The sequence below is a fragment of the Canis lupus genome, chromosome 8 (genome assembly GCF_003254725.2).
Source record: "Canis lupus dingo isolate Sandy chromosome 8, ASM325472v2, whole genome shotgun sequence".
NCBI classification, from domain to species: domain Eukaryota; kingdom Metazoa; phylum Chordata; class Mammalia; order Carnivora; family Canidae; genus Canis; species Canis lupus.
Window position 1 is genome coordinate 54,323,018 of NC_064250.1, and position 72,089 is coordinate 54,395,106.

Sequence of the window (72,089 nt, forward strand, 5' to 3'; positions counted from 1 at the left end):
GAGCCTGGTCTTCTGTGGTTCTGGAGAAGAGATCTCCAGGTACAGAGACATGCATACTAGCAGTTTGGAGTTTCTGCAGCATATAAAAGCTCTGATGGACAAGGGCACCAACACTCTCTGCTCCATCCTTCAATCATCTCTTTGACCTTATCTGCTTCCTCTGGTTGGCCATGAGGGAATCTGAATTCATTCATTCAACAAATACCTATTTACTTATGTTGGAGATATGAAGATATGACAGGGATATCAAATCAATAAAAATATGACAAATGAATAACATGTGAGGTAATGAAATGTATTGTCACAAAAAATAAGATGGGATATGCTAGGTAAAAAAAATGTCCCAAAGCTTTCATTCCTAATCCATGGCACTGGTAAGTATTATCTTATTTCAAAAAATGGTCTTTGCTGGTGTGATTAAGTTAAAGATTTTAAGATGGGGAGTCTATCCTGGGTTATCTGATTAGACCCTGCAGGCCATCACAGGTGTCCTGAGAGAGACAGAAGGGATTTCAGAAGCAGGGTGGGAGAAGACCATGAGAAGACAGAGTTTGTAATGATACAGCCACAAGCTAAGGGATACCAGCAGCCACCAGAAGCTGGATAAGGCAAGCAATGTATTTTCCCCTAGGGTCTCTGGAAGGGAGCATGGCCTGGCTGGCATCTTGATATCAGCTCAGTGAAACTGATTTCAGATTTCTGGCCTCCAGAACTGTGAGAGGAAATGTCTATTATTTTCAAGCACACAGCTTGTGGTGGTCATTACAGCGCATCAGGAAACCAATACACAGGTCATAAAGGGGAGCAGATGATGCAGCAATCTCCGTTTTAGAGGGTTGAAGCGTCATCCTTCTCTAAGGGTACATTTGAGCAAAACTTGAATGAAAAGAGAATGAAGGGGTTAAGGGAGAGAATCCCCAGGAGAAGGGCAGTAAATGCAGAGACCCCTGGGTGAAATTAAGCTTGATCTGTATGATGAACAGCAGGAAGGTCAGTGCCTGGAGCTGAGAGAGCTGGAAGAAGAGTGTCAAGGAGATGAAATTGAATAAAGAGTGGGGCCCAGGTCATGTTAGGTTCTTGCAGGATTTGGGAGTTTCACTCTGGGTAATGTGGAAGACATTTGCAAAATTCTAGAAAAGTAATTGGAATTGACTTTTAAAGCTCCCTGATCTAGAATAAGACCCTCTGATTCAATCTATCAGTTATTAAGTTTCACTTAAATTTTCCCTGGTGAAAATTGGAGGAAGCCCTTCTAGTCCCTTCAAGTCCTTAAAGTGAAAGAGGTGGGGTATGTCCCCTCCATCCCTGGTCTGGTCCTAGCATGACATGACTATGTGTCATGGCTGGAGTCTTAAACTACTTCCTAAGTCAAGAGCCATCTCTCCCGCTCTGTGTTGTATTCCTCACAGAACTTAATGTGTTGCCTTATGTAGATTACATATTCAATACACATTTATCGAACAATTTGTTGTTGGTCAGCACTTGAGATCTAGAGAGAGAAAAAGGACTGAGCCATGAAATGGAATAAATCAAGCCCATGCTTCCTGCTTCTTATCTGACACTCTTCACAAGCTCAGGTTGTAGGAGTTGACTGTACTAGACCTTGGAGTTGTTGAAACTGAACACCCACCTTCCCCTCCTGCACATATATTCTCAGGAGAGAGCTCTGTGGGTGCATATTAGAGGCAGCTGCAGGGGTGGCATTTTCAGTTTGAGTATCAGAGCTGACTCATTAGTCCCTAGAAAACCTTGGTATTATGCCACCTCCTTCCCAACACCCACTTCTTCCCACCAAACACCTTTACAGAGAAGAACATTTAGATCTAGACTATTTTATGTATATACTTTTTATGTTACGAACACTAAAGTCATTATCCCGTTGGCTGGATAAATTTAACCCAGTTATCCATTATCTGCTCCAATTCCATAAAGGTTTTGAAGCATTTATAGCTTCTATATAGCATATCAAAAAAAACTAGAGGAAAATACAAATGCTAGTTTGCTTGTTTGGTACAGATTCGAATGTAGTAAGTTGACAAAAAACTGAAAAATCACAATGGGATGGACTAATCAGGAAAACCTCAGAAGCAATTAATCTATTATGACACTCCCTTGTATTTTCAGGTCTCTGGAGTTATTTTTTCTTTGGGTTTCTGTAGACTTGCTCTTAGACTGATGGCATAATGAGAAGGCTCACCCTTAACTAATATTAAAAAATTTCATCATTTTTAATTCCCCAGCAAAGAGAGAGAGAAAGAGAGAGAGAGAGAGAGAGAGAGAGAGATCGAGAATCCTCTAAAGAATGAGTCTTTAGGGATCCCTGGGTGGCGCAGCGGTTTGGTGCCTGCCTTTGGCCCAGGGCGCCATCCTGGAGACCCGGGATCGAATCCCACGTCGGGCTCCCGGTGCGTGGAGCCTGCTTCTCCCTCTGCCTGTGTCTCTGCCTCTCTCTCTCTCTCTCACTGTGTGTCTATCATAAATAAATAAAAATTTAAAAAAAATAAAGTTTAAAAAAAAAAAGAATGAGTCTTTATAGCTTGTTTTGGTAAGAAGCCTAGATATTTCATAGAGCACAGTGTTTTAGGGCATTATCATAGAAATAGAGAATCAGAGTTATCCAGAAGGAAAAGAAAATCAAAAAAATGGAAGAAACTTCAAGCAAAAGGCAAACTTTTTAAAGACTCCCACTGTGAAAATAAATGACTGTGGTCAAACCAGTTTAAAGCTTTGCTTTTCATTTTGAAGTTTTAGATCATGGAGAGATCTTAGAGTTCATTTAGTTCAACCCCTTCATTTTACAGATGACAAAGCCAGGACCCAGAGAGGTTAAGTGATTTGCTCATGGTCACACAGACAGTATGGGGCAGAGCTATAACTACATTTCAGATTGAATGACTCCTGTTCCTGGGCTATTTGTACTATAGCTCATTGCTGCCTCCAGCTGATCTCATTTTGGGAAGGAGATGTCCAGGGGCATCAGCAACATGGATCAGCAGGGAGAAGTGGAGATGCAGGATACATGGGAGAGCTGGAGACACTAACATAGTGGCGTGGCCAGGCCAGAACCAGCAAGGACCAATGGACAAGGCTTTATAAACGGTGTGGCAAATTTTGATATAGTTCTGTCAGAAAGTAATATTGGGAATTTACTCCAGGAAACAGGACAAGAGGAGAACTGCAGGAACAAGTATATTAAAAATGATGGAGTCTAAGGTCTGAAATAATTTTATTTAATTAGTTAATTTACTTAAAGATTTTATTTATTTGAAAGATTGAGACAGAAAGCGAGTGTGCAAGAGAGAGCACGAGCAGGGAGCAGAGGAGGGTGGGGCAGAAGGAGAGGGTGAAGCAGACTTCCTGATGACCAGGGGGCCCAACCTGGGACTCAATTCCAGAACCCTGGGATCATGACCTGAGCTGAAGGCGGATGCTTAACTGACTGAGCCACCCAGGCGGCCCTGATATCATCATTTTGGTAATAGTGGGTATCCAGCTGTGGGTTAAGGCAACAAGAGCCATGCCCAGAATGAGCTGTGGGCAGGACTATATAGCATATTAGAACCTCAGTAGTCTAGGATTGAGGCAGAGCCAACTTCAAATCCAGAATAAAGCTTACATAGCCAGTAGAGAAAACCAAGTCCACACCTTATTTAATTGAGGAAGAATCAGACCTAGAAATAAGATGAATAATAATCATAAATCACCTGTTATATGGGTAACCATGAATTCAACCATCTTTTGCTAGTCTATAGGATGCTGAACTAGATATTATTTCTATCTCTCAGCAGGACAGACTATTTAAGAAGAGGAGCTGAACATGCAGATAAGAGGCCTCTTGAATTTAGCTGCTAAGGACCCTGGAAGATAGGTGGGTCCTTAGGCATATATGCATGGTATCAATTAAGATGTGTTTGACTACAAGTAACAGATCACCTGAATAAAATCAGTTCATTCCGCACCGATGCTTATTTTTTTACTTAACAATTATTCAGTAGGCAGGCAGTCACAGAATTATTCTGTGATTGAAAATGAAATTGTTCAATTTTGCCATTTTACCATTCCTAATGTATTAATGATGACTCCTCTCTTGGTTGCAAGATGGCAGCTATGGCTCCAAGCACAAGTCTTTCTTTATGTGGCAGCATTCTGAACAAGAAGTAGGAATGGAAAAGGAAAAAAAGACCTTTCCCTGCATACTTCTCTCATTATCAAAAAATATATATTTTCCAGAGATTTCTCTTGGGAAGTTTATTTTACATTATATTTTCTAGAACAGGGTCATGCGACTTACCTAAGCCTAATCCAAACAGGTTTGCCATGATTAATTAAATGTGGTTGACTATCGAATTTCTTCCCAATATTTGTTATTTATCTCCCAGGGCTAGACATATTAATACTCCATCAAAATTTATTTCTCTGAGTATGGAACATTGGGAAGAAAACTAACAGTCAACCACACTCAGGAAATTGATGCAGAACTTCTATAACATTTTGAGCCACATGTACACCAACTTTTCATAATGTTTTACCTAACCACATCTTGATATGAAAAATAAAATCCTCAAAGCAAGTTTCTTAAAGGTCCATCGATAAATTCAGAAGACTCCCCTTTGATTTAAAGTAGTAATAAAAGGCTGAGTCAAACACATTCAAAAGCAAGCAAATGAATAAAACCTACCATTTGTCTATTTTCTCCAAACTGAGTGGTGAAAGAAGTATATGGGATAGGAAATAATGCCACATTCCCTTTTCTGTCTCATATTCTTCCTTAACCTTCTTTTCTAACTTTCTACCCTGATCCTATTTTAATTAAGAAAATAGGGCATTTCCATTTTCATGGATGAAAATGGGTCAGTTATCTTTGCATGTATGTGTTTGATATAACTTAAAAGTAACTAACAACCATATTTTCAGTATTTCTCACCAGTAGAAGGTGGAAAATTGAATTACTTGTGTTACATACTTACCATTTATGGCACAGTCAGTGTTATGTATTCACCAGACCCTGTGGTTATACTATACTTCTCAAACTCAATTTCAGAACTGTGGGCCCAAATGGATGAGGGGAAATATAGTATATCCAGGGTTGGCTCATAGAGAATTCTCCATCACTATGGGTTAAATTGTGCCTACCTGCATCCCTGTGCTTCTCCCACCCCTCCAAAATATGCTGTGTTGAAGTCCTAACTCCAAGCATCTCAGAATGTGATCTTATTTGGAAATATAGACACTACAAATATAATTAGTTGAATTAAGATGCTGTCATAGGGAGCAAGGTAGCTCCCTAATCCAATATGACTGGTGTCCTGATAAGAAGAGGAGAATTCCGTGTGCTGTGGGCTGAATGTTTATGGTTTCCTCACCTGGCCCAAATTTATATGTTGAAATCTTAACACCCAAAGTGATGATATTAGGATGTAAGGCCTTTGGGAGGTGATTTCCGTGATGAGGGTGGAGCCCTCATGAATTGGATTATTCCCCTTATAAAAGCACCCCACAAAATATCCCTTGCCCCTGATGTCATGTGAGGATACCGTGAGAACTTGATAGTCTGCAATCTGGAAGAGGACCCTCACCAAGACCTGACCATGCAGACACCTGATCATGGACTTTCAGGTTCCAGAACTGTGAGCAATATATTTCTGTTGTTTCTAAGCCACCCAGTCTGTGGAATTTTGTTACAGCAGATAGAGCAGAGTAACACACCATGTGAAAGCACAGAGACAGAGGAAGAGTGCCATTTAACTGGGGAGGCAGATATTAAAGTGTTGCAGCTGCAAGCTGATGAGTGCCTGGGGCTATCAGAAGCTGGAAGAGGAAAGGAAGAATTCTACTCTACAAGATTCAAGGGGAAATATGGCTCTGCCAACACTTTGATTTTGGACTTCTAGCCTCCAGAACTGTGAGAGAATAATAGCGTATTGGTTTTAGCCACCAAGTCTTTTGTTCTTTGTTAAGGCAACTCTAGAAAACTACTATACTATCCTCCATGCTCAATTTCTCTCTTCTCTTACCAGCTAGCCAAATCCAAAGATCAAATTGAAAATGGAATGTCAGAACCACTAGTTTGAAGGTGCTTGGGCCACTAAATAACTACATGGACCAGACACCACCCCATTTTCCTCCTGTATGGACAGTGATCTGAGAGAGAAACTGTCTTGTGTTAAGTTCTGACATATTGGACATTGTAACCACATTGGCATCCTCAACTGAATATATTATAAAGCCTGGACTGAAAAGGTTGTAAAATTAGTGGTAAGCACAATGTGGATAATTTTAGAGTTCCTACTTCTGTTGGTACCGCAGATGTAATAAATCAAACAAACCAACATGGTGTCTGTCTCTTTAGGCTGTGAGTCAACATGGGGGCACTTGTGTGTCATGGGTCCTATGACCAGAATTGGAGAGGTACCAGTGGTCTGCCTCATAAACTTAAAACATGATCAATAACAAGAGCAATGACATGCAGAAGGATTTTAGGCTCTAGTTTGTGAGTGTGAAATACCCTTTCTTCTCCTTTTAGATTATTATACATATTTCAGTTGGTACATTTTCTGCAATTAAAAAAGAAAAGAAAGAAATTGCTATTTATATCTGAATAACTAAGTTCTTATAAACACAATGCACAAATGCGGGTGATTGCACAAGCCCTCTTCATCATATTCTCTCATCTACACCCTAAAGCATATACAGGAAAGGTTTTAGAATATTTATTTTAACATCTTTAGATACTTTTGTTTGGGAAGGTGAGAAAGTAAAATATTAAATAAAAAACATGTCCATTTTAGTCAGATGCAACCAGCAGGGAATATAACCTAGCTTATATTCAGCAATCTAGGTTTGATACCCACTGTGAGCATTCTTTAGTGGTGTGACCTGGAGGAAATTATTTTGTTCTCAGGTCTTTCTTGAAAGAAGGAGTAGAGGCTTTTAAAAGTTGTTTGCAGAAGCCAAACTTTCCAGGTGTTTCCTCAGAGGCTAACTCAAGAAGTTTCCACCAGAATCACTCTGCCTTCCTGTGCTTTACACATTAAGCTTCCATGGGAAATAAACAAACAACAGATGGACAAACAGAATGAAAAAGGATGCAGCTGTTGTGGAAAATGGTTTGGTAGTTGTACAAGAAGTTCAACATAGAATTAATAGAATTACCATATGACTTATCAATATGACTCCTAGGTATATACCCAAAAGAATTATAAACAAATACATGTGTGCCAATATTCCCTGGAGCATTATTCATAATAAACAAAAGGTAGAAACAACCCAAGCGTCCATCAATAGATAAATGGATGAAAAAAAATTTAGCATATGCATACAAAGGAATACTATTCAGACATAAAAAGAACACATGCTATGACATGGATGAACCTTGAAAACATTATGCTATGTGAAAATGGATAAATGTTGTATGATTCCATTTATATAAAATATCTAGGGTAGGTAAGTTTCTAGAGACAGCAAGTAGATTAGAGGCTACCAGGAACTGGAAGGGAGAGGTATGAGCACTTCTTGTTCGTTGGGTACAGAGTGTCTATTTGTGGTGGTGAAAAAGTTTTGCCAATAGTGGTGATGATTGCACCACCAGTTGTGAATGTTAATGACATTGTGAGTGTTATTAATGCCACTGAATTGTACCTTTTAAAATGATGAACATGGCAAGTGTTATGTGGTATGTGTTTTATTCCAACAAAAATAATTAACTATAAAACATTTTTGCAATTAGAAAACAAATTCCTTTGACCAAGGGGTTCTATGCCAATGAAACTTTGGAAACTGCTGTCTGTATCGTGCTACACAACTGATAAGACTTTTTTCCTTGAAGAACTGAATCTCTCTATAAGATCGTCTAATTCTTCCATAATTAGACACAGAGATAATGCCACCAAATCAAGCAAACTCCTAATTCTCACCAGCCCTGGGTCTCAGAAGCAAGCTGTGTAATGATGAGTTTGTGGCAAACAATGCTTCCATGGGAAGCTCCAGCAATGTGCCCAAAGTACGTTAACTATCCCTCTGATCAGTGGCAGTTTCACTGCTAAATGCTTTGGAGAGAACACATCTCTGCATTTAGGAAGTTAGGGTATTGTGGTTCCCTGAATAGTGGAAGGTCAGTGCAGGAAATGGTGGTGGGGTGGGATGGGGCCAGGAGACACTTCAAGCCTTTCTTTCTTCCATCTTATGTAAGTGAAACCACTTTTTTCTGTGAGGAGGAGGGTGTTTTGAGTGTTTTATGCGATGATTAATGCTGACAAATATTTTTTTAAAGAGTGATTCTTACCCCTGATACTGTCCAACAATAGTGATTATGATTTATAATCTTCAAAGAGGTACATACTCTTTCATCTTTTTTTTTTTTTAGTGTATGGGCAACATGTGTGATGGTTGCTAGAGACTCTGAGTGGACAATCTGGAAGAGGTTTTCCCCTTCCACACCCTTTCTCCGTGCCTTGTGTTGAGAATCTGTTCAATTGACAGGCTGATGAGAAGTGTTTCTTATGTGAGACTGATTGGAAGAGTGAACAGTTTGAAAAATCTTTTATTGTTTTCTTTTGAACTTTCCTATGATACAGCCCTGCCATCAACCAGTCTCCATTGTTTTGTGTCTTAGAGAAGAGAAACTTGTAGAGGCACATTTGAAGAACTGCCAAATGGGTTTCAGAGAGCTTTACATATATTAATAGGGAGCGACAGTTGCATATTAACATTTTATCATTTACTAGTTATAGAACAGCACAGAGCAAATGGAATGACTGTTATTTTTTCCTTATATCTTGTGGAACAATATTAACACACCTTTATATTAGAACATGTTTTAATTATTTTAAGTAATTGGCAATGGAAAAAAAGAGACTGGCAGTGGAACTCCGTCTTTAAGGCAATGTAAATATTCTAGGAAAGAATTGACTAAGTCTGAAAGTTTATTGTTAGTATTGTACTTTTGTTAAGTGATGCTCCTATCAGAGTGAGTGTACTCTTTTCTTCCTCACTTTGCTAAGTTCAGCATGTATCATTAATTATTAGACTCGTAAGTTCCCAAGAAGTGCTGGGCCCCATTTCCAAAAGACAGGACTTATGTCTCCAAGTTGCCATTACCAAAGAATTCTGTAGAAACACCCTACTGAATTAGACTGACCAATTTTGGGTACATTTGATTCTTTGTATGAATAAAAATAGCCTTTCAATGCCCAAATTCTTTCAGCATTGCATCTCTCTTATCCCAGTTGTTGACCCTCAAAACATTCTAGAGATAGAGCAGATTCAGGAATTAAAGGGGGTGGCATCTTGAGTTACATGTGCATGCCAGCTGGATTGTTTTTCCTTGGGAGAGACGAAGCCAACAGCAAGTCAGATCAATTTTGACTATGATAATGTTAATAATAGCAGTTAGAAAATTTGGAGTGTCTATAGTGTAGTTGGAACCTTCTAGAGTTATCTCCTTTAAACCTCAAAAAATGATCCTACAAGGTAAGTACTATGGAGGTAACTTCATAGTTACCTTCAGTAATATATATTGTTCTGAATGAGTATATTGGGGAGAAATTACTCTAAAAGTTTTCTTAAGGAAGAAAGATTTAACCTTTCTTGGAGGATCAATATCCACCAAGAGAATACAGAAAGGGGTGTTCTCAGTAGATGATGAGGAGATAAAAAATCTCCGAGGTTGGAGATTGTTCAAGGAGTTTAAAAAGCAGATACCAGGCTAGTGTAGCTGGAGGCTTGTGAAGGACAAGGAGCATGACTTCAGATAGGTAGGGTCCAGATCTCCAAGGACCTCTTTCTCTGACCTATGCCTAAGAATTAGTTATTTATATTGACCACTGTATAGATTTTATGTCCTCTACTATGTCAAGTCAAAGAGGACACTCAATCACTTCTTTGATTACCACGAAACCAAAAATCATCCAAACTTTTATGTGTGTGGTGGGTGTGGTTAGTATTGGGGATGCTGCCTAAGTTATGGTGTAGCATGTAAACAAATTACCAATTGCATAATAGGCATCAATCTTTTAGTATCTTGTAGCCATGTCTACCAATGTGGAATCTAGCCTCTCAAAAGGTTGCTTCTCCCTCATTTATCTCCCTTCCCTTCATTTTCTCCTCCTTTCTCTTAACCTTCCCTCTGTCTTCTGCTTTCCTATTAGCATACATCCAATTCCCACTCATGTTGGATATAGATCAATTTAGCTATCTTTTCTTTCTGTTAACTAATATCCTCAGGGTCTCACTTCCCATCACAAATGACTCGATCAGTTAGTAAAACAATGACAGCTCCCATCCTATAGGGGATTCAAATGGAATGTGTAAGGGAATTATTTTTTTTCCCATATACTAAAATTGTACAATTTTATCCTTACTAGGTCATACACACAAAGCAGCACACAAAATACTACACATTCCATGTAATTTTTTTTTTTTTTTTGGTGATAAACTTATCAAAGGGCAGTTTGAATAAGAAAATGAGTTAAACGTGGTTGCATTAAAATTCTGTCAAGATGTTTCACTTTTCTGGGTCTATTACATACAATCCAGGAAAGTTCTCTTTGTTTATGGACATAACCTTTTGTGACAACTCATTATCTAACAGTTGCTTTCCACCAAACCGGAACTTTTTCCAGCTTTTGCTTTTCATTTAGAAGTCAGAATTCTTGATTGTAAACAACAGAATCTTCTCTGATTGGCTTAATAAGAGGATATCAGTTAAATTGTACTTAGCTCACAGACTCTTAAGGTGTAGGAGAACCAGTCTCAGAAGTGATGTGACCAGAAATAATAACCAATTACATTGAAATAGGGGGTTGCAGGAGACAAAAATATGATCTGCTTAGAGATATTACACTTGTAAAATCAACATAATTTGAAGATTAATTGGATATGGGGATAAGAAAAGGGATAAATTAAGTATGAATCTCAAATTTCTGATTTAAGAGCTATGGTTTGATAATTTCATTTGCTGAGCACTGCAGGCATTATCATGCTTGGCTATTCAACACCTTTTGAATTCTCTTCTTGGGCCTGAAAAATTCTTACATTACTATGCTGTCATACCAAAGTCAAAGCTAGAATTTACTGTCACTACTTTCTTTATTGCTGAGTTGCTTTACAGGAAGTATCCTCGTGCCCTCAGAAGGGAACATAAGGAAATACCAGTGCAGACTCCACCTTTGGGTTAGCATGGTGGCAAGTCCTAGAGCTTCTGCTTTCAAGTTTGGAGCATCAGTTGAGCCACAGTATTGCTGCCCAAGCAGTGGAAGTCATGGTGTTTTTGCTAGAACAACTCTAATAGGATATAATTGGGTGTGATTCCTGGCAGCCTAGCTTCCAGTTTTACTGCTATTGTCTCTAGTTTCTCTCCAACTAGTCTTGCTCTCCTGCCACTCTGTATTTTCCAGTGTAGTCAGAGTCATCCCTTTAAACTGAAAATCGATGAGATTGCTTCCCTAATCAAATCTTGCCAGTGGCATTCCTCTAGCCAGAGAAAGAGTCAAAACTCCTCAGTTATCAGTTTCCTAGGGGTTGCCAAAACAAATTACTACAAACTGGGGTGGTTTAAAATGAAATAAATGTATTCTTTCACAGTTTGGAGGCTTAAAGTCTGAAGTCAAGGTCCTCTGAAGGCCTCTTGGGGCCTTGCTTCTTCTAGCTTCTGATGGCCCCAGAATTTCCTTGGTTTGTGGCTACACACATGCAGTCTCCATACCTCTGTCATCACATGGCAGGCTTCCCTCCCTGGATCTTCGTGTCTTCACATAGCATCCTCTTCTTATATGAAAACCAATTGCGGAAATATCAGAAAGGGAGACAGAACGTAAATACTCTTAACTCCGGGAAATGAACTAGGGGTGGTGGAAGGGGAGGAGGGGGGGTTGGAGTGAATGGGTGATGGGCACTGAGGGGGGCACTTGACGGGATGAGCACTGAGTGTTATTCTGTATGTTGGCAAATTGGACACCAATAAAAAATAAATTTATATAAAAAAAAAAAGAAAACCAATTGCAGGGCACCCAGCTGGCTCAGTTGGTGAAGCATGTGACTCTTGATTTTAGAGTTGTGAGTTGGAGCCCCATATTGGGTGTAGAGATTGCTTAAAAATAAGATCTTTTTAAAAGGACCTTCTCTAAATTAGTATGACCTCATTTTAGATGAATTATACCTGCAAGATCCTATTTCCAAATAAGGTCACATTCACAGGTACTGGGCATTGAGACTCCTTAATGTCTTTTGGGAGGTACACAATTCACTTCCACAGTGACCTACAAGGTAGGTATGGTGTGGTTCCTGTGTAATTTCTTAGGCTCCCTTGTTCCTTTTCCTCTCCTCTCATTCTACTTTCCAGACACTCCTGACTTTCAGTTCCTTGAAAATACCATGATCCCTATAATCCCACAAGTCCTCAGAAGTAGAGTCCCTCTCTCTGGAATGCTCTGTGTAACACCCTCCTCCCTTCCATCTTACCAGTTCTTCCATATGCTTTCCAGCTCCTGAACACCATCCACTAGATTCAGGGTCTTTTCTTTGTGTTGCCACAGCTAACTGGAGTTTTCCCATCACAACATGTATCTCACTTTACAATGATTACTTACCTGATGTTTGGACTCCAAGAAGTCTGGGATGGTGTCTATTCTGTTCATTACTGTAGTCCCAGCACTTAGCATAGCATGGTATACTTGTCTCATAAACTTTCAATAGGAAAGTAAATTTGGAAACTTTTTATGGGTTTCAATATCTGTGAAGCATGTAGTTATTTAGCTTTGGATCTTGTTGGAAGGCCTTGTATACTCCTTAATATAGGGTCTATTACAGGAAATAAATTGCAGTTAGTAGTAGGTTTTCTATTCTTTTCTTTTTTTTTAAAGGTTTTATTTATTTATTCATGACACATACACACAGAGGCAGAGACACAGAAAGAGGGAGAAGCAGGCGCCATGCAGGGAGCCTGATGTGGGACTGGATCTGGGTCTCTGGGATCACGCTCTGAGCCAAAGGTAGACACCCAGCCACTTAGCCACCCAGGTGTCCCTAGAAGGTTTTCTGTCACAGAAAGTTTCTATAACCTACTCTATATAGGAATAACCTTGAATAATAGTCCTCTAATAATCTCTTACTGGTAGGCCGGATCCTCTGGCAAATTAATGAAAACACAATTCCACAATACTCTTTTAGACTGTGGTCATTTCTATTGGATTTATGAAAGCCATTTTATAACTTAATTTTATACTAGTCATTACAATGATAATTAATCTATTACTTTCTAGTTATTGCAATCATTATTAATTTCTAGCAATGTCAAGGCTTCAAGCACCAAATAGAAGTCAGTGTTTTGTGCAACCTTCATAGATTTACTGGTTGTTTAGATGAACTGCTTAGCATTCAGGACTAAGATTTCTGATTCCCACTCTATATCCTACATCAACTCTTCTCAATTACTCCCACAAAAAAGTAAGGCTTAGTATGCCTTGAATGGAAGCCAATACAAAAGTATTTCATATTCATCTTTAGATCTTTTCTGTATTTACAGGTGAATACAGAACAACACTACATCTCTATCTGTATTTCTAGGTGAATGTGAGCATGTCTATTTCGCCAGTTCAAAATGTATATGAAATACACTAATTTAACATTGGCATCTCATTTTCTGAACCCTCCTGATTTTTCTGCTACCTTTATGGTTCTTGAAAAAATAAATTTTAATGTTTTTAATTTTTAAACTCCTCCTTTATTGATGTAGTTCATGTGAAGAATTAAAAGGGAAAAAGAAATTGAAAATTTGTTTGGAAAATCCTTTCTTAGCTTTCCTGCTAAATTAATTTAGGCAGTACTTGAATACCAGCATTATTTATGCAATAGTATGTATCATAACAAGTAGACACTCTTTAGTCCGTCATAATTTAGTTTAGGCATAATTTGTCATAAGAAATTGCTAATGTATATAGTCTCTACCCAAGACGCATATGCATGCACACACGCATGCATGCACTTACCTGGAATTACATGAGTGCAGAAAGCACTGTTTGTTCACCATTGTTTAACCAGCTGTGAATCCAGTAGGCTAGTGAAACAACAAAGGACGTGGAAATGTGTTTTAAGAAGTGAAATTACTGCCCATTATTCTTCCACTGGATGTTTCTATATACCTATCCCTCTCTAGGGGTTTCATGAAGCTGCAAAGTGTGTATCACAGAATCTAAGGTGTTGATTAATTTGGGAAAAATTACATCTTTATTTTCACTAACTTCTAGGTCACATTTAGCATTTTCTTCTGAGCATAAGCCACAAACTTTAGTGATTTTAGCAGAATCAGTGACTTGGTCACCAAGAGAAACCACAAATATTTCTTACCACAATTGTTGTTTATATGTCAAAGATATTTTTGAAGTTGAGCTATTCACTCCAGCAAGATCTTAAGTTTTTAGTGTATAACATAGAAGATATATGTATTGTATCACAGATTTATTTCTTTTCAAAAATGTTAACTAATTCGCTTTCCTTTATAATAATCAGTTGCATTTTCTGTGTTTAAAAATATTCTGTCACCAGAAGGACAAAGGAATCCATGGCACAAAAAGCTCTACAGTTTTCTTATGTTACTTGGGAGGCAGTTACCTAGTGCTTTAACAGCTCTCAACACAGTAATTCAAGAGCTACAGTACCATGGGCCATGTGCTATAATCCCTTCCAGGTAATTAATCCCAGGAAGCATGGGACAGACATCTTTCATGTCCCTCTTTACCCCTAGGATTGCCCCGTGTCCAAACTAGTTCTGGTCTCTGGAAGCCTACATGTTTATCCCTTCTCTTATTTTAAAGTTACTGCAGACTGTTCCTTTTGCTCTGCAAAAGGTTTTTGTCTTGATGAAGTCCCAGTAGTTCATTTTTGCCTTTGGTCTCCTTCCCTTTGGAGACATCTAGGAAGAAGTTGCTGCGGCTGAGGTCATAGAAGTTGCTGCTTGAGTTCTCCTTTAGGATTTTGATGGATTCCTGCCTCACTTTCAGATCTTTCATCCATTTTGGGTTTATTTTTGTGTATGATGTAAGAGAATGGTCTAGTTTCATTCTTCTGCATGTCATTGTCCAATTTTCCTCACACCATTTGTTGAAGAGACTGTCTTTTTTCCATTGGATATTCTTTTCTACTTTGTCAAAGATTAGTTGACCATAATGTTGAGGGTCCATTTCTGGGTTCTCTATTCTGTTCCACTGGTCTATGTGTTTGTTTTTGTGCCAGTACCGTACTGTCTTGATGATTACAGCTTTGTAATATAGCTTGAAGTCTGAAATTGTGATGCCACTAGCTTTTTCAATAGTCTTCTGGCTACTTGGGGACTTTTCTGTTTCCCTACAAATTTTAGGATTATTTTTTCCAACTCTGTAGAAAATGTTGGTAGTGTTTTGATAGGAGTGCATTGAATTGATAGGGATACACATTGAATGTGCAGATTGCTCTGATTAGCATAGACATTTAACAATATTTATTCTTCCAACCCATGAGCATGGAATGTTTTTCCATTTCTTTGTGTCTTCCTCAATTTTTTTCATAAACATTCTGTAGTTTTCAGAGTATAGACCCTTTACCTCTTTGGTTAGGTTTATTCCTAGGTATGTTATGGGTTTTGGTGAAATTGTAAATGGGATCGATTCCTTAATTTCCCTTTATTATGTAAGTATAAAGAAAAACAACTGATTGATTAGCACCAATTTTATATCCTACCACATTACTGAATTCCTGTATGAGATCTAGCAATTCTGAGGTGGGGTCTTTTGGGTTTTCCATATACAGTACCATGTCAACTATGAATAGTGAGTTTGACTTCTTTGTCAATTGGGATGCCTTTTATTTCATTTTGTTTTCTGACTGCTGAGGCTAGGACTTCTAGTACTACGTCGAACAACAGTGCTGAGAGTGGGCATCCCTTTTGTGTTCCTGACCTTAAGGGAAAGCTCTCCATTTTACCTCATTGAGAATGATATTCACTGTGGGCTTTTCATAGATGGCTTTTATGATATTGTGGTATATTCCCTGTATCCCTATGCTGTTGGTGGGAATGTAAGCTAGTATAACCACTCTGGAAAAAGGGAGTTTCCTCAAAAAGTTAAAATTAGAGCCACCCTATAACCCAGCAATTGTACTATTGAGTATTTAACCAAAGGATACAAATGTGATTCCAAGGGGCACCTGCATCCAATATTTAGAGCAGCAATGTCCACAATAGCCAAACTATGGAAAGATCCCAGATGTCCATTGACAGATGGATGTAGAAGATGTGTATATATACAACGGAATATTACTCAGCTGTCAAAGAGGATCAAATCTTACTATTTCTGCATTGTGGATGGAACTGGAGAGTATTATGCTAAGTGAAATAAGTCAATCAGAAAAAGACAAGTATCCATATGTTTTCACTCATATGTGGAATTTAAGAAACAAAACAGAAGATCATAGGGGAAGGGCATGAAAAATAAAATAAGATGAAATCAGAGTGGGAGACAAACCATAAGAGACTCTTAACTTAGGAAACAAACTGAGGGTTGGTGGAGGGGAGGTATGTGGATGGATGGGGCAACTGGGTGATGAGCATTAAGGAGGGCACATGATGTAAAGAGCACTGGGTATTATATGCAACTGATGAATAGCTGAACTACATTTAAAACTAATGATAGGGGGATCCCTGGGTGGCTCAGCCGTTAAGTGCCTGCCTTCCGCCCAGGGTGTGATTCTGGAGTCCCAGGATCGAGTCCCATGTCGGGCTCCCTGCATGGAGCCTGTTTCTCCCTCTGCCTGTGTCTCTGCCTCTCTCTTTCTCTCTCTCTGTGTCTCTCATGAATAAATAACTAACATCTTAAAAAAAAAACCCTAATGATACACTGCATGTTAATTAATTTAAATAAAATAAGATATAAAAGAATAAAGCTACTGCAGAACAATTTACCTTTTAGGTAGTATAAAAATTTGGGTTCAAGTCCTGGCCCTTTTACTTACTAGAATTGTCTCCTTAGCTAATTTACACAACTACTCCTTGTCTCAGTTTCCTTATTTGCATGATTATCATCTCTTATAGATTGATCATGAGTGTAAATGACTTAGCGCATGTAAAAAAATTAGGATGTTTGGCAAATAAAATGTTGTGCAAATACTTGCTATTACTCTTAGATGCCTATGTTCACGAGTCCTATAACTGTGTGATAGATAACTATACTTTTAAAAGTTTAAGCATTGTTTAAAAAGGAAACCTTATATTATGTGCCACCTGAGATTATTTTGGCCTCACCCCTGTCTTATTCCAGCTGATGCTAAGAATCAGCAATCTGTGGGCTCTCACTGACACATGCAGATCCAATTTGACATTGCTCCATGCAGTTCATGCTGCAAATGTCTTGTCTCCTGCTGATGCAGAGGTTTGGAGACCCTGTGTATCTACACGTGTGGCTCAGTGCCCAAGGCAGAAGCAGGGAGGAGTTAATGCCTTAGAGAGAAGGGTCAATGGATACATTTTACATGTTTCCATGTTTCTATGCTTCTTAAGTATGGCCTAAGTTCTTCCTTTCCAAAGGTGTACATCTTCTGGATTTGTGTTTGCCTTTACTACACCCTGTTGCTCTATACTGGTGTCTTTTCAGAAGGCACACAGAACGCCTGATTTAATAACCACATTGCCTAAGACTGAAGAACCCATTTGATGGCAAAGAAAGAGAAGGGTAGGCTAGCTCTCATGTACCCCATCACTCAGAACTGGCCCAATAAAATGATGGATTGCCTGTTAAGTCTTGACTACCATACCAGGTCAAAAATAACATCTGGTGGTTTTGGGATTCTGACCTCCACAGTGCAGTACTTGAGCTGAATCAATGAACAATATACAGTATTGTATCTTCAAAAGCTAGCATATATGGATCCAGGAACCAAGGGATAGAAGTAGAACTGGTCCATTATACCATAACTCACAGGGACCTATTTGGTATAAGAAATTTGTGCTTATCACTTTACAACTTTAGCCTCTGTTCTAATAGAGATTCCAGGTCTCAGGAAGGAACATTTCCAGCAGGAGACGGAAAAGTATCTAGCCACTAAACTTGCAGCTGTGATTAACACTTGATTTCCTCAGCTTTGTCATGCAAATGGACCAGTGAAGAAAGAAAGAAGCAATGGATTTATGGTGGCAATCAATCTTCATTACCATGAGGAGCTAGGATTTCTGCTACGTAATAGAGGTGAGGAACTGGCCTCCCTGGAACCAGGGATTAACTTGGGCACCTTTGGTTTTCCCATGCCAGTCAGTGGTAGTGGTGACAAGGGCCAGCGAACTAAAGGCTCAAATCTACATGCAAACTCTTATTTTCATGAAGTGTGGTTCGTGAATAGTTTGACACTAAACAAAGAGGAGGAATTGAGTAAAGACAAAAATAAAACAAAGTAAAACAAATTAGAAAGAGTTAGAGCATCTTTAAAGAAACTTGAAGTGGTAAGAACCTTTACCACTTGATTATGATCTTGAGCTTAGTGGCACACTCTATTTTGTAATTGTATGATCATATCATGTATTTACAGAATGAATGTGGATTTTGAGTTAGAGGTAGGTTGATACTAGATCAATACTGATGTCTTTGGTCTATTTGCAATCAGTGCTGGTACTCTGCTGTGATTTGTATGGGGGTGGGCACAGAACAATTGCTTCATTGATACCTGTTTATTCCTTGACTATCTTATTTCCATTCACCAAGTTAAGAGAATTTTTTTTTTGAGAGAAAAAACATTGGGCAGTTGCTCATAATATAAGTTCATGTTAAGAACCACCAATAAACAGCTGAATTATTTAGTTACTCCATGGACCCTGATTTTAAATGACTTCTTTGGGGGTATATTAGAGGGTTTTGTATTAGTCAGCCTGTTTTCTAATAGTCATTTTCTGAAAGGTTTTCCTTTTATTTTAAAAATTTTGTTTCATACAAATCATATCTATATTAACCTTCCAATAAATGATAGTGCAAAAATATGGAGTTCTTATATACCATGTAATACAATGACATGAATCTATGATTTCTTTTGTTCATCACATGAATAGGACAAAGAAGATGGATATAAATTCCAGCTCTATCATTTTCTAATAAAATAATGCGGGCAGTTTATTTTTATAAGCTTGGCTTCTTTGTGAATAAGGGAATAGTTCTAATAAGAAGAAAAAAGAATGAAAGATGTAATACTCTGAAAGAAAATATGCCGTTGGGCAAGTTATAAATCTTGCTGCTGTACCTTGGTTTTCTGATCTGTAAAACACGAATAATAGTATCTACTTCATTGTGAGAACCTAAGTAATTGATATATGTAGAGAACTTAGAATTGTGCCTGTCATGGAGTAGGTGTTTATTATTTGCCAGGTGCTTCATATGCATTATCACATCTATTGATGGCCCAAACAATAGAGATAGGAGCTATTTTTTGTCATCCCATTTTATAGATAAAGAAACTGGCTCCCAAGGAGATTATGTAACAAATCTTCCTTGATTTACAATGGTGTTATATCCTGATATCCCACTGTAAATTGAAAATGTTTTAAGTTGAAAAGCATTTAATGCACCTAACCTACCAAACATCGTAGCTAGTCTAGTCTACCTTAAACATACCTTAAACAGATGTACATTAGTATACAGGTGGACAAAACCAGCTAACACAAAGCTTATTTTATAATAAAGTGTTGACTATCCCATGTAATTTATTGAATACTGCACTGAAATTGAAGCACAGAATAGTTATATAGGTATAGAATGGTTGTAAGTGTACTGATTGTTTACTCTGGCGATTGCATGGCTGATTGGGAACTGTGGCTCACTGCCACTGCCCAGCATCATGAGAGAAGATCATACTGCATATTTTTAGCCTGGGAAAAGATCAAAATTTAAAATTCAAAGTACAGTTTCTACTGAATGTATATTGCTTTTGCACCATCATAAAGTTGAAAGATCAGAAGTTGAACCATTATAATTTGAGGACCATCAGCACTCAGCCACAGAGTGGTAAAATCAGATTTTCAACCAGATATTCTGATCTTATTCTATTTTACTGCCTCTCTAACCAGCACCTGCCTTAAACTGCAAATATTCTAAGAATCACATGGGATAATTGATGCAAAAACACATGATGCACTGTAAACTGATACATACATGTTAATAAAAATCATATATAATCTGAAAGATAGGTATAGTCATTTTATACTAAATATTTATAAATTTTCCAGTAGGCTTTTCTTTTTTTTAGTGTTAATCCAATGTCCCGACATGACATTTTTTTAAAACTTAGCTGTTTCCTTACTTTGAGCATTTGGATTATTTTTATTCTTTATATGATGTTATTCTTTTCATGATTTTAAAAGAAAGATCCAGACCTCGGCCAAATAGAGTGCTGAATTCAGTAGAATTTTAGCACCAATAAGGGTAGTGTGACAGGCAAGGAAACTGAGGCATTTGAGTACAATAACCTGGGAGTGGGCAGGACATGGGAGACATCTGGTATGAAAGGGTTCAGACTCTTCCCAGACATAATAGATACCACAGAAACAAGAACCCATCTCTAGTGCTAGACAGTTGAGTTTATCTATTTTTGCACATGGTTATGAACTAGGAAAATGCCAATTTAACATACTTATGAAATATTCCAGTATGTTAAAGATGCAGATTTTGAAATACTTTAATTAAAAGTTGATCACATTTCTGTTTCCTCAGGTCATAAAAAGGCTGAAGGTAGAAGTGGGGTTACTGTTGCTGAGTCTATTTCCATGTGCCATAGTGGTACTCATAGGACTTATTTTATGGGGTTGGTGTAGGGATTGAGTAAATGCAAGAAAAGCAATATACACAGTTTCTGATGCGTAGTCATTGCTCAATAAAGAATACTTATCATCAGTATCTATTTCAGTGAGGCTTCACGGCTCTGAGAAATCTCTCCATTATTTCTGGAAGTCACCAAGGCATGTCACTTGTGTGCTTATTAAGAAGTCTTTCCCATGATGACACTATGGTCTTCAGCTTCCTCATTTCCTGAGCTGAATCTATAATTCCTGTGGGATGTATGACGCCCCTTCTTATTTCAGCCATTGCCTCAGCTGGTGGTTGCTGGTGCTGGGTCAGAAGGCATCATGGTAGCTTTGTGGAGTGTCTGGTGTTATTGATGTGATAGCATCCTTCTTCTCCAAGGCTGCACTCCATTCTGGAGTCCCAGTGTGCTGGAAGCATGCAGACGGTCTCACCTCGCATTTTGCAAATAGACCTAGGTCTTTTAGCTTCTATGGCTTGCAATCTTCTCTTTCAGAATTGGAAGGATCAGTCTATGGGGGCTGCTCTGTAAGACAAATTTGGATGAAAGATAATATTGCATCCTCAATTTTGCTTCTCTTCTTGCCTATCAGACTTTGCCTTTTCTTAAAATGAATGTTCTTGGGGCATCTGAGGCCTCAGTTGAGCGTCTGCCTTCAACTCAGTTCATGATTCACAGGGTCCTGGGATCAAGCCCCGCATTGGGCTCCCTGCCTAGCGGGAAGTGTTCTCCTCACAGTCTCTCAGTCCATCCATTCCTCCTGCAAAGTACACACACCTGGTGTGCGCCCCCCCCACCCCCCCACATAACCTCCAGATATTTGTTAATGTAATTAATTAGCAATTCTTACTGGACTGGACTCAGACCCCAAACATATACATGATGCGTTTACACTGGCAAACAAAAGGAGCATATTAAGTGTGCCAGAAGGCATTGATATTTTCTTCCACTTGAATATATGTAAACACTTTATTACTTTCCAATTCTGGTAGATTTTGGCTTCTATGACTTAGGATGACATTGTTCAACACAGGTTTTTGTTGTTGTTGTTTTTCAGTAATAAAGAACTGTTTTGTTGAAGGTCATTCTTTCCCTAGGTTTACTGTAAAGGAACACCATAATAGATCATGTCACTCACTCTCATTTGGGCCATAATCAAGCATCCTATACTTTCTTGAGAGTTCAAATATTGATGGCTATTGGTGTTCAAATAGACAATTGTTGGTAAATTTTTTTGGTATCTATTTTTTTTTTTTTTTTTATGATAGTCACACACACAGAGAGAGGCAGAGACATAGGCAGAGGGAGAAGCAGGCTCCATGCACCGGGAGCCCGACATGGGATTTGATCCCGGGTCTCCAGGATCGCGCCCTGGGCCAAAGGCAGGCGCCAAACCGCTGCGCCACCCAGGGATCCCTTTTGGTGTCTATTGTAAACGTAGTTTCAAATGATAAACTTCTTGGGCACTCAAGATCTAAAAGAGAAAGAGAAGAGAACACTGATACATTTCATACTTTATCAAATCTGGCACGACTAGAATAAGGTTCTAATCTGTAAAGAGTTTGTTATTAATAAGGTATGCCAAGCAAAGAAAACCTGAAAGCACCAAACCAAAAATAGATCAGCAAGTAAGCAGTATTTACTTATGACTGACTTTGTACCATTGCTGTTGATTTGACAACACAGCTAAGACACTTTCATTTTTGGATGTTTAATCAGAAATGACAGGTCCATTTTCTTGCTCTTAACACTGAGTAACTTGTATGGTATCAATAGCTGTAGTAGTGTTACTTTGATGTCTATATTTACCTTACCTGAATTATAAAAACATAAGTAATTTGATGGGAGGACTTTGATTTTTTATAACTTTTTGATTTTTAAAGTGTTTATGCTGTGAATGATTTTAACTCTATTTTTAATAACACAAAAGTGTCAGCTTAATTTGCTTATCAAGCTATGTATTTTCATTATCATTTCTCTGAGAATAAGCCACTATTGTACTGTAATTTTTTCTAGATAAGAAGAGGTTTAAAAACTTCATAGATACAAGTCTCTTCAAAATGAATTCCTACATATATTAGATAATGCTGCTTACAGAAGGACCTGTTGGGCTCACGAGTTTATGTTACATGTATTAACCACCCAGCTATTCTTGTTTACTTCTTATACTTTCCCTTTTCATAACAAAACCTTTATCAATTGCATATGCAAATTTCAGGTTTACATTTTATTGCCAACCCTCTTTAAACATCAGACAAGATACAAGAAAATAATAAAAAACCCAGTCATATTCTGGTGGAATACTTAAAACTTGTTAGAAGTCTGTAGAGCCACATGAGTTTCCTGCCTTAATGGCTTTTATCCTGAGAATAAGCCAATGTCAGCACCGCATAGGGTGGTTAAAACTCAGAAAATCTGAAGCTGGTCTAAAGAGCAGAGTACAGATTTTGAGGACACTAGCCATGAAAAAGAGATGGGGGCTATTATGATGGAGAGAACCAGAAAGGGGGAGCTTCAAATTCTATATAAAAATATGGTTTAAGGCACCTTGGTGGGTCAGTTGGTTAAACATCTGACTCTTGATTTTGTCTCAGGTTATGATCTCAGGGTTGTGAGATCAAGCACCACATCAGACTCTGCCCTGAGCCTGGAGCCTACTTAAAATTCTCTCTCTCTCCTTCTGCCCACTCCCCCTGCTACCCACTGCTTGTGTGCATGTGCATATTCACTCTCTCTCTCAAAAACTAACTAACTAACTAACTAACTAACTAACTAACTAACTAACTAACTAAAACAGTTTTAAGTTTCTGGCTGACTTCCTGATCCATGCAAGGGCAGAGAAGACTCAAATCTTCATAGCTAGCGATAAAAGACTGAACTGAAATTGAGCTGCTACCCAAAAAACAGTTTGTATATTGGGTGCAACCAAGTTAACTGCCTATAAAAACTAAGGTGTCAATACTTTTTTGAAGGACATGATAGAGTCTAGAGTCTTTGTGACATAATATCTGTGTTGTCTTGGTTACAATACAAAATTACTTAATATATGGAGAACCAGTCTTAAAAGAAAAAGAATTCAACTGAGACCAACCATGAGATTATTCAGAGGTGAGAATGAGCAAAGATTTTAAAGCAGTTATTATCATTATACTCAGTGAAGTAAAGGAAAATAAGCTAATAATAAATGGAAACATGGGAAATCTCAATAGAGAAATAGAAGTAAATGAAAGTTTTAGAACTGAAAAATAAAATACCGAAATTAAAACCCCCTAGATAGGCTATTGGCAGAATAGAGATGATAGGGAAAGTCATCCATGAACTTAAAGTTAACTCAATAGAAGACTAATCTGAAGACAGAGAAAATAAGATTGAAAAAAATGAACAGAGCCTTGGGGACCTGTGGGTAATAACAGAATAGCAAAAACAAGAGCATAGCATAATCAAACTGCTGAAAGCCAAGGATAAAGGGGAAATTTTGAAGCAGCTAGAGAATAATGACATTTTACATGCAAGGGTATAGGTGAAACTAATCTATGATGAAAGAAATCAGAACAGGGGGGCAGGGGGCAGGGACAGGTACTGCCTAGAAATGGATAAGAGAAAATTTTTTTGGTTTGATATATGATAGAGCTTTGGGTTACACAGATATGTGCATTTATTAAAACTGCGAATATATACTTCATATAAATACATCTCATTTTGTGTAAATTCAAATTTTGCGTTAAAAGAAAAAAAAAACTAAAACAAAACTTGTAGTTGACTCTCACTGCTTTAAGTACTCTGAGTATAGACACCTACTTCATTCCTATCACTGTGTCCCTTGGGCTGAATACAATGAATGGCATGGTGTACATGCTCAGTAAATTTTTGTTGAATTAAATTTCATCTTACATATTCTTTTTTCATCTCCACCGATGTAATGCAGATGACTAAACCATGACGAAAGTCCTGGAAAATAAATGGAAGAATGAAGTAAGGAATCTATATAATCATGAACATTGCAGGCTAATAAGAATTTAAATATAACATACAGTGTAGGCCATGTAATAACATGTTAGAGTTTGCATTTTTAGAACTTTCATTGCCCTATATCAAATCCCTAATGTAAGCCAAAAACTCAACATACATGATCTCAAGGATCATATAACATATTATCTATAAGAACACTGAAAAATAAATAGTATATCCTTTTTGCAGTTGGTCAGATGGCGACTAAAGAAAGGAGATCATATCGCTGATAAGTGAATAGCTGTGCCAGTTAGGATACTAACAGGAAATAGTTCTTCCCAGGTGGTTCAAATGAAAAGAATTTAATGACAATCTTCATGTAGAGGTGTGGGCCCAGTAAAGGGAATAAAAAGGGGATAATGAGGTATTATCTCCCAGAGACAAGGAACTTAAAGGAAGCCATTAAAACCCCTCAGGTCTGGAGGGACCAAAAAAGGAAATAGTATTTCCAAAACTCGGTGAGAACTGGTGGGAACTAAAGTAGTAGAGGCTTCCAGCTACTGCCAGAGCTGTAGAGTGAAAGAAAAGATACTCAACCCTTACTTCCTGCTTTCTTATTTTCTGCAGGTGCTTCCTACTGTTTGAACCCAACTGGTTGCCAGCAGTCCAGGGAGCTCCAGAGTCAGCCTCCCAGGGCATAAAGTGGGTCAGGGAAGAATGGAGAATAGAATGGAGTGGGGGTAATTGGAAATTAACTAGTACTTGTAGCCATATTCAGATTTGATCCCATGTTCTTATGTCTTCCAGGCCCATGTTCTTCCTTATACAACAAGTTGACTCTCATTTTCGATGCACATTGTAATAGCAACCACAAATTTTATCATGGCTAGAGACTTGTTGAACTAGGCACTTTCAATTTCTTCTCTAGAACTCAGAAGGTCGTGACATGGCTCCTGAGTTTAGATGGGAAGAGGAAGATGGGAATGAACTACCATCACCTAGGTTAGTCTCTGGATCACTCGTTCAGATATCCCTAACCATCTTTCAAATTCAACATACTCTTGTGCCCAGGTTAGTGGACTCTTTAGGGCTTTCACAGGGATGAAATTGAGTTACTAATTAAATACCATAAGGCTAACTGATGGATGGTTACTCTTTAATGTGACATTTTAGAGCACAGAAAAGACAGGGACTAAGATAATTGTTCTCCAGCTAACTAAATGTAATGCAGCTAAGGAAAAGGATGAGGGTGCAGGGTCTGGCTTCAATTATTTCCAGCCCAGCAGGTCTTTTAGAAATGTCTTTTAGAACTGCCAATTGTCTTGGCAGCATGAAATGCTGACTTCTCTGGAAATGTGGTTGAGAATACAGATCAAATGAAATATTCTTTTCTAAGTATTAATTAAACAAGTTAATTAATCTCATGGAGCCTCAGCTTCTTGTACACAAAATGGGAAGAAAAATAGTGTGTACCTCATGTCATGGTTGTGAAATTTAATGAGGTAACAATCATAGAGCACTTATAACAGTGCCCAGAAAATAATAAGCATTCGACAAATGTTAGCTATCATCATCGTTACCTTGTGCCAAGCAATAACCTTTGCTCTTTGTCCCAGTTCCCTTTTTACATTGTTTTTAAAAAGCCTTCTTGAGATTTTTCTCATTATGCTTTTTCATTTTCTCTTGAATTTCAAGTTTGTTGTCCTGGCAGAGACTCTTGCACACTGGCATTTCCAACTCTGGTTAATTGAAAGGTGCCATGAATATGAGTCCCTTCATGGCACTGCCTTGGGACATAAACCATATATTCATGGATTCATTTTGGTATGAAGCTCTGCGAAGAGCAGCCTTTGACTTATCTATCTAAATTCTTATTTTACCATTTACCAATAAAAGACCTTGGGGAAATCACATGGCTCTTCCAAATATCAGTCTGCAATATAAAGATGACTTGGTGCCTATCCTATATGTGTATTTGTTAGCAGAATGGAGTGCCTTTGTTAATGTTAGGTAAATTCTTAAAATCCTGTTTTCTTTAGGTCGGAGAATGGAATTTGACAGAATAATTTCTCTACTGCTTTTCAAATACATATATATGTGCATATGCATGTATATATATATAATTATATATACGTGAATATGTGTAGATATAAAATTCCAAAGCATAAAAATGGTTGAAGTCACTACTAGGATCAAAGCCAGAAGATTTCAGACTCTGTTTCAGTGTTATCCTGGAGAACTTAACCCCTCTCTGCTTTAGTGTTCTCATCTGTAAAGTGAGAACTGTTCTTTATGAGACAGATAAAGTTAGGAAGGAGTGCATATATAGTAAGGTTTCCTTTTGGAAATTTATAATGCTTGTCAATATAGTAAAAACTCTGATTCTCTTAAATTCTCTTAATAGGAGTATTTACTTAGCTCTGCTTAATTTAGTGTTTCTCTGACTTGTTTGTGCAACCCTTTTCTGAAAATAATGAATTAATATCTTGGCAAACACAGGCATTCTGCATATAAAAAGAATTGGATTTTGGAGTAGATGAGATGATATTCAGTTCCCTCCTCTTCATGATAGAGTTCAGTGTGTCCATGATAGAGTCATGATAGAGTTCATGATTATTTCATAGCATGATAGATCGATGTCCCTATTGTGCTACCCTTCCCCACACTTATAACATTCGTGTCATGAATTGTCTCTTTTTTCAAAGGGAAGAGAGTTACTATGACCAATCATATGGTTCACATAGGTCCACAATTTACTAATGGGCAGTGTTATATCTCATAAAGTTATTGTCTTATGCTTTCTTTGCCCTTTGGAATTACGTTTTTCTTCCACTGGCTCAAAAAATTTATATTTAGAAGTAGGGAAATGATAATTGGATTTTCATTCTACTATTGTTTATGTGTTACCCTTTAGAAGTGAGTAGGACTAAGGGGAGTATGATTGGCAAAGATCAATTCAAATGTTCTTGGGATTTCTGGCCACAATATACAAAATGTGGATACGCCACCTTGGCTGTGTGAAGGGAATAGCTTTTTCCATCAATTTGTTTGCTAAGTGATGAAGCTAAGAAAATTCATTTTGGCTTTGGAGATGCTTCATTTAAGCTGATGGACCTGGAATTTAAATAACTCTACTATGGGAGCAGTCTTAGCATTGTAGGACTTAATTATGAGGAATGAGTAATGAGAGTACATTTCTGCTGTAGGACTGTCTTAGAGTCCTGGAAGAAAATAGATGGCTCATTCAAACTGGGTAAATGCTAAAGGATTCATAACTAGCTATTTACAAAGTGTGAGCCGAACCTAGAGAAAATGCGGGCCAGGGAGAAAGAAACGCTGATTATACCGTCTTTTGTTTTATAATCTTCTGAAGATCCTGAAGATGGTTCAACCAAACCAGAAGTCAGAGAGCAGAGGAGCCTGTTAACTCAACCAGATCCCTATTAGAGAATATATAAATGAAAGGGGGATGGAAAATACCTTGCATAAGTGTCAAGAAGTCAGGCCACATGTTTTGATGACTTTTACAAGAAGGAAATGATCATAAATGAACCATTCAGCTCAGTCCATCCTAAGTGTTAAAACTTCACCTTGATGTATTTCTCCAGCTGTTTTTATGTAAGCATTACTATTTTCCATTGTGATAGGAAGAACAATCTCCATTTTTGAGATAAATATGCTTTAAGTTTATTTAACTGTATTTTATTTTATAAACACATATAACACTCACTATGTGACAGGCACAATTCTAAATACTTTAACTATATTAATGGCTTAATTCTCATAACAGCTTTCCTATTATCACTATTATTCTTCCCATTTTGCAAATGGACAAACTAAGCAAAGAATGCTGAATAATTTGCCTAACATCGTAAAGCTAATTAAGAAGTAAAGTCAGCAACTGTGGTCAGGCAGTCTGATTCCATAGTTTTACTTTAAATTATTAGGCTATGCTGCTTGCCTGTTTGGCATGCCGCCTTGCTGAGCAATCAGCCTATACATACTCAACTCTATTAAAGAGTTCAAGTAGTGTCCTTTACTTTTTTTTTTTTTTTTACATACAGTAGAATGATGTTGTAAAAAGACCATGCACTTCAGAATAGAAGGCTCTTTCTTAGAAGGATGCAAGGATCCTTGATTACTTGGGACTTCATCAAGATAAAAGTGTTTGAGAGGAGGCTGTGATCTTAACATCCTTCCTGGGCATCGTATGTTATCACTAAGGGAGATATTACTAAATTGAATTCTAGTAATTGTTTTAAAAGAGGATTTAATATTCTGAACACTGCTTCCTACCAAGTATGGAAGCCCATGGGGGTGTCAAGTTGCCCTACCAAAGAGTAAAGACAATGAGGTCAGACATACCTAGGTTCAAATCCTAGAAATGGTTATTTGTTGTATGACTAAACTGAGGGATGAGAATTGCAGGAGACATGTAGAATGGTTTTCAAAACATGGGTTTCAAAATCAGAAAAAAAACAGATTTCAAATTTTAGTTCCATTATTAATTAAGTATATGTTAAATTATTTAACCTCTGATTCTTGGTTTACTCATCTATAAAATGGGGCTGGAAATACCTACTTCCCAAGTTGTTCTGTAAATCAAATGCAGTAATGCATATACATTTAGTAGTTTCTGAAATATAGTAAGCATTCACTGAGGGTTAGCATCACAGTCATCATCATCATTATCATTACCATCATCATCATCAGGTCTTTTGGGGTAATGCCCTACCCCATTGTGTATTGTTCTAATGAGGCTGTCAATAACAGTTTTTTTTCTATGCCCTGTGCTTGAAAGTTTGAGCCAGAGACTGAGACATGACTGACCAGAAATCCTCAGGAATTAGTCCAAAGGATGGTGTATTAGTTTCTTTGGACTGCCATAAAAATAAAATCACCACATAACAACAGGAAGAGAAATGAATTGTTATAGAAATTAATTCTTAAACAATAGAAATGCATTTTTGCACATCTCTACAGGCCAAAATCAAGGTGTATCAGGGTTAGTTCCTCCTACAGGCTCTGAAGGAGGATCTGTTTTATGCTTTTTTCCTAGCTTCTGGTGGTTGCTGGCAATCCTTGGTGTTCCTTGACTTGTAGACACATCAATCTAATTTCTGCCTCCATCTTTATACCAACTTCTTCTAAGTGTCTTTTTTTCTGTATCTCCTAAGGACACTTGTGATTAGAGTTAGGAGCCATCTAGTTGATCCAAGATGATCTCATCTAGAGATCATTAACTTAATTACATCTGCAAAGATCCTTTTCAAAATAAGTTCACACTCACAAATTCTGGGTAGATATGTCATCAAAAGGGGGCCATCACTCAAGCCATTATAGATAAACACCTGATCCAAACAGGTTCATCCATCGTCATGAATTCATATTATAGAGAGAGGTTGTATAAAAATCAGGACCACACAGAGAAAAGCAGGGTGAAATTATGTGGCAATAGGAAAAAGAAGGAAATGGGGGTAGGGCAGAGGTAGAAAGAGAGATATTGAGGGAACATCTGCATTCAGTAGAGCCCTAAATCATTTCTGCCTTCAGACTTCTCAGTTATTTCTCAGCATTCTTTTTTTTTTTTTTTTTTTGCCTATGCTGTGTAAGTTGAGTTTTTATCATTCATATCTGAAAGAATACTGAACAGTATAACTACTAATATTAAACAGATGTTAATTCTTTTTTTTTAATTTGCCTTTGGTAGAAAGGGGAGAAGGGATTGTTGAAAAGGGCTTCCTGCTGTGTTATTACTTCAGCTAAAAGCTGGAGGTGGATGAGTCACTAGCCCTTTCACTGATTAAGTTGCCTGCTTCTCTGTTTCTCTGCCTTCTAAGGATGCTCAGGTATTGTGAGCTATCGTATACTGAGTGCTTTCTATTTTTTAAGTACTAGACAAAATCTTTGCATATATATTTGATCTAATCTTATGGAAAACCTGTAAGATAGGTGATGTTATCCTTACTTATAGACGAGAATGGTGAAACTCAAAAAAGGTTGAGGAATTGTGTTTTCTTTTTCTTTTTACAATTAATGAAGGGTTATATGCTGTTAGGCAGCAACTATATATCTTCACTGTTGTGTCTCAGGATTCACCCCAAAGCTTGGCACATAGTCAAGCAATGGTTCTCAAAGTGTGTTCACTGAATAAACAGCATCGACATTATCTGGGGGCTCATTAAAAATGTAAATTTTCAGGCTCTACTCCATACATACTGAATAGAAACTCTGGGGGTGGGACCCAGATCTCCACATAATTCTGGTTAAGATTTTGGGCCACTGACTAGATATTTACTAAGAGTAGAAAAACAGTGAAAAGGTTGAGTCCCAAAGTCTTAGTTAAGGGAAAGTGGTTAGTCTAGGGTCTATGGTTTCCCAAGAAATAATCTGACTTCTAATAGCAGAGTGACAGAGAATGTCTGTGGCACCCTAAAATTATTCTTAACATCATTCCTCTGGGGTATAAACCCACCTTCAGTACACTTGGCATAACCACAGACACATAGAAAGCAATGACTTCTCACTTCCAGACAATGGTGACTTCCATCTCTCTTTATTCATAGTCCTGAGCTCTGTTCCTGGTGTCTCTTAGCTTTTCTTTAAAGCGCAAACTTGCAGAGGAAAAAAAAAATCTTTTCACACCATTTAGGCCATTGCTTACCTAATGGGACATATAATGTGATGAAATTGAGATATGGGACACCTGGTGGTTGAGATATGGGACAGTTCCCAAGGGTATAATTACACAGGCTATTATTTAATATTTTAACTATACCTACTCCAAAAGCATGCCCGTGGAGTTGGTTAATGTTATGACAAGCTGTAGATTGGAACTGAGATTTTTGACACTTTTGAAATGGCAGAACAACTAATGACTAGATTTGGGGTGAAAAAAAGCCCAGGAAATTGATTTTAAAGAAAGATTTATCATAGATGCAGGTACTCAATACATAGAATAAATCGTGACTAGAGGACAATAAGCAAAGTGCAGCAAATAAAAGCCTAGGGTTTGAAAATTGGGTACATTTATTTCTTTGGAAAACAATGCTCCACTTTATGAATGTGATATCATATGTAGAAATGAAGTGATATTCACAGGAATTAAAAATGTCTTTATAATAAATTATACATTTTAAGGAAATGTATATAAGAATAATTCAAGTCTTTTAGATGTAGTCCCTCCCCATGGAGTATTGAGGTACTATGTTAGTCAGGATACAGTAGATTTTGCTGCAAAAACAAATTAACCTTGAAATGTCAATGACCCAACAACAACTAAAGTTAATTTTTGTCTCATTTTCCATGTCCCAACACAGGTAGGGTGCTGTTTTCCACATAGCTGCTCAAAGACTCAGGCTAATGGGATGCTCTGAGAGCTTGTATTTTCATCATCTGAACATGAGCCACCAGTATTGCCAGAGCAAAGGAAAAAAAAAAACATACATTGGCTCTGCTATTCTCTGGCCTGACAGTGATCCACATCCCTCCCACTCATGCGTCGCTCCTTGGCCAGAACTTATCATATGGCCTCACTTAACCCAGAGCAACACGGAAACCTGTGAATAGTACATGGATTTTTGATGAGTTTTTGCCCAAAGTACCTATTTGTTCTAATTAACCTGACTTCCTTCTAGGTCAGTTTGTATATTCTGATGGCTTGTCAGGTCTTCACATCAAAATCCTCAACTATCATGATAGAATATGAATATTGTCTCAGTCTCCTCAGATAGCCATTCGAATTTGACCATATCCGACTCCTACTAAAACACAAAGAGAAAAAAAATGTTACCTCAAAAGGTGATAAGGAGTTTTCTTTTGAACTACTTCTTCAGATTAAGTAAATTCTTGGAAGCAATTTAGATCACCAGAAAGTACCATTCCTAGACCTCCTTAATTAAACTTTCTATAGAAACGCCTTTAATGAGTGAAGTTTTAATGCAACAACTTTAACGTTTATCAAGAGTCAATATAAGAATACCTATAGAGCACATGCTCTAAATTATTGAATACCCTATGCATAAAGATCCATTGGATTCCATCCTTTTAGGGACCACAGTGGAATGCAGTGGAAAGATGTGAGCTTTGGAACTGGTGAGTACTAGATCTGAACCCCACGTCTGGCAATTCTTGTCTTAGTGACCCTCATTTGATAACTTCATCCTCTTCCTCTAGTATCCCACTAGAGAGGACTAAATTGAGGTCTAGTACTTTCATGATTAAAAATTTGAATCCTGGAACCAGGCTTAGGTTTGAGTTACAGTAATACCACTTACTAGGTATGTGGTTTTGGACAAATCACCTAGCTCTCTGTACTTTGATTTACTTATCTATAAAATAGGGATAACAATAGTACATATATCCAAAATTACTATGAATATTAAACTGATATTATGAATATTAAACTATAATATATACATAAAATATGCATATATGTGTATGTATGTGTGTGTGAATATATATATATATATATATCTCCACACACACACGCACTGTGTATACACCTTAAAACAATGTCTGGCACAGAATACGTACCAGTTAGTGCTGGCTATCATTATGATTAAATTAGAGAATGGAGATATTCTTTCATATGGTGCCTTATAATACAGAAGCATCAAAAAGTCATTCATGAAGATATTAGTTCCTTTATGATCAAATAATGACAGTGTAAACCTCTGTACCCTTTTTTCTTTTTCTTTGACTACTAGGAAACTCAGAGCTAAATTTAATGTTCAGTCATAATATCTACACATCCTTACACTGTTGGATTTACATGTATGTAATACAAATGCTGAAACCCTCTTTTGAAATAAAGCAGGGTGTAAATACATTTATCATAGTAGAAATGTACTAAGATCAATTTTTCTAACTATAAGATCTTTTCTTTCTTTCTTTCTTTCTTTTCTTCTTTCTTTCTTTCTTTCTTTCTTTCTTCCTTCCTTCCTTCCTTCCTTCCTTCCTTCCTTTTCTTCTTCTTCTTCTTCTTCTTCTCCTCCTCCTCCTCCTCCTCCTCCTCCTCTCTTCTTCTTCTTCTTCTTCTTCTTCTTCTTCTTCTTCTTGTTCTTTTCTTTCTTTCTTTCTTTCTTCATTCCTTCCTTCCTTCCTTCCGTCCTTCCTTCCTTCCTTCCTTCCTTTTCTTCTTTCTTCTTCTTCTTCTCTTCTTCTCTTCTTCTTCTTCTTCTTTGTCTCTTTCTTTCTTTCTTTCTTTCTTCTTCTTTCTTCTTCTTTCTTTCTTCTTTTCCTTCCTTCCTTCCTTCCTTCCTTCCTTCCTTCCTTCCTTCCTTCCTTCCTTCCTTTCCTCCTCCTCCTCCTCCTCCTCCTCCTCCTCCTTCTTCTTCTTCTTCTTCTTCTTTTCTTTCTTTCTTTCTTTCTTTCTTTCTTTCTTTCTTTCTTTCTTTCTTTTCTTTCTTTCTTCTTTCTTTCTTCTTTCATCAGGCAAGTAGGGCTGGAATGATTTCCTTGCTACACTATAAGCTCTGTTACAGAGCTAACCTACGTAGGAACTAGACATTCTTCTAGGCTGGAGCAACCAGCTAACTGAAATACTACTTTAAAAACTCTCCATGATTTAAATGACTGAAGGGCTTCCTAAAACTTTCTACAGACTCTTGTCAAGTTTTAGTGTCTCCTCCTCTTACTAAAGCTCTTTCCCCCTGCCATGCCTTTTATCTATCACTGATTGGCGAGTAGCTTGTGTACTTTCAGCTTTGCTCTCCCTGAGAAATATTTCTATGATTAAATACCCACCCTGCCACGGTGTGCAGAAGGAAGAAGTGGAACTTGGAGGTTTATTTCAGGCAACTCCTGGCTTCCTTTGAACTGGTGTGCTCCCTTGCTTGGTGCAGAGGCCCAGTTCCAGAAAGATATGACTATTGGAAAGAGTTCAGTGAAATGAAAGAAAATATGGTTTGTGGCAGGTTGGAAGTATTGAGTTCTTAGGAACCATCAGAGGCCAAGTATATAATAAACTTGAGTAAATGACAAGATGATGGGGAAGAACAATTGCCCAGAGGTTTGTGGTGGGTATAAACACCTAGGAAGGAGAGTAAGTGGGGAAGAGGGTTTCAACAGCATGGCTGCAAGCAAGTGAAAGAAAGGAAGCTCTCTTTCTGCTGAACTCCAAATACTTATTGTTTATACTCTTCTCTTTGGAATTAGTCACTTTTATCATCCAAGACATTTCCTGTGTGCTTTTGTATTATCACCTGACCTTTTACCTATAGATGACTTATTTCCACAGTATAATTATGTTATGGGATGGTAGAGGCCATGGCTATTCTTCTATGTCTCCCTGTCAGTGAATAAATTATACGGTTCTAATTCCAACTCTGCTAGTTCACTAGTGACAAAAACTATGACAAGTTATCTGATTTCTGTAAGTTTTAATTTTTTTCTGAAAAATGGGGCTAACGATATTCACACTGCAGAGATTTAAGGAAGTGTAGTGCTATATAAAATGTTTGGTCATATTAGGATGTGAATGCCATCTATTACCTTTCCCTCTCACAGTGGCTAATTCCATGACTGACATACGCTAAGCATAATATTGTACTGTTATAATACAAATCAGCATAATATATGTTTCATAAATGGGGTATAAATATACAGTATACATACATACTTTACATAAACAGATATACAATATAGAAGGTAAAAATATATATCTTGTCCACATGTTATAAGCTTTTATAGCTTTGTAAACCTTGTTTTACCATTTATGGATGTCCATGTTACACATGTGTTGGGTATTACCTATGTACATATTTAATATACACCTGGACCTTCAGAAAATGAAATTAGCTTGAATATTTCTTGCGTTGGGGAGGTCCTAAGTAAATTCACCCGACCTGCAATCCAACTTCATGTTCCAGCATTTGACTGTATGTAAAGTGCTGTGAGGCTCATCTGACTGTAACCTATAGGTTCCTGGTGTTTTAAAAGCACCAGCGTGGTCCAAAACTGGATTGCATCAAATTGCACAGACAGATCTTTGAGAGATTGCTCCATTTAATGAAGAAGGCCACAAGGAGCTTGGGTAGTATGGCCTAATGGGGATTTTTCATTTCCAATGGCCATTTTTATGAAATCTCTTCTAATTGATTATAGAATCTGAATTCAAGGAGAACAATCAGCTGTCAGTAATTCCTTTTAAGCTCTCACACACTGGAGCACCACTTTCCTTTTCAAGTGCTCTCCTCTCTGTGAGGGGGATGAAGCAGCAAAGGGAGGGAGGGTAGGTAGCTGGTTTGCATGCAGCGAGGACAGGCAGATCAATCAGGCTCACAAGAGTGTCTTAATCAGAGGCCTGTGGTTCACTGTGGTGGCTGAGAGCTACCTCCTTGCCAATGGCATCTTCTGTTTAGAGATGCTATTGATTGCTCCTCTCTGCTTCCCTTTTGGGAGTTTCTGGCTGCCAGGCAGTGTCAGGAGAAGGGCAAGGGGCAAGGAGTTTCCTTAACGGTGCATGGGATTTGGAGCCAGTATCTAATTTCCGAAGTGGCAGACGCAGTGTCACTCAATGCAGACTTTCTGGAAAGGTGATGAGTAGGGATGTATAAGGCAGCAGTCCTGAGGCAAGATGCCCATAGAAAGATAGGGGAGGGTGCTCTAGTGAGGGTATAAGAAGTGTGTTCAGTTTAGATGAGAAGAGGGCAGTGCTCTGAAGGAGATCATGCTGAGTGCATCAACTCTGCTTGGAAGAAACTCCCAGTTAAGATAATTTTTCCAGAGGGCAGCCCAGGTGGCTCAGCGGTTTAGCACTGCCTTCAGCCCAGGGCCTGATCCTGGAGACCCAGGAGCAAGTCCCACGTCAGGCTCCCTGCATGGAGCCTGCTTCTCCCTCTGCCTGTGTCTCTGCCTCTCTCTCTCTCTCTCTCTGTCTCTCATGAATAAATAAATAAAATCTTAAAAAAAAAAGATAATTTTTCCAGAGAAATGTAAAATCTGGAAATCAGGCAGGGACTTCATATATAATGGATCTATTTGTAAACTCTGCATATAAATCAATACTCTCACATTGATGAGCGTGCAAGAACATTCTTAGAAACTGACACCCATCACAGATGAAACTTAAACTATTTTGGGCATGGGATTGGGGGTGGGAAATATATAATTTAATTATTCTTGATTCAGAGTTTGCTGTGAGGATGAATAATTGAACACAATCAAGGACATTTTTTTTTTCTTCCAACTAGAGAAATAATGCTGGGGGAGAGACACAGTGGGAGGGACACTCAAACCAATTTGAGATTATAAATGAGAAGATAATACAATTTTGTATATTGAATGGTTATGAAAATCAGAAATGACTCCTTACTGCTTGACTGTTGTTAAGCAATTCAGAGGCAGATATACAAAATGGGGTAAACTTAAACTCCAAATGCTATAAAGTAGCAAGCTGTGAGAGAAATTTGAGAAATGTGAAAAAAGGAATTTTTTCAAGTTTCAGACAGATGTAGGCTCAAGTTTTAGGTCAACCATGTATTATGTCATTTTGGCTAAATTCTCTATTTTTCTGAAACTCATTTTTTTTATGGGTAATATAGGATTAATATGTGTGTTAGCTCCCCTGCCTCTTTACCTTCCAAGTCTGTATCAATTTTCCACCTTTCTCTGTTCTCTTTGCCTCAGAGACTGATGGCTGTGACTGCTTTTCCTGAGCTCTCCTGCTGGCTGACATCAGCCAATAGGAGATACCAACCGCAAAGGAGAAAAGGTCCAGTATCTCTTCCTCACTCTCTCCCTACTTTGGCACCAGGTCCCTAGAAGTGGCTTTGTCCTGGTCATGACTAGAGTTTTTGATATATGGATTCTTCTCGTGGTTTCTACTCTTACCAGACTCCAGTAATGTTTTCCCTTTTTGCCTCACAACCTGAGGAAGTCAAATAAAGGCTTCCCAGTGTTGCTAATCTCTGAGTGCCCCACATGCCTTGTTTATTCCCTTAATCCCGTTTTCCACACATTCATTTGAACCATTTAAGGTGAATCCTATTTGTTGATGGAACCATGATTGATATTTAACGGTTGTAGAATTTCAAAGGAAATATTTAAGTATCCACTCAACAAATACAGAAAGGTTTATACAACTCACTCCTTGAAAATTCCTCAAAAGATGATGTGCTAGGCTGAATAACAGCCTCCAAAGCTGTTTAGGTTTGGGGAATACCTGGAACTTGTAAATATTACCTTATATGTGGAAAGAGATGTGATTGAATTAAATATCTTGAGATAAGGAGATTATCTGGGTGAGACAAATGCTATCACAAGTCTCCTATTATAAGAGGGAGGCAGAGGGAAATTTGATACAAAAGAAGAAGACGATGTGACCACTGAATCAGGAAGCTGCCCTGCTGGCTTTGAAGATGGAGAAAAGGGTCAAAGTGCAGAGAATGGAGCTCTGGAAGCTGGAAAAGATGAAGAAACAGATTCCCCCCTACAGCCTCAGGGAGGTGTCATGACTCAGATGACACCTTGGGTTTGGCACAGTGAAACAGATCCCAGACTTCTGACCACCAGAACAATAGAAGACTAAATGATTGTTTTAAGCCACCAAGTTTGTGGTAATCTGTTATAGCTGTCGTAGGAAACTCTCAGTGAATATACCAAGGTCCAAGGGTTAGCTTGCAGGTTGCAGTGTCAGAATGTAATTCTTAGGTACCACATCCCTTTTAGGGATGCACTCCCATGAGCCAGGATATGAGATGGATGCATAAAATCACAATGATGACTTGTCAAGTTTCTGTGTGCGATCTAACTCTCCCACTGACTGGAAGGCATGTCTTTCTGTCCAGTCCATTTTCTCCCTCTAGGCAGACAAGCTTGGTAAACTGGTCCATAATCAGAATCAAGTAAATTGACTTGTAATTAAAAAATAAAATTCTGCCACATAGATGGGAATCTTCGCCTGTTTTTGACTCTTCGGCAGACAAATCTGGAAAGACAAGTCATAACTGAAAGTGGCTTGTAGAACATTGACTCTGAACAAAGACAGTTAGATTAATTACTTGCTGAATGGCAATGGGATAAGACAGGAGCATTTGGATTGCTTTGGCTAGAATCTTATTATCTACCTCCCTAGTAGTGAAGGCTTTGCCAATGGGACCTGGGTAGCTGCACTTGTTTTGTAAAGACCCCTCTCTTTTAGTCTATATCTGGATGATGACTGCCAAATTAATCCCTGTGACTCTTCTCACACGAGTGACCATCCCTCTCTCCCTTTTTGGGGATATGCAGAGACTTTCATTCTTGTCAGAATAAATTCTTGCTGGCACAGAACCTATATAGTTTCTTTAAAGTGCCATTGCATATCTCATTACGTGTTGATAGAATAATAAAACCCACAATCTTATTTTCCTTCTTTTTAGGTTGTAGTGGAGAGATGTGCCATAATGTTTTTCCATAAACTGATAACTAATCTTATGAGGATCATACAAGGTAATATACATAAAATTGCACTCTGTTCCATATAGAGGGAAATCAATAAATGTCATTTCTCTTACCCATATTCCTCGAAAGTCTGGAGTATGGTATGGTGTAAGAATGTGTCAGAAGGTTAAAATTCAGAATGAGAACATCAGAACCTGTCATCCTCGACAATCTTAAACATCTCAGGGAAGCAGAATACCCAGCATTTAGAGCCCTGTTTCTTTGTTCTTTTGATGAAACACATATTGTTCATGAAAGAAATCTATTTTTTTCTATTTCACTCTGATCTAACTACAGAGATACTTTCAGGCAGGGGCAAGATTTCATTTTTTCCAAGACTTATGAAATTCTCACTAGGCAACACATCTTTAAAAGACAAAGTCTTCATTTTACATGTTGATATATCATAGAAAAATAAAATTCAATGATAAATACGTTTCTCTTAACTTAATTTGTAAATCAGATTTTATATTGTGATTTCTGAAATATACTCTCATCAAAATTGAATCTTGAAGAATAAAAAATATTCATCCTAAGAATGTAGCAAACTTAAAATTATATAATTAACCAAATACTAATAATTTCATAATGAAGTATTCTCACAAACTGTTATATATAATAGTATGCTTAGTGTAGCAGAAATGAACTCATCTTTCAAAATCAGATCTGGTTTCAAACACTGGTTTGGCACAAAATTCTTCATCTCTAAAATGGACTGGTAAATAAAATTGTGTGGGAGTAAATAATCTGCTTTATAATTAGGTATTTGTGAACAATAATGGAAATAACTGTGTTTTTTTGATGAGGATACAGGTAAACTCAATAATTTATGACAATAAATTGACAAGGATTTTTGGGAAGAGAAAAATCCTTTCATGGAAAAATACTTAACTATTTTTTTAATTTTTCAAAATCTCCAGCTTTTTTTCCCCTGTATCTATCTGATTCTCTTACCTGCCCTGTCTAGACATGCTTACTAGAGGCAGTGAATTCATCTGTAATAGAAATACTGTGTTATGCCCTGTAAGTTACAATAAACTAGCACCTAAAAAAAATAAGAGTTAGACAAGGAAGAAAATGTATTTTTGCATCATGGCAAACTATAGGCATTATTCCATATGCTTTTTCAAATCACCTGGTGGTGAGCTAAGTCCCTATTTGGTGTTGCTTGGCTGTAGGCAATGGGGAAAAATGATTCCAGGAAAAACAGGACTGCTTTATCACCCAGCCCCCTACAATTTTGGAAAATAGTTACTAGAAGTCTTTCTTTGCCTGAGACTGTCTGTATCTCCTTAGCACAACAGCTAACATTCTCATATTGTCTTCCTATAGTTTTGATGTAATCACTTTAAAATGGAGTAAAGACAGTTGAACAGATACTTTTATTATACCCCTTCCCTTTTTATTTTGTTAACTCTATTTTGTTTTACAGATAAGAAAACAGAGGCGCAGTTGGTTAGATAATATTCCAAGTTAATTTGGTTGAATTCTGGAAAATAATTTCCCTCCACTGGAAAAATACCTGATTTAATTATTTGTGGATAAATAAAGTGAGTATCAGATTAAGGAAGTAAGTAGTGAATGAAAATATTAGACTGGGACATCTGGGTGGCTCAGCGGTTGAGCATCTGCCTTCAGCCCAGGGCATGATCCTGGAGTCCCAGGATCAAGTCCCACATCGGGCTCCTTACATGGAGCCTGCTTCTCTCTCTGCCTGTGTCTCTGCTTCTCTATCTCTCTGTGTCTCTCATGAATAAATAAATAAAATCTTAAAAAAAAAAAAGAAAATATTAGACTGAAGCTTCTGGAATACAGACCTATCAGATAGCACCAAGATAAGTGATTAAATTTTCTTTTACTGCCTAGAAATAATTTATTTATGACAATAGATGTCTACACTGCACAGAATAGGGATAATCCAGACTACTAAATCATATTGCCAAGTGGCTGTGAGGATGGTTGAGTCATGATCTCCAGGTATTTTTCCTTCTTATTTAACATTATTAAAGTGTAGACCCCTGTGGACTCTGAATTTACTAAAGATTGTAGCTATTATTATTACTGATGGCAACCATAACTGAGGAAATTGGAAGAAAATATAATTCAAAATTGGATTGAAACTAACAGAGTAACTTGTTGCACGAAAATGTACACAAAAATTATAGAGTGCTTCCATATCATATAATCTAATTGTCTTATATATTTACCTAAGTTTACAATTCAAGTTCCTACACAGATTTTTTTAATAATCTGCCTCCCATTGCCCTAACAGTTCAACTTCTTCACTTCTGTCACTTTTTCTCCACCTCCAGAAATCTGTGAAGCCTGAAGGAGTGATAGGGATAGAAACTCTACAGAGATTAAGAGCTCAGCTCTGGAATTTGATAGATTTTATTCTGAATTCAAGTCTGGCTATTTTGATGCTACATGACTTTTCACATGTTACTAAGCCTCAGTTTTTCTCATCTATAAAGTAGGCATAATAATAGAACTTACCTGAAGGACTTATTGTGATGAATATTCATTATGGAGTGCAAAAATCTAAGCACCTGGCATATAGGAAGCTCTCAATAGATGATGAGTTCCCAGCTGTTGTTACCAATGCTAATAATGAAAGTCTGATTTGGTAACCATATATTTTTACATTTCAATGCTCTCTGTAATTTTATACCTTATAAATTCATTAATTCATTTATTCAACAAATGTTTTTTATTCTTTCAGAAGTTCCCATGATATATTAGATGACGAATTACAAGGCAATCACCAGAAAGAAAAAGAAGACTACACGACTAGCCATGTTCTGGGGATCCCTTTCTGTTTATTTTGAAGGGTAGTCATTGGCTTAGCCAAAAATTCACCTGCCATGAATTATATCATATGCTCCTTAAATATGAACAAATAGAAATGTTGCAGTGTGACTTGTGTTATATGAATTTTGGGGGGTTAGTAGGAGTTTTTCAAAGTCTTCATGATCTCTGTGCTTCCATGAGTGGAAAGCTGTTTTGTTTTATTTTTGACCAAATCATAGGAATTAGGTTCTGATGGTAGAAAGCTTGAGTTTAACAAGCCAGCATTCAAGTTGGACCTTATAAACATGCCCAGATCTGAGGCATAAATTGAAAACTACATGAGAAGAGGAATCTGTTCTCCACAGAGAATTTCTCTGAGGAGGGCCCTTCAGAGTTCCAACATTCCTATAAGGTAGTTTAAAATTTAGAGATGAATCTCTGTACTCCATGCCCCAAAAGACGTATGCACTTAAAAAAACACCTCTTTTACCAACTTGATTGTTTTTAGGCCAAACTTTTAAATGAATCCTTTACTGTAAGCAAGATGGAAATGACAAGGCAATGGGCACTCTTACACAATAAATGAAGTTTTAAGCTAATGTGACCTTTCATTTCCCCCAATTGTCTTTTTCCTATTAATCCTGATCTGCCAATTATTGTTTCATTATGCTATGCTTCTAATGACTTTGCCTGGGAGGATTAAAATTTTATTAAAATTTGGAACATTCCTTAGAAGAAGAACTTGAAAAAAAGAAAAAGTATTAATTAAAGGTAGCATTTCTCTGGCTTTCCCACCATACCTTCTATCCAACTAATAACCATATGTTATTTATTTATTTAAACTTTCTTTTAAAAGATTATATTTATTTGTTCAGAAAATAAATAGTCTCCATGCAGGGAGCCCGATGTGAGACTTGATCCTGGAACTCCAGGATCATGCCCTGCGCCAAAGGCAGGCACTAAATCACTGAGCCACCCAGGGTACCACCATCTTTTAAAGTATAGTTTATCTTCTATTCCATAAGCTTTCTCAGACTATGTCAATTGAATAATTGTATTTTTGCTTTCATTGTTTGCTTAACACAATTATAACTTAATATTTCATTCTAATCTATGGTAAATTATTTGTATAGACTGTCTTAGGTCCTTCACTGAATTTTAAGTTTTTTGAAGTCAGAGACATGGCTTATTCTTATAGTCCTAAGCACTATTCTCTTTGCCAACAGCAAATTTTAATAATAACTGTATTGATAATATTAGTGCCATTTTATATCAGGATCATTGTATGATTTTACAAAATATTCCCTGTATGCTATCTCTTGGGATTCCCTAACTTCCAACTGCCCAATGAGTGAAGTATCTACTCTAATTTTGCAGATGAGGAAATAGAATCAAATAAAAATTTATCAAAATACTTATCAAAAGTGCCTACCATCAAATCTGCTGGTTACTAAGTAGGAAGATTTTACTGTTATTATCTCAACTCTGACTTTATTGTGGTTAATGCATAGAGGCAGAAATAGACTTACAACATTTCTACTCTTTAGAAGACCCAAGAAGGATCAAGATTATGGGATGAAAGGGGACAAGTTATGTATGACTTTCTATTTTTGGATCTACATATGCTGTTCTTTCCAGCAGGAAGAAAAAAAGTGGGAAAACGCAGGGCTATACAGCACTTGTATATGAATAGGAGAAAAGGAACTTCCTTTGGGTAGTGCCTTCAGCACTGTGTTGATTCACAGAGCCTTATGCCATATTGGCCAGTGTGTTTGGACACAGCCAGCATATTTAACTGTGTACAATTATCTAGGGTAAGTGATGAGAGAAAGGTGGCTATGGAAGGGACTATGTAGTCCAGAGCACATAATAATGTAGAAGGAATAAATGATACTGGAGAAGTTTGTTGAGTGGGTTAGAAAAGGAAAGCACATAAGCTAGTAGGAAAATCTAGAAGTCCTTTTTTTGGCATAGAGGAGGAATCATTCTATTATGGCTCTTTAGATCCAGAGCTCTGGAACTATAATTCTCCTTAATAAACAGAGAACAGAATTTAGAAAAGATCATTCTATTTTGATCTCATGCCAAGAGACTTGAGATCCTAAAATATTCCGAATCTTTCAGTATATGAATTATTTTCATTCGTGTGTTTGTCCCAGTCTGAAAGATGACTTTGAGAATTTAAAAAGGGAAAGGCATAATCTTTCCAGAAAAAATACATTAGTGCATACACATAAGTATTTTACAATTAATTTCAGTGGTTATATAGGTCCATTCTTGGGCTTGGTGGAGTGTGCTGAAACCTAGATAATTGTCACAATTATTGGAAGCCCTGTAAAAAATGCCAACTGCCTATCTCCTGTCTAGCAGATTCTGATTAGTAAGTTTGGGAACAAGCCTACTATATTTGAATCATTTCCTTACATATGAGATCAAAAGAAGAAAAAAGTTAACAGATGTGACAAAAGAGTTGTTAAAACTTGTTTTTACACTATCTAACATAAACCAGGGGAGCACTTGTATAAATAAATTAGTTGGCTATTTCAAAAATGCATTTTTGAAGTCATTTTATCATAAAAATATTACTTTTAATTTGTCCATAAAAGTCCTAAAAAAAAAAAAAAGAGTAGCTAATGGAAAGCTATGGGTAGAGGAGAGTGTTTGTAGAATGGTAGGGGAGGAAGGTTTTGCAGAATGTTGCACAGAGGGCAAGTTTCTCTTTCCACAATTGGTAGCTCCCAGGGAGTACCTAGGAATACAGTCAACATGGAGGCACAGAGACTTCTAAAAGGTGATACTGTGTTTTCACTTTGTCAGGTTTTAAACAGTGTGAATAGTTGAGTAAAAATATTCAGTTCATTTTGGATGTGAAACTAATTAATGAGTCATGGAAGGATGATCAGTGATAATGAAATCTTAGCAGCATTTTCTGATGAAACAACAACAAAATATCTCCTATAAAAAGTTAACAGATTTGCAATGAAATGTTTTGAAATATTTTAAAAATTTCCTTCATAGATTTTCACTAGGAAAACAAAATACACTATCTGCAAGCTCTGGGTTTTTCTTTTTTTGGGAAGTTTTTTTGTTTGTTTGTTTTTTGTTTGTTTGTTTTGTTTTGTTTTTCCACTTAACCAGAGGAAAGCTTTGGGTACAGAGTGTTAGGTTGAATGTTAGAAATAAACTGCCCTTGGGATGCCTGGGTGGCTCAGTGGTTGTGTCTGCCTTTTGCTCAGCACGTGATCCAGGAGTTCAGGGATCGAGTCCCACATCAGGCTTCCTGCATGGAACCTGCTCCTCCCTCTGCCTGTGTCTCTGCCTCTCTCTCTGTGTGTTTCTCATGAATAAATAAATAAAATATTGAAAAAAAAAAGAAATATACTGTCCTTTGAGGCCAAAATAACCATCGCTACATGTTAATTTTTTTCCTCCTCTGGTTTAGTACTGATTCCAAGGATTGATGCTACTTAGAGTTTTCCATTAGTTAATATTATAAATACAATGAACTTACACATGTTGAAAATGCTGGGTTATTGGTACAGGAAATTTTTCCATCATTAGAAAATTTCTTTCTATAACTTGTTTCTCTTAAATATACTTTGTTGAGAAAAAGCTGTAGAGAGGTTTTAATAGCAGAGCTAGGATAAGGAAATTTATTGAACACGCTTGCATGTAAATAGCTGGAATAGTAGAGTTTTTTGGGGAATATTAATCTAAGGAGGTAGGATACCTGCACTCTTGTTTTTGGGGTTCTGAGGCATGTTATTTCTCTTCTCAAGAGCCTAGTTCTTACAAACTTGTATCTGATGAAAGGGGTGTACGTGCATGTGTGTATGTGTGTGCGTGCATGTGTGTGTGCACATGTGCACCCACATGCATATGTGCTCAGGGGGATGTCATACCCTGGAAGGTCACACCTTTATTCAAAAGGCATTAACTGAGTGCCTACTTTATTAAAATATGATGGCAAACCCTGGAGATCCAGATGTGATAATAACTCAGTCCTCAAAAAAAGCCTCTGAAGTCTAGAAGATCAGTGAGATGATAATTAACCAAATTTTAGGGCAATGTGATAAATGGAAAGAAACAGAGCAAGTGAGCTGCATAGGGTTCAGTGATAAGTGGGGGCCTGAGGACTACATGAGTTCTTAGGTTCCTTCAAATACTTTTTAAAATGGATCTTCATTTGGGATTTGATTATCAATAGGAGAAGGGACCAAAACCATGACAAGAAACTGGAGCCTAAATGGGTGGGAAAGAGTGAGAGTTTTTGGAGAACATGGACATTCAATGTTTGTTGCATTGTTGTGGTCTTCACCTCCCTACTTCCCCAACCATTTGGTAAAATCTGCTCTATACACACAGGACTCAGGCAAGGGCTGTTTTGTGGAAATCAAGGGAAAACTACTGAGTCCCAGTTTTAAGGTGATATGGAATGAGGTAAAATAATGTTCATAAGACAAAATGAACATTAACTCCAAACTTCAGTAGGACTGTGAATTCAGAGGTGACTAGGAGAATTGCTAAGCCAGTGGGAATTTGCAGAAACCTCATGTTGTGCTGCAACTGATTTCTATGGAAGGAATAGGGGGAATTGTGTTGGAAAATTTTCCGTATTTTTTCCTTCTAGATTTGCTCTTTCTTTCTCACAGTGCTCTGTGTGCCAGAAAGTTAATCTTTATGGATTTTAGCAAAGGACTCTCTTGCCTTCTGACTTCTGATTTGGTTTGAATGATGGAGAGTACTAGCAGGTGAGTAGGAGAAAGGGGGAAAGTGAGATGGGGAATTTAGTTCCCTGACTTCCTTTCTGCAAAGTTGTCATGGGTTGGTTGCCTCCCTCCACCAAAGGGCACAGGTCCTGGCAGCAGGTCTTGTTCCCCTCCCCATGGCCCCTTCAGTGCTACGGATGCTAACAGATTCCCTTCCGGTGCTTGCAGAGAGTGCTACACTACCCCTTAAGATTTCCTTAAAAATGCCTTCACTTTTAAAATAGTTTGTTGATTCGACTCTCTTCAAGATACCCTCTTTAAGTGTTCCAACTGGTTACTTTTGGAAGCCCAACTAATATAGGTATGTAAGACATATACTCACATATATCATAAGTGAGTCCTGTATAAATATGGACGGACAGTTTAGAAACACATCCAGAAAGGGAGACGTTGAGGAGAAATAACTCAGAAATAAAAAATAGCTGGTGCTCTAACATGAAGGTAAAGTTAATAACATTATCACAGTCACTAAAGTTCAGCAAAGTTTTTGGCAAACAGAGTCAGATATTTGTGCTACAGAGAATTTAGTCTAATCACCTTATTTTGTAGAAGAGAAATTTAGGAGACACGGACTTATTTACATTACCCCCCTTTTTTAGTGGCTGAATATGAGTGTGTATGAATGTGTATGGGTGTGCACGAGTGTGTGTGTATGTGAAAGTTTCCTTATTCTCTTATTTATCACTGATCAGTGTTGAGAATCCTGTAGAGGTGCTTCCAAGAGTTCATGATTGCTCTGATTGTTCTTCCATTATGCCATTATGCTTGTCTACATTTTCAACAATCCCTAAAGTTTTCTCATTCATTTGATGACCATTTTCTAGGGACGTTTTTTTTCTCCTTTTGTGGGGAAGCCGTTTTGTGAGGATTGTTTCAAAAAGAATAAGCACACAAAACAGAGCCATCTTGAGATGTGCAACATATTAGCTTAAGCAAGCCAACTTTGCTTATATTGCTCTGTATCACTATAATATAAGCTCTTTTTAGCAATGATACATATTCTTCAGCCACACCTAAGACTTACCTAATCAGAACTTCCAGGGATGTGGTCCAGAAGCCTCCAATTTAAATAAAATTTCCAAACAATTTCTATGAACCTCACGTTTGAAACTAAGCTGTTAGGTTTGGTAGAAGAACATTGAAGCTACGTCAAAATCAGCAAATGCACTTAGCCTGGTATTTGCTTAGTCATGATGGAAGAAAGCTGGCTTTTAAGATGTTTCCCCCTAAAAAACAATGACTATCTTGCTTGGATTTAGTTGAACAGATAAATTGAGTCCTTGTGTATACTGAGCTCTGTAGTTTGGGTAATAGACTTGGTTCTCCAGCAAGAATAACATTCCAGCTACAGTGAGACTGAGGAAAAAACACCATCACTGATTGATGGCCAGCCCCCTATGATGTTTTGAACTTTTAAAGAAGCTAAGACAGGGTGGCTGATTTGTGCTTGAAAGGGGCTAAATGTTTTCTCCTGGAGTTCAGGGAAGCAGCTGCTTCCCGACCTGGCATAGGAGAGAAAACCTTGAGGCAGAGGAGCTTCAATTTGCATGAGATGTACTAAGCAATCCTCCCATTAGCTGGCTGTTGCCTCTCTTGATGACTACCTTGGGGAGGAGATGGGGGTTGTGAACTTTGAAGTGGATTATTAATTATTCATGCCTCCTTCGCCTGGATGGAGGTAACCTGCATCTCAGGAGCCAGGCCTAGAATTCATTATCTTCCTGTCGATGTTTGCAATAAAAATAAGACTGAATATTAATCTTTTCACCTTCATCCCTAACTCCCTCTTCCCCCTCCTCCATTCTCTGGATGCATTGTGTGAAATCGTGCCTCTCCCTTAATTCTCCCCGAGCCATTTATTGTTTACTCAATTATTTGGAGGCCCGTGAAACTGAGAATTAAGTTCAAGGGCTAGTTGCTTACTTGAAAATTCAGATTACCTTGAAAAGAATACAGTCTTTCCTCTCTCAGATTTTCAGTTTATTTTTCCTCATATTTGTGATAATCATGTCATGATTATTGACTTGCCATCTGTTTCTTTCTAATTTCTACATTTTGAAATTTTAGGATTTTCATGCTTTTTCTGTTTCTTGGGTAGGGTTCTCTAGGGACTTTGCTGTTACGTTTAGTAACAGAGTTTTATAGGAAAAAGCAGAAGGCTTGTTCTTGTCAGGTGTATGCATTTGTGTGTGTGTGTGTGTTTGTGTAGTTTGTGTGTGTATATATGCCTATTGAGTCTGTCTGTGTATTACTTTTTTTTAAGGGAGCCAATAGATAAATCATTATTTATGAAAAACAAATTAATTAAGTGGGAGATCGTTAAGTCCTTATAATAAAAAATAAGCTGCCTCGTCAACTGATTTGTTGACACAAGATTGACTCAGAAGTGGGTTAAGATTAATTTGCAGAAGACTGAAAATAAAGATTTATGAGCAGGAAAGGGAAAATATGAAAAAAAGTATTACATGACAATAGTTAATTGAGCAAATATAATGAGAGTCATTAAGGTAATGCCAAGAAATGTATGTGGTCAGTATCGATGCCTCTTGCCATTGTTTTCTTGGTTTTGTTCCAACTTCCTTTTTTCTTTCTTATTCTCTCTATTCTTTCTTTTTCTTTTTATTAACTAAAGAACATGATTTACACTGAAGTGTACCCTTGGTGGTGTACATTCTATAGGCTGTGATAAATATATAAGACCATGCGCCTGTCATTATAGTATCACAGAGACTAATTTCATTGTTTTAAAAATTCTCTATGCCCCACCTACTCATCCCTCCCTGTCTCACTCCCAGAAATTCTGGCAACCACAGTTTTTTTTTACTGTCTTTTCCAAAATGTTTTATGGTTGAAATCATACAGAATATAGCCTTTTCAGATTGGCTTCTTTAACTTAGCCAATCTGCTATTCCTTCATATTTTTTCCTGGCTTGATAGTTCATTTCATTTAGTTGCAGAATAATATCCCATTGTATGAATGTATAGTTGACCCTTGAACAATGTGGAGGTTGGAGAGCCAATAGCCTACTATTGACCAAAAGCCTTACCAATAACATAAACAGCATAAATTTTGTATGTTAAAAGTATTATATACCGTATTCTTAAAGGAAGTTAGAGAAAAGAAAATATGAAAGTCATCAGAAAGAGAAAATACAGTTAAATTACCATAGTGTATTTACTGGGAAAAAATCCACATACTGGCATGACTGGTGGCACAATTAACTGTCCAACTCTTAACTTCGGCTCAGGTCATGAGATCAAGCCCCGTGGCAGGCTCTGCTCTGCACAGTGTGGAGACTATGTAAGATTCTGTCCCTTTCCCTTTGCCCCTCCCCCCTGATCATTCTCTCTTCCTCCCAAATATATAGATAAATCTTTAAAAAAATCCACATATATGTGGATCTATGCAGTTCAAATCTGTATTGCTGAAGGGTCAACCGTACTCAGTTTGTTTATCCATTCACCATTTGAAGGACATTTGGGCTAATTTTAAGTTTTGATAAATTTGAATAAAGCTTCTATAAACATTAATGCACAGGATTTTGTGTAGATATATGTTTTCACTTAATATGAGTAAATCCAAGGGTTATGATTACTGAATTTTATGGTAAAACTATGCTTAATTTTGTAGGAAACTGCCAAACTGTCTTCAAAGTGACTGTACTATTTTGCATTCTCATCAACAATGAATGACATTTCCTGTTGATCCACATCCTCATCAACATTTGGGGTTGTCAATGTTTTGACTTTTAGCCTTCTAATAGGTGTGTAATGGTATTTCATTGTTTTAATTTGTAATTCCCTAAGAACATATGATGTTGAGGATACTGTCATATGCTTACTTGTTATCTGTATTTCTTTTTTTGGTCAGGTGTCTGTTCAAATCTTTTGCCTATTTTTAAATTGGGTTGCTGGTTTTCCTATTATTGAGTTTTAAGAATTCTTTGTATATTTTGGATACTAGTCTTTTATCTGGTGCATATTTGACAAATGTTTTCTGCCAATCTCCTTTCTTTTTATTCTCTTAATAGTCTTTCACATATCCAAAGAGTTTAATTTTAATGATGTTTCATTTATGAATCTTTGATTTCATGAATCATGCTTTTCTGTTGTGCATCTACCTTTCTCATTTTTCTCTTCTCTTCAGAACTCAAAATAAAGATCTGAGTGAGCCATGGCCTTGCCACTTTGTATTCACATGATCCTGAACAGATTTTATATCCTAAGTTTTAATTTGCAGGTTCTTTGCCTATAAAATGGAAATAATAATGTTGCTTACTCCCTGAGTTCTCGAAAAAGATCATGTAAGATTATACATTGAAAATCATTATTTAAACAGTATGTTTCTATTAAAGGTTACTTTCTCTTACTTTTCATCTTCCTCATTTGTCTTTCTTACTATTCTTTCTCTCTTTTTTAAGAGCAGAGAGAGAGAGAGAGAGAGAGAGAAAAGAGAGTGAGAGAGAGCGTGAGTGAGAGGGCATGCCCAGCAGGGAGAGTAAAAGAGGGAGAGGGAGAGAGAGAATCTCAGGCAGGTTCCAAGCCCAGTGCAGAGCCCAACACAGGGCTTGATCCCAAGACCCTGAGTTCATGACCCTGAGATCATGACCTAAGCTGAAATTAAGTGGAATAGTCACTGACTGAGCCACCCAGGTGCCCTCTTAACACTCTCTTACCTAGCCTTGAATATGCAAGGCATATTTGCCAGTCTATCATCATGTGAATGAACAGTAGGTAGTTTACAGAGTGCTGCATGTATATGAGCCCAAACCAAATATAGATTTAAAAATGATTTTAAAAGACTGCTTGCATCTAAATTAATTAAAGTGAGAAGGTGAGTGATTTTCTTCTTTTTCATGTTGCATCTGGTCTTTTTGCATATTAGCCTAGTGAGCTCAGATAAGTATTCATAAAATGAATTCAAGATCATATTTCAACCCTAAAATTGATTTGGTAGAGAGAATGATTCCATTTTAGAACCTCATCCTCAACCCAGTTATTTTTTTTTTTTTAAGATTTTATGTATTTATTCATGAGAGACACAGAGAGAGAAGCAGAGACATAGGTAGAGGGAGAAGCAAGTTCCCTGCAGGGAGCCTGATGGGGGACTCTATCCCAGGACCCGGGGATTATGACCTGAGCCAAAGGCTGGTGCTCAACCACTGAGCCACCTAGGTGCCTTCAACCCTGTTATAAATATTGGTTCAACACCAATAGTTCAAATCCATTGAGGCAGTGGTTTTTTAAACTGCGTTCTGCAGAGACTTTGAGGTCTTTTAGTATGTCTCTCCCTGTAGTTGTGATAGGGGAGGAGTATTGTCAGGACTTTGAGACTATCCTTCTGATTTCACTAGAATAGTTTTAACGAAGATGTCATGTGAAACTTTACTTGAATAAATTGTTTTTCTGCAATGAAGTGTTATTTTTTATCAAAATTATAAATGGGAATTTATCAAAATTCTAATAAGTTCATTGGTATTTTGTCTTAGAAACCAGATCATATTTTTCAAGCCCATTTCTGAAAAGAATGATGTTAAATGCATTAATTATTTCATATGATTAGAAAGCTAATAGGTCTGTTGTCCCAGGTATGGTGGTTGAACAGTGAACTATTCTTTACCTTAGAGTCTTCTATTTTTATAACTGCTTATGACAGAGCCACTACATCTTATCACTGATTCGACTCAAGTTGAAAAGCACTTAAACCACACTCTACTGTGTTTTCTCTCTCACTTGATTTATAAATCTGGCCTTTATATTTTGAAAGCCAAGGATGTGGATATAGACTTGAGACATAAATAATGAGGTTGTTTATTATTCTCTTTTTTCTCCAAAGAGACAGGTCAGGCAAGGGTTAGAAGCAAGAGTTGTGTGAATAGAAATATAAAAGAAGCCTCAATGGAAACATTCAGTCCTGTAATTTTTGATATTTAGTACATTAATTTATGCTGATCCATCCTTTGAAATATCTTGTGCATCTATTTCTTTTTTCTCCTATTCCCAGAGCTTCCTTTCCCTTCCAAATAGTTCTCAATTTATGTCATTCTTTCTATCTTCATTCTTTCTCACCTTAATTTCTTTGTATACATGGCTTTAGAATTACCTTTTTAAAATGCCAATCCCATACTGTTTAAACATATACAGGGTTTATATTTCATGATTAAATACATGCATACATATGTATATATTTAATATATATATGTTCTCAAATGAATATATACATACCCATGCACATATACATACACATACACATGCTCATATATATAAATATATATATTATCAACTGACTACTCATTATGTCAGGATCAAGTTCTCACTCAACAACATGACATTCAAGTTGTTCACAAATTTTATTTATCTTTGAAAGATTTAAAATTTTTTTTTAGTATTTCTCAATCTTAACTAAAACTTTTGCTCAAAATTTGTTTCTTGTTGTCCCATCTGGTTGACCAAATATCTGGACCATTTTCCATTCAAAGTTCACTTTGATCCTCTGTTCCATTTATGACCATCACTGGATCTCTATATTCTCCTTCTATTTGAATTTATATAAATATATAGTCTGAGAGAATAATTTTGATTTATTTAAATCAAAATATAGTTGATTAATTAAATTAATTAAAAAATTAATTTTTATGTATGCATGAGAGACACATGTGTCTCTTTAATTTTTAAATTAATTTAATTAGGGATCCCTGGGTGGCTCAGCGGTTTGGCACCTGCCTTTGGCCCAGGGCGTGATCCTGGAGACCCGGGATTGAGTCCCACATCAGGCTTCCTGCATGGAGCCTGCTTCTGCTTCTGCCTGTGTGTCTGCTTCTCTCTCTCTCTGTATCTCTCATGAATAAATAAATAAAATCTTAAAAAATTAATTTAATTAATTAAAATTTGATTAGTTAAATTAATATAATTAAATTATATTAAATTTAAGTTAATATTAGTTTTTGACAGTTTGTGCTATATTTATAAGTGAGTGGTCATCTCTTGAAAAACAAGAACCAGTTCTTACCACAGAACCACAACCACTGACAATAAAACAGAATTTTTGAAGCATATTTATGTTTAGAGATGTGATAAGCACTATGTTTCCATCATCTCTTTTCATTCTCAAAATCACTGAAAGCTAATTATTATTCCATTTCACCCATGGATAGGATACCACAGAAAACATTTGGCAAAGCTAGGATTGAAACCTAATTCTGTCTGGCAAAACAAAATAATTAACCTTTTTTAATTTATATATTACATAATACTACTTTGTTTTTCACTTCAGCAGCCAGGACAGTTCTACTGAAAAAAGAAAATTTGACTGAATTTTTGAAGTCCTTAGAGAGAGAGAGAAATATGAATCACGATAAGGAAATAGAATAAAATATTTTAGTGCTTCCCTAAAAACTAAATTCTTATCTTAAGAAAAACAAAAAGAAAAAAAAAAAAAAGAAAAACACATACACACATAAAACAAACAAACAAAAACAACTAAATTCCTATTAATGTGGTAAGGAACTGATATTGGAATCAAGTAAGAGGCCCTTGCTAATATCATGTTGTGCTTTGACATGGAATTTTCCTGGATTAAAAAAAATTAAAATAATTTAATTAAAAAATTATAAAATTAAAATTTTATAAAGCCCCATGAGTAAGGATGAGTGAGCAAGGGTGGTCCTTGAAGAAACCCCTGTGAAGTATGGGCTTTAGATTTTTCTTTACTGAAGCCAAAATCACTAAGCTAAGAATGCTTCTCCTGGCTAAAATGACTAGTGAGGCCAGAAGTAACACTTTGGTGGAATAAATAGCAAAATTATTCTGAGATCCTTTCTTAATTTCTTTGGGAATGAAGGCTTGTGTAGAGAACAAAGCATTCACTTTCTAGTCATTGGTACAGTTTTCTAACAGAAGAGTAAGACTTAGAAGTTCCTTCGTCTGCAAAGATGTTTTTCTTCATTGTTTAGAATATGGAAAAAAGATAGCATGAATAATGATTTCTTTGTTGATTTTTTATATTGATTATTTCTTCTGATCTCCCTTTTTCTTGACTACTGCAAGCTTCTACCTTTCTTGCTTATGGTGCCTTTGGTGTATGTATGTATTTTGAATATATATCACATCACAAATATCCAAAGATTCTGGAGAAAGGCAAAGGTTCTATTAGTAATCACAGAGATGGGAGAGGGCATATTGAAATCCTGGCCTGTCCTCTCACAATTCCTTTCCTCTTTTTTAAGTTGTTAATTTAAACCAATGACTAGGACAGCTATGCTTGGATCTAGGATTCATTAATATTCTGCTAGACAGTTTTCCTACCTCTCTGGGACAGACATTTTCTGGCTTTAATCTACTTATTTTATCAGATAGTTGACTGAGAAAACAGAAGCTTAGAGAGATATTGAAGAATACAAACAAATAAATAAATATAAACTAAGTCAACTGTTTTCCCCTCAGAAAAGATTATCTATTTAGTATTTTGGTCAGATCATTAATTGGGAGGTGTGTAACAGTCATTGAATATTGTTTAACCAAAATTAAAAATATGTGTATCTGGTTACATTTGTTTTATTTGCTGTAGATTAAAATCTCTGTGTGAGCTATGCCTTCTCTATCTTCTCTTCTACATAAGTCAAATAAGAAGTCTAGATTATTAACTGGAAAGGTAAAAGAAGTTAGCTAGGTAAACTTAGAACAAGGTTTTTAGTTTTAGGAAACAAATCTTAAACCATCAAAATTTCATAGGATTCAAAATTATTCAGATGAAGTGCTCCCTAAAATTTTATATGGTTTAAACAATTGTTGCTAACTTGTTATAGAGGAGAAACAAGTACATCTGGATTTGATTAGGCTCCAAACTTTAGAAAGGCCATTTGAGAGCCTTGAAGGACACAGCAGGATTTGTCTATGCTTATTGCATTGATAATACTGGTAAGGGACTCTAAAATAAACAGTGTTATGTAAAGACTTGTCTTGTGATGGAGTTCATTAGGCCTGAGTTTATGGCTTAAGGAACTTTTCAATGTTTTTTCATCTTAATGGGCTGAATTTTTCTACCATATATTTTCCTTGTAGTTTTGAAACTCCAACTGACTTTTAATTGTGATTGTTTGAGAAAAAATTTTAAAGATAAATATGAATACTTTATAATTCCATTGTTGGACCATTAGTATACTCTATCCTAGAAAATGTACACACATTCTTTGAAATAAAATTTAATGCAACACGTTGATAATTTCTATTTGAAATTTTAAAATTATCTTATCTATTGTTAATACAATTGACTCTTGAACAACATGGGTTTGAAGTGCACAGGTCCACTTATATGAAGATTTTTTTACAGTATAGTACTATAAATGTATTTTCTTTTCCCTATGATTTTTTTACTATTCTTTTCTCCAGTTTACTGTAAAAATACAGTATATAAAACATAGGATATACAAAATATGTGTTAACTGACTGTTTATGTTATAGGTAAGGCTTTAAGTCAATTGTAGGTTATTCTTAATAACGTTTTGGGAGAGTCAAAAGTTATATGTAGATTTTCCAACTATTGAGAGAGGTTGGTACCTCTAACCCCAGCATTGCTCAAGGGTGAGCTATATATTTTAATTATCTTTCTTTCTCTTAGTCTATACATTTCTCTTGCTTTGAAGACTCAGGTAGTGCAAGGAAAGTAATAACAACTTACTTACTTCAATAAGAAACAGTTGGATACATAGCTGTGGTAAGAGAATTTTATGTAATGTCGAATAAAGCCTTCTAAATTTTCCTTTTGTGTGAACAATACACGAAACAGGAAGTATATTTGTATATAAATACATGTAGCTAAAAGCTAGGATATATTATTAATAATGGAAAATTCCTTACATCATTTAAAAATTTTTTCATTAAATATGTTCTTATCAATTGTTAGAGAATTTTTTGTTGATGTGGAATAAACCTTTAATCTGATAATGAACTTTATCTCCTATAAGACACTGCTTTCACTGTTCATTTTATTTGTTTTGTGATGCTTTTACTTGGTTACTGAAGAATACCTATATTAATGCCATTTAACTGTAATAACACATTTCTTTCTAATTAACGAAAGGATTTCCTTCATTGAAAAAATCAAAATCCATAAACATAGAGTGTTGAAAAGAGAATACAAACATCTATCAAATCTTATATAGTCTGCTCATGATTTTTCTTTTATTTATTCAATATTTATTGATTACCTTCTTAATATTAATTTGAGGAAAGGTAACATATTATAAAAACTTATTTCTTAATTGGTAAGCCTTCTTTTGTAAAGATGATTTATTTTTCTTTAAATTCAGCTCAATAATTTGGTTCAGAAATTATTCAAGAAAATAATTCTGCAGAGTTCTTGTTATAGAAAATTACTCCAATCAACTTCATTGTATCTTTATTCAATTTATTCTCATGTCTTCCCCTTCTATTTGGTTGGATAACTACACATACACAAAGAACCACTCCCCGCACCTTGCCCCCATCTTTTCCAGATGATGAGGCCTATGATGGCTAGTTTAATGTGATAATGTGAAGGTTATAGTGCCTGGTTAATCCATCAAACACTAATCTAAGGCATTTATTTGAAGGTATTTTGTAGATGTGGTTAACCTCTACAGTCAGTCGATTTTATGTAAAGAATATTATTCTAGATCGTCTAGGTGGGCCTAATCCAATCAGTTGAAGCATCTAAGAAGGGAACTGAGATTTCTCTGAGGAAGAAGAAATTCTGCTTGTGGACTGCAGTGGCAGCTCCTGCTCGAGAATGTCCAACTGGGCCTTCCTAATGCTCTGCCCTATGCATTTAACACTTGGCTAGCCAGCCACTACAATTGTATAAACCAATTCCTTGTGATCTCCATCAATCTCTCTCTGATAGATGGATAGATAGATAGATAGATAGATAGATAGACAGATAGACAGGCAGATAGATCCATCTCCTATTCCTTCTGTTTGTCTGGTAGAACTCTGATACAAGGTCATAATGCTAGACAACTATAATTATCACCAGCATATTCATAATTGGTTCATAAATAATGATTCATAAAGCCTCATATTTTCTCTAAAAGATAAGCTGTATTAATCATATGTTTCTGATGCTTTGATGATACCTTGGGACCTTGCTGACCTTAAGAGGACTGCCCCTTTTAGGTCTAGCCAACTCCAAGAGATAGTAAAGGAATTGCCTGCAAAGCTGTCTATTACGTAGGAACCATTCATTCCAGAGCCCACACACCAAACCACTTCTTCTCTCAGGCTCTCACACTCAGGGCCACTATTCCCCTGTACTTATCAGTATAGGGCCATATACCAGACAATAGAGACAGTCCCTTAGCCCCTTGAAATTTTTCAAGGTAGCCAGTTCTAAGCCTACTTAGTCAGCTTTGCTATTTCTTCTCAGAAACCACAATTAAATCCAACATTTTCCTTTATTTCCTCTGCCTCCCTGACACCGTGCCCTTCCCTGTGTGGCTTGCCCACAGAGAATTATGTCCCCTCCTTTTGGGATCTATGAATATAATCAACTGTCTTTTCTTTTCTTTTTTTTTTCAACTGTCTTTTCAATAGCAATCATCCCCTGATCTGTTGTCCTGCCACACTTTAATAATAATAATATCTACATTTTATTTTTAAGATTTTTTTATTCATTGGTGGCGGGGGGGTGCACAGATTGGGGGAAAGATAATCTCAAGCAGATTCCCGGCTGAACATAGAGCCTGACGTGGGGCTCCATCTCATAAATTCTGAGATCAAGACCTGAGCCAAAAAAGAGTCAGCTGCCTGACTGCACCACCCAGTGCCCCTAAAATTTACATTTTAAAACAGAGGGAAACATTTTAAGTATTTTAAAAGTACACTCTAGCAATGCTTTATAATATTTTAGTTGATTGTGAATTCATTTTCCTTTAAGGATGTTTAAGTGGTCTCTCTTATATCTATATACTCAAGTTTCTCATTTTTTTTGTTTTAAACCAATATCTTCCTTTCCAATTATTTTTTAAAACTTTCATTATTAACTTTACAGTAATAAAAAAGACTTTGTGGAATACAGTCTCTGGTTCTTCATTAGTACTTCATTAGTCCTTAGAACCTTATATTTGGGATCCATTTATAGATTGCCAAATAAAGTAACACATGAAAAAATGCTCTAGATTTATTTTGTTTCTGATAGTGTGTGTGGGCAATCTTTACTGTACCAAAATTCCTTCATTTTCATAAATACACATGCTTGCACACACATCTTTCTCAAATATACTCACAGATACAGTGGGCATACTTTTATCTGTGTTTATGCTTTGGATACCACACTAAGATTTATTTATTTTTATTTTTTAAAAGATTTTATTTATTCATTCATAAGACAGAGAGAGAGAGAGGGAGAGACAGAGAGAGGCAGAGACACAGGCAGAGGGAGAAGCAGGCTCTATGCAGGGAGCCCGATGTGGGACTTGATCCCGGGACTCCAGGATCACACCCTGGGTGAAAGGCAGGCACTAAACTGCTGAGCCAACCAGGGATCCCCCACACTAAGATGTGTCTGCTTTCCTTATCTGTGAAGTATGTATGTATGTATGTATGTATGTATTTATTTATTTATTTATTTATTTTAAAGATTTTATTTATTTGGCAGGGAGAGAGATTAGGAGAGCACAAGCAGGGGGAGTGGCAGGCAGAGGGAGAGGGAGAAGCAGGCTTCTATGTGGGGCTTGATCCCAGGACCCTGGGATCATGACCTAGGTAGAAAGCAGATACTTAACTAACTGAGCTACCCAGGTGCCCCTGTGAAGCTTTTATATATAGTTTAAACTGGAAAAAAAAAAAAAAAAAAAAAAGAAAGAAAGAAAAAATGTCATTTATATGCTATAAAACCCAAAATTGATATCTTTAGAAACTCAGAAAATTGATATCATTGGTAAATCTTTATTTTTAATGTTAATTATTTGGTTATTCATTTTTATATTAATTTTAGCTGTACCTACTTCTTTCACTTTCCTACTTGGTAGTTTGGCTATAGGTAGACATAAGGAAAGCTTATAAAATGTGAGACATGGATTCATAGCAGGAAAAGAAGTGAGTAAATGTACCAAATTTTCAGTTTATATATATATATTTAAATCTTTTTATTTTTTTAAAGATTTTATTTATTCAGGAGAGACAGAGAGAGATTGAGAGAGAGAGAGAGAGAGAGGCAGAGACACAGGCAGAGGGAGAAGCAGGCTCCATGCAGGGAGCCCAAGGTAGGACTCGATCCCGGGTCTCCAGGATCAGGCCTGGGCTGAAGGCAGCACTAAACCGCTGAGCCACCTGGGCTGACCTATGCATATTTTAAAAATATTTTATTTTTATTTATTTATTTGAGAGAGAGAGAGAGAGAGAGCGAGCACTTGAGCAGGGGGAGGAGCAGAGGGAGTGATAGAATCCCAAGCAGATTCCATGCTGAGTGCAGTGCCTGAGGTGGTGCTCAATCTCATAACACTGAGATCATGAGCTGAGCCAAAACCAAGAGTCAGATGCATCTGACTGTCACCAGGCACCCCTGAAATTTTGAGATTTAAATTTATATCTTGCCCAGAGGTGGTACATTGCCTTAAAATAATCAATCCCTTCCCTCAACTACTCTCTTCATACTGAATCTGCCTTCTTACATCAGTTGACAAGTATTTGCCGCTTTCTTAGGCTCGAAATGTCTGCCAACTGTTTGACTTTGGCATTATTAATATCTTTGTATAACAGTGTTTGTGCAATTATTTGATATTTAATGTCATAATGTCTAGTCTTTTGAAATGAGTAGAAAATTGAAAGTACTAAAAAGATGGGAATATTAAGCATATTAAGAGTGAAACTTTTAATCCGTTTGAATGTTCATTAAATTTAATTCAATTATGAAAGAAAATAAAAAGCTAAACGACATGAAATCCTAGAAATCTATAATTGAGTCCGGTTTTGAAAAGTGAGGCTTAATGATAAATGTGTAGAAGTTATTAAACTGTAGTTTGAGTAATAATTAACAATATTGTAGCAAAAAATGAATGCTTTTTTCCCCCAAACACAGAGTTAAGGTTTACAAATGCATTGTATAATTTAATTCCCACAACAACCGTATGAATATATGTCAGGAAGTGTGAAGGGACTTAGATTTTATTCCATTTGCCAACTAACAAGTTAGCATGACACAGATTGATGGTAGAAGATACAGACTCTTGGATCAGAGACAACAAACTGCTTACTACAGAAACAGCAAAAGCCAGTGTCAGCATTTATATTGGTTCTGTAAGCCTGGGTTTCTGTGGGGCAGTGCAGTGAGGGCCAAGTGATTCTTGGATTATGTTAGAGGCCAGAAATCCCAAGTTTAGGAAAGCTCAATCTTTGAAAGGGGCTATAAGTAAATCTGCCAAATTTTTGCCCTGGAGGGAGACGTTATGATTATTACTCTGGACAACAAAAGATAGTGCTTCTACCCTGGCTCTGTCTCTATCTTCCAAGGTTGTTTGCTATGCAAACGTTTTTTAAAAAGATTGTTTTGAATAAAATGTTGTCAGGACCTTGGTTCACAAGACATGCAGAAATATGAAAGACTCATGGAACATTGTCTCCCAACAATGATTTATTATTCCTGGTTTTATGAACCTGAGGCTTTGGGACCTCAGGTGACTTGATCAGTCACACAGATTTGTATCAAAACATCATTCTAGTAATCTAAATGCAAAGGGAAGTTCATAGTTCCGCCTAGCTATCGATAGGATTAGAGCTCACCAGAGAATCCTTTGTTTGGAGAAGATTGCCATTCTCTTTCCTCTGATTACATTTTGTTGTCTATAGACTACACAAAAAACAAAACGAAAAAAACCAGCCTCACAACCCCAGACTTAATCCATGCTCAATCCCTTGCAATTTTTCTGGTCTTAAATATTAGAACTAATTTCTCCTTGTACTCAGTGCCACCTAAATTTAGCTAGAATGTTAGCGTCCCAAAATACATAAAATTAATTTGTATGGTCTATAGCAAATGAAAATTCAAGTTGTTAACATTTGAAATAATTCTAGAGATTGGATAACCTAAAGAAAAGCAATAGCAATAACATCAATAAGCCAGTATATTTTCTTTTTTTTTTTGCCAGTATATTTTCAATGAAGAATTTGTAAAACATTTTTAATTTTCTGCAAATGGAACCTTAATGTAAAATCTGCAAGGTTACTGTTTTTCTTTTAGACTTTCAATCATCAAGCATCATTTCAAGAATGCACTGTATATTAAATATAGGACTTTCTCCATGTGAGCATCAATGTTAGGACTATTCAAAAAGACAATCGATGCCTCACTTCCCATTATTGGGAAAGTGACAATTGAAGTCTAACCTTGTGCTTGACTTACGATAAAAGAGGAGAGGAGTGACCCTTGGATTGGAATGGCGGAGACCTTGAATGGAACTTTTCAAGTGGACTGGAATCAGTGAATGGGTAAATAGAAGAAAGGAAAGAAGCTTCTTGTTTATCTATGCTATCATCATGAACCATGATTGTCATTTAATTTTCCTGAAATTATACATTAACCATGTTTACTCTGATGTGTTAATAATATTGGGTAACCCTATCCATTCAGGAAAAGCAGAGCAGTTGGTTTCATTTAGATGTTACCCTGAATAATCCAAAATTGAGTTTATGTGTTGATATACTATGTTTGTGGATCAGTTTCTGGATTTAGTTCCTATTAAATGGCACCTTTCTCCCCCTTCAATCTCTATTTTATTGTAATATAGTAAGCTTACAATATAATCTTGTAAAATGGTACTAGACAACAGAGTAACCTGTAAGGTGTGTATGTGACCTTAGGAGTTTTGCACCTGTACTAATCTAAAAATATATGAGAAAGTGACTTATCGTTTTCACTCAAACACAAACAGAACCATCTACCAACCAGAATTCTCTGTCAATTCCCTTGAACCTAAGTACCACATGCTCCATTCTATACAGGCCATATGAAAATTTGGTTGAATTCTACATTAAATTATACATCGTTCTGGGGATTTATTGAACTAAATTAACCAGCTATATCCTTTGGATTATAAATGGTGCTCCTAAAGTGCAGCTTTAAATATCAGCAAACAATTCAGGCATCTGATTAGCTACCCCGAAATTGTAAAAGTTCTGTACCAGATCAGACTTAATCTTTAAATCCTATTCATTTCTGATCTGAATGAAGAATCTGAATGAATTTTTCTCCAATTTCTGTGATGTAGCTCAGAGAAATGTTTCTCATTTTCAGGCAACGTGTCATGCAGCAACTGGGTTATAATATGCTGTACCAATTGTAGCTTCATTATAAGAATAAAATAGATGAGGATACAATCCCACCTCATAGCCTGTAACTACATCAATCACATAGAATTTTGATTATTTCAAGCATCTATAAGAGAGCTAATACTATGAGACCCAGGTGCTTTTTACTTCATTAAAAAATAAAAGGATGGAAGGCATTTTAAAAGAAAGAGGCATACAATGTTTCGAGATTTCATACTGAGAATCAGTGATTATTGCTCTTCTTTTTCTATTTCCAAGGGTGAAGGACATTATCTTAAGAGCATTAGCAGATTTTAGCTGTGAAGAACTAGCCACCTGGGGCCTGGAAAGAATGTTGAAGAAGCTGTGGAACCAAATCATATTGGAGACATTGAGGTAAAAGAATCAGGAAAAAGGAAGTCACATAATTAGAGCTGGTGAAGCCTGACATGGGTAGATAAAATGTGATGAGAAAACGGTAGTCTTTAAAATCATTAAAATAGATGGGGATGCTGACTCCAACACATGGCAGACCAAGGCTAAGAAAACCCTGGCACTCTCTCTGAAAAACGTGTATGCATATGTTAAATGGTAATGGAGGAGCCCCCTCTGTGGCTCACCCCAGCTGCAGTGCTTTGTCGTTTTCAATAAAAACTTAATGCCTCTCCCGGAGAATGAATGCGTGCTCTGGTTTATAAGGGGATAATGCACTGGCCTTATTTCCAATGTCTGACAGATCAGCAAATACACATAGGCACAACTGCCTATTTGCTATTTACTACTACGGTAAATGGCAAGCCATAAAATGCGATCTGTTTAAATTGCATTTTGCAAACAATCCTTACTTCATGCCATACACTCTGTGAAACATTATTATTATTATTTATGAGGCACAGTTAAGGGTGCCTGGCGCTGGGAGGATTGTGGATTTCTTTTACATTTAATTTTGTGAATGGGAGGGACCTGGAGATTATCTTGTTGGGGACTTTCATTTTATGGTGGAAGAAACTGGGATGTTATAATAACTTGACTATGGTCATGCAGATAACTGGAGATGGAGGCCAGCTTCAAATACAAGTTCCTAGCGTCTTTTTATTTTGAGTTGGATTAAAATAGCCATGCTCCCATTTTTAAAGCAATTGCTGCCAGCGAGTCAGAGTCATTGTCACCATGAATGTACATTTTGAATGTGCCATTTAGAAAAGGAAGTATATATATATATTTATATTTATATTTGTGTGTGTGTATGCATATCACTGGTTGTCATCATTTAGGTATTTCGACATTGAGAACCTTATCAGTCAAGAATAGGTTTTTAAGGTTCATCATGTGCAGTGATTGTGTTGATTATGATCCCTTGTTTCTATTAGGGGTTAGAATAAAGAATATATATCTCTCTCTCCTTTTTAAAGATTTTATTTATTTATGAGAGTGAGAGAGGGGAGGAGTAGAGGGAGAGGGACAAGCAGACTCTGTGCTGAGTTCTGGGCTTGACATGTGGCCCCATCTCAGGATCCTGACATCATGACTGAAGCTGAAACCAAGGGTTGGATGCTTGACTGACAGAGTCACCCAGGTGCCCTGAATAAAGGATCTTTCTAAACCATGAAAATAGGAGAGAAGATATTTCTGTTCTCTGGGATTTAGCAATAAAATACAAATTAATGAAGGAGAACAAAAATATGTGAAATTTTTTCAAAAAGGCAAAATATTTCCTACCCCTTTAAGCCCAGACTATAATCTTAATTCCATATATTTCAAATCAACTCATGTTTTGATTTCATCACTTGGATTTCTTCCAGCTCAAACTAAAAGTGAACTCATGGTTTGTCTATCCAAACCAGCTCTTTCTTTCTTTCTTTTTCCACCTTTCTGTAAAAAGCTCCAGTGGCATCCAGATTCAGAGACCAAAATCTAGGTGTTATTTCTTTATTTCTGTCTACATCCTCTGTCTCAAAGTCATCAGTACATACTGCTCACTCTTCCTACAAAACATATTCCAAACCATCTGTTTGTCTCCATTTCTGCTACTGGCACCCTGTCTGGCCAAAAATCCATCTCCTCTGTCCTTGACAAATACAAGAACCTCCTGACTGGTATCCTCACTACTATTTGGATCCTTCCATGAATCATTCTTTTCACAGTAGCAAAAGTGATTCTTAAAAATATAAGTAAGACTACATCGTTCCCTTGATGAAAAATAGTGGAAGATTTCTCATTGCGTTTAGTACAAAGCAAACAATGGAGTTCTTTCCCAGCTTTCTAAAACCCAATATTCCTCTGAACTTATTTAATATCAATTTTCCCTTTACTCTCTAAACTCCCATTCTGTGGTACGTCTTGAGTTCCTGTAACAAGTCTAGCCCATTTGCCACCATTGTAGAATCCACCATCTTCTCATTTCCCTATTCTTTCTTCCACTCAGCTGTGGAGGAAACAAGAAAAAAAATTGGTTATGAAAAGTGCCGTGCAGAAAGTTAAAAAGTGAATAAGGTGAATTCACAAGGTGAATAAGGCATGATCAAATAATCATCGGAGCAAAACTAAGGCATATGTAATTACAGATTATGGTAAGTACTATGAAGGGAATTATGAAGTATCATGAGGAGTGCTATGGTTTATACACACTCTCCTCAGTGGTCCTACCCATGACCAGTTGGACCACCCACACCTTTGTGGTGATATTGGTCCAAGTGGGTTAAGGACCTGTGTGTGGTCAGGAACAGCTAAAACAGCCTCTCACATGGATTTGGACTCCATATTTGCATTTTTATTAGGCTGGTGTTTGACCTATTTTTGACTGATAATGAGGTACCAGGGACAGGTATTTTATTACTCATTCTCCTGAGCTGTGAATTTTAGCAAGCCTACATGGTTGGGATTTAGAGACTGGATGTCATTAGCACACAATGGTCCAAATTGCCTCAATATCTAGAGTTGAAACTGGTTTTTATTATTCCTTGATTTTATTATTTTTTTGTAATTACTTTAGGAAATTGTAATAAGTCTATTCTGGATTCCTTTGAGAAGTCATATAATTCCTGAAAAGAACAGTAAGTTGGATGTTAGAAAGAGAGGTAGAAAAATCAACACACACATGAATTGAGCATTTGTTGTGTACTAGATTGTTAGGTATTTGTTATATGTTCCCAACTACACTATAAATATCGCTTATTGCAGTTTGTTTTTGTGGTGGTGTGATTAATGTCTAATTCAAAAAGCAGATAATCAGTAAAATGAAAGCAAAGATTTTTCTTTTTTCTTTAACTACCTGGCACTGTGTCTGACATATAAAAAGTGTTGGAATGAAATTGTAGAATATAAAAAAGTAAACATACGTTATTTCATTTAATAATTTAAATAATCTCAGTAAAGGGTAGTAATTCACAGATTATACCACTACTCAGAGATAAAAAGCTAACATTTTGTTGTATAACATTTATAAAAGTCTTGTGGACAAATATAACTGTATCTATGTAAATCTGTTCAATAGTTACATAATATTGAATAAAATCTATTACATAAAAGTAATATGGTTAACATTATATGGTCAATACCCTCTTAGTGGAAATTTAATTGCTCCCATGTTTCCACCATTGTAAGTAATTTTCTAGTAAAGACACATAAATTTTATGTGTGATTTAAAATACTAATCTTTTAAAATCATTCTTGATTTCTTATTTTTTATTGTCATTGTTTCTTTGTTTGCCCTCTTTTGTCTTCATTAGGCCAGGGAGTGGTTTATCTGTGTTTTTGGTTTTTTTTAAGGAAACAAGTATGAGATGAATAGTTTGGCTATATTGCTCCTATTTTCCTAATTAACTTACTTAAATGCCAATATTTTATAAATTCTTTCCTTCTCTCTATGCTAGGCTTTTTTTTTTTTTTTTTGGTTTGGTATTCTTTTTAGAAACTTTTTTGCATGACACACTTTATTCTTTCTTCTTTAAAAATAAAAGGGTTTATAGCTGTATATTCTCCTCTAAATATAGCCAAGTTCACATCTTAAATCTTGATAATTCATGTTCTAAATTTTGGTTTTTGATTTATACTTTGATGCTTTGGTACTTTTATACTTTGATGAAGTTTTAATTGAAATAAAGCATATTACAGAAAAGAGAAAAATGTACCAATTATGACTGAAGGTATCTTTTGTCAGAGAGAAGTATTGAGAGTGGAGAGGAGTACAAAGGAGAAACAAAATTTTCTCCTTCAGTTGGAAATAAATGTTGGAGTTTGTCTTTTCTCAAGACCCAAAACAGTGCATTAATTCAGCAGGGAGAAGTGGAAAACCTTTGGAGTAGTTGTCATTATCTAATCAAAACCACCAACACTTTTTATTTTTAGTGAAGTGTGATTGAAAGTGGATTCATACAACAATTCATTGAATACTGACTATTTGTAATTATCAAAGTCAATAACCATAGATCCCTTATTAAAGAAGCTCAGCTACTGTGGAAACTTCATGTTATATCTTTTTCATAGTTATCTGTGGTTGAAGAGCCTTACAAAAGTGTTAGATGAGTTGATATACTATTTCAGAGGATGGAATAATTATCGCTTTGGGAATTAAAAATATCTTCATAGAGGAGGTGGTTCTTGTTTACAGGCTGAAAATCACCAGTTAGGGATTTCATGATACATATAAAGTTTCAAATATTAAATGATGATGAAAAATCTTTAGCCCGATAGAAAGGAATCAGCAGAGAAGAAATGAATAAAGATGTAGGGAGCTCATATTCTACAGAGAAAGATTGAGATAAAATCAAGTCAAAGTTTTAGACTTGAAAAAAGATTATCTTTCTTTCTTTAAAAATTGAGAGTAAGAAAAACAGATAGGTGGAATGCCATTTTGAGAGACAGGTCATAGAAGATATTAGATGCATATTTGTTACAACAACATAGTAATGTGGTTGATGAAAAACTTCTTATATGTAAAAGCTTGTAAAGCCTCATTTAATGGCAAGGAATATAGCAATGCACAACTGATGCTGAAATGAAGAATGTAAGACCTATTTGCCATTTTTTAGATCTTTTTTACACTTTTGTAGGTTCTCTAAACTTTTCTGAAATCTCAATCCACATGTCTGCAATCCACCCATTGGTGATTATTACAGAAATCTGACTTTCTTTGGTGAATCAAAGGCCGATTTATCAGAAGCATCTATCAGTAGGCCCAGGTTTTAGTTTTCTTTAGGGTTTTCTCCTGCAACAGAAGAAAAGAACAGATACTTATTAACACCCTGACCTGCTAACAGATGTAAAACACTGTCTTAGGTAATTTATGTTATTTGATTGTGTGTTATACATATACACACATTGTTATCCTCATTTTATGGCTGAGGAAATGGAGACACCAATTTTAAGTATGTCCTCTTCGTACGACGTTGTGAATAATGTTTTGCTGAGCCACAAAACCAAAGGCCCAACTGAGGATGGATGGAAGTAGACTCTGTAGAATTCTTCCCAGGAATGCTTGGCTGCCTGAAAGCATGAGGGCAGAATGTGAGTAGTGCAACCTATTCAGGGTTTGACACAAGTTATAGCCATATAAATGAGTTATATGGACATTCAAGTGAGGATTGTAACAATGAATGGAGTAGCGGACCAAGACCAGGTATGAAGGCAAATGAATTTGGAGAAGAGCCACATGCCTTGTAGAGTTAAAAGGGACTGAAGGATGAGAGGGAACAAGGGGCAAGAAGAATATGTACAACACAGAGCAGAGGAAGTGGAAAGATGTAAGGCATGGTCAAAGTGGGGAGATTCAGATTTTTAGATCTTGGAAGTGGAGAAATGTCAAATAATAAGACTCAAGGCTCAAATGAAGTGATGGATATGTGAGGTCGACATGTTAAGGATTATTGACACTAATGTGAAGTTACCAGCAATAATCATAGAACAAGTGGTGGCCTGGGAGCTTATGCATAGGTGGGTAAGTTGTAGGCATTCAGAAGATAATGAAATTGAGAGGAGGGTGGTTTAAAAGCAGGATGACAACCAGCCACACTAGTCTTTGTGTAATTAGAAAGTCGTGATGATGCCTTGGACTGGGGCTCAGATTTTAGATCATGGCACTTCAGCTGGGCTTCCAGCTCTACGTATGGGAATCTTTCAGACATGGCACAACCTGCAAAGTCAAACTGAATGAGCTCACATTAATGGATGGCATAGACTTTAAATGTGAGATGGAAGCACATCAATGGTGGCCAACAGTGATCAGCTGAGTCTTTGCCCATGTATAACCACATCCCACAAATTCTTATAACATGTCCACACATTCATGTATACACATGATCTGATATCTATATCCTCCCAACCTTAGAGACACTGTAATCATTCTAGGGCCAAGATTGCCAGCAAAATCAGTGATGAGAACTAGATAGACTGACCCATTCTGCTTACCCTGGGTGTCAAGTGGAGTGAAAATTTTGTTGCAATGGATTCCAAGGAAGAGCCTACTTCCTCCCAAAATGTGAAAGCCAGCTTCTTCATAGGAGAAAATGGGAGCAGTGGTCGAAAGAGAGGCTAACGTGTAGGTCTTAGAAGTCCCAATAAAGGGTCCAAGTGAAGGAAAAAATCTAGGTAGGGTAAGGAGGGGTGGGTCAAATTTTCTAGGAATGAGACCCCAGTGAGAAATAACAGTGGAGTAGGGGTGTAAGGTAAGGGGGTTCATTTTCATTAAACTATTGAATGAAGCAGGAGGTTAATGGTCAGGATTTCCTCCCTGTTAGTGATGGACTTGGAAAGGCACAGAGTAGAGAATGGCTCCAGAGATTCAAGTAGAATATACATTATTTTATATGTCCCTGCACCTATTTCCCAGGGACTATATATGCTCTTGCTGCTGCAGTTTAGCTTGAACAGAAAAGAGAGCTAATGAAGGCATGGATGAGTTTCCCTCCGACCCTTGAAGTTGGGCATAGTTTTAAAATAATGGAGATGTGAGCACTTGGGTGGCTCAGATGGTTAAGCATTTGCCCTCGGCTCAGGTCATGATCTCCAGGTCCTGGGATTGAGCCCTGCGTTGGGCTCCCTGTTCAATAAGGAATCTGCTTCTCCCTCTCCTTCTGCCTCTCAATTCCACATGTGCTCTCTCTCTCTCTCTCAAATGAATAAATAAAATCTTTAAAAAATAAAATAAAATAAAATGAGGATGGGATGCGATGAACAGATGGAGTGGGTATATATTCATTTAGTTTTAATGTATCTGGCCTTACTTTCTTTTACATCCTTGAAAAGTCAATGATACATACTTATATTCTCATTTATATAGTTAGGTTCATATACCCAAAAGAAGTACCAATATCTTTGTTGCTACATTTCTGTAGACCTCAAGGAAACTCCTAACACTAGACTATGAGTGTCCTTGGGGGCGGGGGATTCAGCCTCATAAATCTTTGCATTTCCAAGCCTGACACATAACAGATATCTAATAATTTGGTTGAAAGAATGAATAAATTGAGACAGGAGACAGTGTTGTGACATCAGTGGCTGCTGTTTATTTCTAAATCCTTTTTATGCCAGAAGGTTTCATTGAATTTTCTTGGTGGCACATAAATATGACCTTGTGCATGATTCAACCGTGTTAACACTAATATTGTCTTATTCTGTTATTTTAACTGAACCTGAAGTAATTGGGACTTGGTCTTCTTGTCTAATTGGTAAGAAATCTGCAAACAGCTAGATGGATTAGTTTGACCACACAGAGTGGTCAGACTCATTCTATCTCATTCTCTCTGTAGACTGTCAAGATAACGAACATCTTAGAGTTGCATTTATTCTAGAATAGAATGCTGGTAAGGAAAAATTGAAATTATTTATAAGAAAGCCTTGGAGGAAAAAAAAACACACTACAATTCTTGATGGCAATAATAGGGAACTCATTTAGAAAATCAAGTGCACTAATCAATTTATAGCTTCCCTGGTATAAAAGAACCAAGTTATATTATTCATGGGCTAAGCATTTTTCTCTAATTTTTAAAAATTGTGAGCAGATGACAAATTACTGCATAGTAACACATTTTGAGGACTGAGCATGCATGTTTATATTTCATTGTTTTAATCTAATCTAATACAACACACACCAAAGTCCCTCATACACACATTTAATGGCATGCATACTCATGATTTTGCTGCATAATAATTAGACATTAGTGATAAGCAGTTCCCATAAATTACTGTAATTAGTATTACTCTTATACCACTACAGCATTTTTTTTTAGATTTTCCCTTCTAATTGTGTTAATTCTTTAGTATCTATCATCAACACAAATGTCAGCAGTTTCCCTAATGCCATGTGTGACTTAATTATTATTCTTTCCCAGAGTAAGGTCTCAATCAATGCATGTTGGATTGAATTGAATAAAATCACCATGCAGTAGCTAATATCCACTATGTTATAAGATGGAAAACTTGGGTTTGATCTCTGGGGTGAGGACCTCTGTGTGCATTTCTCAGGGTCAAGTGTTATCTTCTGTCGCATATGCTTGGTCTCTTTACATCTCTTTTGAAAAAGCCTTGAGTTTCAGAAGTTGATGAAATGCAGATCTAAATGCTTGACTAAAGCAGAAGGTGGTGGCCATTGGTCACTTATCTGCTGTGTAGCTCAGAGATCAGGAAATTGGGTATGGATAGACCTATACATGAAAAGAAAGGGGAAATGAAAATATATCCTCAGTGCCTAGCATCTCACCATGTTGGGATGAGAACTGAGCTAAGAGATTAATTTAATTAACTAAACTATTGGGACAAGATTAACAGAGAGATGGAAGAAAGTTGATGATCTCAAAATCCTCAACGTCATCTGAACACAGACACCAGGATATATCTTCTGGGTAACCTTGCCCTTGAATGAATGACTACAGAGTTAAGAGAAGAATCCTTTGATTTCAAAATATGTCTTCTATTAGTAGGAGGCAGAGTTTTTCTCCTACAGTGTTAGAAAAATAACCTAAGGATTTAAATACCTCACAGAAAACTAAATTTCGACCAAATTTTGAAAATGAGACCAAATCTTTCCTTGGATTATTTAGGAGAGGGGATGTGGATCCATGGCAGAAGTGCTGGCTGGACAAA

General features: G+C 36.7%; 2 long non-coding RNA genes across 2 annotated transcripts; both read left to right on the plus strand.

The window, feature by feature from the left end:
- Positions 1–25,375: 25,375 nt before the first annotated feature.
- LOC118355444 (uncharacterized) lies at positions 25,376–32,844 on the plus strand. Its single transcript, XR_004817857.1, has 3 exons — positions 25,376–25,452; positions 25,558–25,752; positions 32,801–32,844. It is a non-coding gene; the product is annotated as an uncharacterized LOC118355444 (long non-coding RNA).
- Positions 32,845–37,377: 4,533 nt separating this feature from the next.
- Positions 37,378–42,521, plus strand: LOC112656928 (uncharacterized). The gene is made up of 4 exons (XR_003134744.3): positions 37,378–37,465; positions 39,114–39,183; positions 40,607–40,724; positions 41,897–42,521. It is a non-coding gene; the product is annotated as an uncharacterized LOC112656928 (long non-coding RNA).
- The last annotated feature ends 29,568 nt before the right edge of the window (positions 42,522–72,089 follow it).